The sequence below is a fragment of the Pinus tabuliformis genome, chromosome J (genome assembly GCF_031772625.1).
Source record: "Pinus tabuliformis cultivar Carrire ecotype Pingquan chromosome J, CPIR1, whole genome shotgun sequence".
Taxonomy (NCBI): Eukaryota; Viridiplantae; Streptophyta; class Pinopsida; order Pinales; family Pinaceae; genus Pinus; species Pinus tabuliformis.
In genome coordinates, this window is record NC_142295.1 from 1,074,413,444 (window position 1) to 1,074,485,532 (window position 72,089).

Here is a 72,089-nt window from a genome sequence, read left to right on the forward strand (position 1 = left end):
TTTCTAAAATTGTTAAAGTTAAGTTAATTATAACTCTATTAAATATTGGGGTAAGACTTAAATATTTCGAAATAATTGTCATTTTTTAAATTGCAAGTTAGTTAGACAAATTATTTATATGTGTATTAAATTATTATTAGAAATTAATAATATATTAATTTTTAAAAAATAGAATTAATATATGATGATGATGGTTAACGTCCACTGAGACCAAATTTTGGTCTATCGGACCTAAAGAAACAAATTATTTAGTTTGATTTAAGATTTTATTCCTATGCTCAAAAAGTTTGGAGAGAAGCCTCCCGAGCTCACTATAATTTTGACAACATAAAAGGCTAGGAAAGTGAGTATTGCACAAAGATTTTGAAACTGAGATCTAATGTGGTTGTACATGAGGCACTCTAAGAAGAAGTGATTTTCATCCTCAATGTTAGTATTCTTACAAAAATAGCAAAACCTTATTATAAAATTAAAATAAAATATTAATATCCATAAAATAAAATATTAATATCCATAAAAATAATGAATAAGTGTACTCTTTCTAATAATTTATTGATTCAAAATATTATTTCAAATCCAAATAAATGTTAACCTTAAAATATATATATATATATATATAATTAATAAACTAAGTAATTTAAAAAATTAAATTTATATGTATTAAATATAAAATAATATAATAATAGTATAAAATATTTTTTTAAATTTCAATATTATATATGAATATTTAAAAATTTTAAATATTATATATGATTAATTAAATTTTTATTTTTATAAATTAAATAAAATTATTATTTCGCATTTTTGTTTAAAAATAAACATAATATATTTAAAAACAATAGAATTTGGTTTTTTATAAAAAGGACAAAGAAAACAACTGTACATAATATACCAACAAGTTTACAACTATAATATTTTTTTTTAAATGAATTTGGCAAACAACTAGGACACTCCAATAAAAGACATTTTATGAATTTAAAAATCGATGAAAGATTTTATATAATAGCACGGTCATGTATTTTCAAAATTATGAGCGGTGTGATGAAGAAACGACACGTCAATACCTTTCCCACAAATACAACCGTTTAGTCATGATTATCATAGTCTGTGGTGTGACGTGGAACATCGCACGTGGATTGCGATTTGCTTTGAGTGGAGATGTTCACTGTTAATTGTTTTTTAGTTTTTAGGAGGAGATTTTGGAAGTTTTTTAATTGTATTTTTTTGTTTAATTTTTTTTTAAATTAGGTATGAATCTATTGAAATCATAAGTCTGATAGATAATTTCTGTATATTTGAAGAAGTGCTTTAAAGATTTTTCAAAGTGTTAAACTCATATGTAACAAAAAAAACCAATTTAAATAACACAAATCAATATTTCACCTTAATTTTTTCTGTTAAATTTTTACAAAAAAATCTAAAAAATCACACCAAAAACAACTCCGTTGGTAAATGACCGTTAGATCAATAGGAGCCAAAAAGCTTAGTGGCAGGCTTTATTTAGCCTGGAGAGAAAGAAATTCAAACATTGCTTTTTTTATAACATGAAAAGCAGGAGGTTGATTCTAACGGCTAGGAGATGATTTGGCCTAGAGATTTATATATACATATGTTTTCTCTAACATTCCATCATTATTCTCTAATTCTTCTGGGCCTTCATCTGATAGTCAGTTAGTCTATCTTCTCTGGTTCTGGTGTTAAATGTGGTTTTTGTTCTGTATTTTCTGTGTTTGGGGTGGTCTGTATGGTATTGTAATCAGCTGATTAATTTTCTGTTATGTCGGTATGCCTGTGTGTGAGCTTGTTCAGTGAGTCTATATTCTCTGGTTCTGACGTTAAAGGTGGTTTTCGTTTTGTTTCTAAACGTATGGGTGTTTTGACCATGTGGTATTGTAATCGTTTGGTTATTTTTGTGTTGTTTTGTGGGTATGAGTCTGTGTCAGCCTGTTAATTAGGGTTAATTCTGGATGAAGAAAAGAGGAAGAGAAGAGACTCGATCGGGAAGCCACAAATTAATTTGCAGTCTGCAATGGATAAGTAAGTACGAACATCCCTTTCATTTAATATCGAATTTCACAGATAATTAGGTTTTGATTTGGTGTCAATGGATCTTATGTAACTGAATTTTAACAAAGAATATGGTATTATGGCCTCGCTGAATTTGTTATGGATTTTAATCATCTAAATCTGACTTGAAGAAAGAGAAGGCGTTATTAACAAAATTCAGATCAGTTTTATGAAGAATCCTTTGATAAAAATACTTCTGGATTTGAAGTTTTTCATCTTCCGTATATGCTTATTTTGGTTCAGGCAGAAGAAAGGAGAGTCACAATTGTTTTCTGAGATTGCGGAAACCCCAATTTCAAAATGGTGAACTTCCTTTTTTATCTTAAGATTTATTTCTTAAATGATCTTCCACATGGAGAAAGAATAATGATTTTCTTGGTTGAAACAGATATTGTTGCTGGCCGCACAAAAGTGCTTTTGTTAGTGTTTTCCAGCATCGAAATGGGCGGGATACTGTTCTTGACGAGAAGCACACACTTGAAGTTCTTGTGAGTTTTCATTGTTAATGGAATACCATTTTTGTATTCAAGTTTTTGTGATCCATAATAAATTAAACAAAATCTTTCGATAAAAATCACATTACAAACTCTTTTGTCTTCGAACATGGAATACCATTTTTTCAAGTTCATATCATTTTATCTCTCATTTAAATCTAAGTAGATTATGATTTATTTCAAGATAACTGTGATGGAATGGTTTATACCTAAATGGTTTATACCTAGTGACTATGGAAGCAGGCTATTAAATATTTAGTTGTAGATATTTATTATGAATATTAGATTTTTGTTCATTTCATCCTCAGTGCTGAGTGGATTACCTCAGAAATGGGTACATGCTTAATTTTTTTTATTATGCTCAGTAAAAAGTTAAATAATCATTCATATATATTTTTAATATTAGAATTAAATAATGTTATTAAATTTGATTTTATTATTTGTATTATTAATTTGTTTTTCATGTAATTTTCTTTAGTTTTATATTTTTTTATTGGGAGTATTTAAAAAAAAATTATATTATATTATTGTAAGTGAGATTTATTAATTTTGAGTTTGTAAGAGAGTTGAAAGGTTTTGAAATATATTTTAATATTTTATTATAATAATAAAAAGACTAATTTAAAAAGGTTAGATTTAGTGGTGAAAAGTAAGAAGTTTTTTATTTTTCAACAAAATTCAAGGTGTTATTAGGGGTTTTGTTGTAGAGTGGTTAAGGTTGTAAACTTTCAATAAGTTGAAGGAGACACCAAAAAAATCTAACTATGTAAGGAACCTTACAAGAAAAGCCACTAATTTTGAGGATTTTCTTGTAAAGTGATCAAGATTCTAAAGTCTTTATAGTTGGGAGGAAAAGCCACTAATTTTGAGAATTTTCTTGTAAGATGATCAAAATTCTAAACTCTTTATACTTGGGAAGAGACACTAAAAAATCTAGCCATGTTAAGGGTTAATGCCACTCAAAAAAATCTAAGGGTTGATGCCACTCAAACAGAAATACGCTCCTAAAGTTTAAGATACACTCCTAAAGTAATTTTGATCACTTAAATACCCTAAATTATAATTTTTTAAACTACCAACTATTTTAAATAATTAATAAACACAATTTTAAAATAATTTTTACAACTTAAAAATAACTATACATCACAATTTCTTCAACTACATTATAATCTAACAAATAATAGATAAAATAAATAATAATAAAAAAATGAAATTTAATAAAAATTCCAATATATAAAACAAAACTTTTCTTTATATAAAAATAACTAATTTTATTTTATATTAAATAATATAGATATTAATAAAAAAATTACTGAATAATTTAATTGATATTTATTAATTATTAAGTCGGATCTATTTACCTTTTAACTATAGCATGCAAGAATGTGCTACACTAAAATCATTTTCAGGTACACGTGTTAGAGACGATGTCCTTCGTACTACGCAAGGAATCGTCGATATAGAAAGGAGAGTTATAAATTTGATTTTGAGTTAAATTTGTTAATTCAGGGAGAGTTAAAAATTACTTTAAAGATAGAGTTAAAAATTATTTAAAGATAAAGTTATTTTATCTAATTTTAATGTAAACAATAAAATTATCTAATTTCAGAAACTGAAAGATAAAACTATTAAAATTTAGTTTAAACAATAAAATTATCCAATTTCATTTTAAAATTTATTTAAAAAAGTATATATTTATATAATGTATTATTTTAATAAAAAACAATTATATATTTTAAAAATATACTATTTTTAATAAAAAATAATTTAAAATTTGATTTCAATTATTTATTTTTAATTAATTAATACTAAAATATGATTTAGTTGTTACAAAATAATTAATTAATATTAAAATATGATTTAGTTGTCACTAGACAAAGTTGCACGTAAATGATGTGATTTCGATTTTTAATGAACATGAATTTTTTTAAACTTAAAAAAAATATGTTATAATTATTTTATTTAGCAAATATATTTTTATTAAAAAATATAAATAATTAAATGTTTTTAACCACGTGGTGAATCGGTAACTGCCAGTGCTAATCTATGGGAGACCCAGATCAATCCTCGTAGCTACCACTATAACACCAAGAGTATTTCGATATATTAAGATCCTATGATTTTAGCAAAGCGAGAGTCTTGTGCCGCCAAAGAGGGGGGAATTAATTTAAATGAGTATGCCTAAGGTTAGGAGGTTAGGTTAATTAATCAAGTGCCCGTGGTTAAGTACTTTGTTGATCGAGAAGTCACAGGGTCAATTCTTCTCGATGCTCTTAAGATTAAGCCTTGCTAATCTGACCTTGCTAATCTGACCAACTCTAAAACCAGAGTGTCATTAAAACGTTAATCATAAAAATTAATTTAAATGAGTATGCGAACAGGGGTGTGTACAAAGAGTGAAATCCTTTTGAGATGGGAGAAAGAAATCAAGGCATAAGCTGACTATACAAGTCGTTGTGTGTTGTTGAATATAGAAAGAAAGAAAAAAAGAAATTATGTCGTTGTGTGTTGTTGAATATAGAAAGAAAGAAAAAAAGAAATAATTTTAACGTCCACGAGGCTAAAGATAGTCTATGGGACAGATTGCTTCTTCATTAGCTTGATGTATTCGGCCCTTTTTCTGTGAAGCTTCACAATAAATGCTCCCAGCTTCTCGACAAACCCCTGGCTAAATAGATTATCCCAAGAGAGCTAGCTGCCAACCAACATATCTGCATAACTTTCCCTGTTGTCTTTGAAGGCCTCACATTCTAAAACAAAATGTTTTTCTGTTTCCACTTTTATGGAAGAACAAAAAAAGCATGCCCTTTCCTCTCACACTTCCTTTGCCCTTTTCCAGCGCCCTGTTTCACAAGGTAGTTGATGAGAATTAGTCCTTAACTGAGCAATAAGCATTTTGGCTCTCCAAGAAATATCGGCCTTTATGTATGCTTTTGGTTGATGATTATGAGTGGGATTAAACACTTTAATATAGTGATTTTTTTTTTGTGCATTGGACTGCAAAGATACCACAAGAACGTGACTAAAGCACTGTGAAACCAAGCAGAAACGAAGCAACAGAACTCTAGAGCTGAGAAACGATGAAAACCTGCGTGCCTTGGATAGCCGGGGTTCCAAAATGCACACGACCCCTGCTTTCAAATCCTAATGGGTCGCCCTCCACTTTAATCACCTCAACAACTTGCATCATTCGGAGCTTTATAGTTGATGTCCGAGATTTTTGGAATAACCTTCCCAACTGATTATTTGTAAAAAGAGCCTTCATACTTGGAGAACATAGGACAGGATGGAAACCTATCACGTAAAAGGTTAGCATTTGTGCAATCTCAACCACTAGGGCATACGGTCATCGAACTTTGCATTGGTATGCTTGAACCAACACCCTTTTCGCAATCCCTTTTCGCTGATAGCGAAAAATAGGTTGCAATCCTGTGGATTGTAGCATATCTGAGGCATGAAGTGTAAAGGGCTAGAAACTCCTCTGCGAACAGTGACCCCTGGTTTATTAGATTAGTACAACTGTATATCTTTGCTGTATGAGAAATCTGGAAATTGCCCCCTTGGACTTGTAGCATATAAAGTAAGCTACAGACAGCAGATAGAAATGATTTGTCAGTCGCACCCCTTACTTCCAAGAATGCAAACATTTTTACGGTTTATTCATCATTTAGTCTAATGTACCAGCAAACCTACAACAACGACTTTTACTTTTCTAAATTTCATCACTCAATCGCATTGGTGATCGATATAGGTGGAAATCTGGGATATTAGGTTCCTCTAAATATTGCGTTGAAACAATCTAACCCGGTGCCTAAGACTGTTGGAAACATCTAGGTTAATGATTTATCCAAGAAGCTCGTCCCATTTTTCTGTTCACTGCTGCTTGTACTTCCACTAAGCAAGTGACCTTCACTGGTAGTAATAATGCTGCCACCCAACATGTCCGAAAATCCGAGTGAAGATGCAGCTTTTTAGTGCATGCAATTCTCCCCATGAAGATCTCAAAATGGCTCTGCATTTTGAGGGGTAACAGAGCACAAGTTGAACAACTTGCAAACTTTATTTAAAACATCTATGACCTTAACCTTTACTAATAACTTGGCAACGCATTGGCCATTATCAAGCAACTTTCATCTAAACTCTCTACAATACGTTGTACTTATCGACCAACATCCCAATATACACCATTCCATTAACTCAATCCGTATGAGATCTCAAGTGTATGTTTGATTCCTTGCCATGGAGGATTGTAGATGTCACTTGGCTTGCAAACCTTTTTTTTCCAAAGCAAAAAACTACGATCTCTATTCGCCAAGAGAATGGAAATTACATTTTTCAGAGGCTTCCCACACTATTACAAAATGCCAAAACTGGACTCAAAGTCCCAAAGTTCAGTATATAGGATCTTTAAATCCTAGCAAACAAAAGCATCAGTATCAATGTCCCAATATTATTCAAAGTCCATGAAAACTGACGATGAAGTTAAATTTCTAATATTACATCAAAAAGATTGCCACGTTTTGCATCCGTGATGCTTACTCATCCAATAAAAGAAATCCTTACGACAGTTAGGAACAAAAATCACTAAATAATCACAAAAAACAGATACTCAACAACGGATCCCAAGCAGCAGAACTTGATCTTCTTCAGAAATTGGAAACTGCAGAGACAGGCACTCTATCCCTATATTTATCCACAGATATAACACCTTCTGTTGGAGATTGTGCTTCCCTTCACAGTGTCTCTGCTTCCACATTCAATTCCCTATAAACATGCATGTAAGAATTGCTGTCAAAGAAAGCTGCTATCACTTTCAGCTGGTCAGCTAAAGCCCTGAAAATTCTGAACCTGCAGCTTTCATAGCATCTAGTTAATGACAAGTAATAAATCACCAAAAATCTGCACATGTTTGTATCCCTATCCAGATCACACTTCAGGAGAAATCTCAAGGCCATAAACTCAGTATAATTATTAGGTCCAGCCCCTAGACCTGCTTTGAAGTTGACATTGTGCACATGTGAAATATGTAGATTACCACTGGCACTGCTAGAGTTACTTGTCCCCTACCTGGCTCCATCAATACACAAATCACCCAATTGTCAAGAAACTTCATGTTCGACAGTCATTTTAGAATGAGACATCAGAGATTTAACTCGAGAAAACCTGGAAAGAAGGAATATGGTTGTCCTCAAATATCTGAGAGTTCCTTGCAAGGTACATTTCCATAGAGTCAAACATGGTAATAACCTGAATTCCTTTACCTTTTTCTTATTGAGAAAGAGCCTCAGCTGCTCCTCCACAGAAGCACCATTCCGCACATTAGCACTACCTGTAAACTGATCTGTCTCTCTCCAGATTTGTTGGGCGGACAATTTATTATCAAGCGAGGAATGGCTTCATCCTTGGTTTTACATAGCAAACAGATCCCAGGGCCCTGTCTATTTTTCCTCTGCAAAACTTCCCATGTCCGGGCCTAATCTTCTAATTCAGCCAGAGAAAAATTTAAATCGTCTTTGTGGCTCTGAACTTCCAGATAAGCCTCCACCACCCGATGATTTGGTTCAAATAAAAACTTATATCCCTATCTAGCAGTATAAACTCCTAATGACTTGTTTTTTAACCATGTCAAAGAATCATTTCCTCTCAACTTGACATGCTCTCTTTTAAGACTATCAGCATATAACTTCCATAACCCAGCCTCTTGTTGATTTTCGTTAGCATCGGATGTGCTCTAGCCATGAAATTTGGTGGAGAGGCCAAGGCAAATGAGATCTCCAAGGCCCATAAATCGTTTGGAAAAATTCAATATGGGTTCCTAAGTCTAAACTTAGGAAAATAAAAATATTAATGTGTATTAATCTATGTTGCCAGGAAACGTGGGTGCGGGGACGGGGACGGGGACAGCATTTTTGGAAACAGGGTGCGTGGGTTCGTCGGGTAATATAATAATATTAAATTTTAATAATTATATTTTATAAATTATAAATTTATAATTAATAAATTATAAAGTATTCTGAGTTCTCAAAGGCTCAACATTTTAAACTTTATTTTATTGGGCTGCCTTGTGTGTTTGGTGGGACAGCAGTGAAATATATGCTGCCAGCAGCCATAATTTATACTTTAATGTAGCCACAAGCCTAAAAAAAAACCACAGAATTTATATGTTAATGACAAATGTAATGATTCAATTTTTCAAAAATTAAAATATATATACTATGAACTGTTTTTCCTGAACAAATTCTGAACCATTTTATTGGATTTTGTTGATCCATGGTGAAATTACATTGCAAGGGCAAGCAACACCATTGTTAGAGGGTAGATAATGAACTGGCTTGAATGTTGTGTAGATGATTGAGTTGAAAATTTGAAATACATTCTCACTGAACGGTTTATATTGTAAAGAATAGCACAGAGCTATATTCAGTGTATGAATGCAATTATGTAATGCCATTCATTAATGCAAAAAATGATGAAGATTTTCTGCACTTTGTTAATCTAATTGCAACTATTTCGGGTTAAAAGAACTGAAACGTATATTTCTCATATTATAGTATATAGTATAAAAAATTAAAAATTTAACAAGTCTGGGCTGAGTAGAGGTAAGTTTGTGGCGTTGTCATCTCTGTTCAGGGCTTCGGTTGGGTACAAGAGTCTGCATAGGGAGGCCGAGGTCTGTTCCTTAGTGAACAGTGAGCTGTTTTGTGTAAACAGTGGCATGAATCAAGCCCTACAACTCAGCGTTTGACAACAACAAGGAGGAGGGACTATGCCGCAGCTGTAGGAGGCAAATTGAGTGTATAAAAGTGGACTGACAGTTGTGGCTCATGTTGCAGACAGTCCGAAATAGAAAGAAATTGTGACATTCATTCCGGCAATTCTGCTTAATGTAGTTGAGCCCCTGTGGGTGTTCACTGTTCAAATGTGTAATATAATGCACCTATATTTTTCACATGCGGGTCTTGTGAAACTTTTTCATGGAATAATAAAACTGAAAACAAAAACTTGTAAATACCACTGCCGTTGAAGTTGCTCTGTCCACTGTCGCTGAAGCTACCCACTGCTACTGAAGCTGCCCACGCCGCCGGAAATGGTAAACGGAGACGGCTCAAGCCTCAACCAAATGGAAAAACTTAAAAGTTAAATGAAATCAGTAATCATGTATCAGATATTGCTTGTGTGCGTTCATAAAGAGTTAAAGTCTTAAAGATTTAGGGTTTTTAAAGTTTTTTACCTTTGTTATAAGTTATTTTTTAAATTTCAATAAAAAAAATTATTTGAAAATTAATTTTTTAATATAGTTTTTTTTATGAAGAACCCAACCCGAAGAACCCGAAGAACCCAAGAACCCGTTAAAGGAAAAGAACCCAATTTTTTTTTTTGAAGAACCCGGTTCTTCTGGGTTCGTCTGGGAAGAACCCATACCCGAATCCAGTACTTGGGTGCGGGAACCCGGGACAGGTTCGAGAACCCCACCCCCGGGTGCGGGTACCCATGCAACATAGGTATTAATATAATATGGGTGAGAAAGTTCTAAGTGACAAGGATCAAGCCAGTTCTAATCTTAGCTATTGATTAGGGACTTAATCTAAGCCGTTGAATCGTCAACAGGAAAAGTATAAGAGGAGGCTTGAGGGTCAGTTGGAGACACACCAAGAGAGATCAAGAATTCGATTTCCTGGGGCGAGGTTTGTTGAGGAAATCGAGCTACTGATCAATTGTAGCGAGGGGCAGTTCAGCAAGGGATTTGCATCCAAGGCTGAAGAATACATAACAGAGAGGCAGTGAAGCGCTGGGAGAGACAGTGCAGGCCCAAGAAGGGCTGAGGGAGGCAGCACAGAGGATGCAGAGGGTTGTATAGGCTGACGCCAGTGTTTTCAAAACCGTTTTTAAAAACCGGTTACCGGTCTAACCGGCCGGTTAGCAAGGCCGCTGGTCTAAACCGGCCAAAAAACCCGGTTGGAAAGGCCATTTTGCCATCTTTTTGCCCTAACTGGTGAAAACCGGCCGGTTTTAGGCACGCCCACCGTAAAGTTAAAAAAGCATATTTTTCACTGTGTTTCAGGGGTTTTGGGGGGAAAACAATAAATGCAATCGGAGCTCCAAATGATGAGAAAAACTCCTGATCTAGATCCCATTGTGTTGGACGATATTGATCCAACATCAGAATGGGTGGAGGAGACTGAAGAACCTGTGTTTGAGGCTGATTTTGATATCGACATGGCTTTAGTGGGGGATGATGCAGATTATGTGGTGGCATCAGAACTAGGATCAATAGCGGCATCAAGGAAAGGCAAAGAACCAATAGAAGGCACTAGTCATGCAGGTTGACAAACTCGTGCTTCCATTAGGTCCACTTCTATTGTCATTGGTGGCATTGATACTGAGGTTGTAGATCAGGCTGAGGCATCCTCAGACTCTGAACCAGATGATGTCTATGTAGCTCCTGATGATGATCCTGTGTCTAGTAGTGGTGATGAACTTGATAATTGATCATGTGTACACTGTAGACTTGTAGTAGGCCAATGGCCTCATAGCTTGCAGCATTGTTTTTGGACTTTATAGGCCATTTAGAGCCTCATTTCTTATGTATTTTGCTATTTTGTCGATGATATGTATTGTACTCGGTTCCATTTTGATATATTCATCTTTACATGGTATATAAATGAGCAAACTTTGCATGTTTTGTCTCTATTGGCTTGGAATCATGGTTTTACATCTTAAAAATAGTTTTGTTCCATTAAAAATTAATTATTTGATGTATTTTTTTAAAACCGGTTCGTTTAGACCAAACCAGTCCTGGTTAGACCGGTTCCGGTCGGTAAACCGGTTCATTAAGTGGACCGGTCCGGTCACCGGTTCCGGTTTTAAAAACATTGGCTAACACAGAGGCCATAGAGGCTGACGCAAAGGATGCAGAGGGCTTCAGAGGCAGTGTTGGGAAGATCCTGTGGGGTAGAATGTGAGCAGATCAGCCAGGAAAGGGTGACGTAGTTCCTGAAGAGTGACGCAGTTCCAGAGCAGTGCTTGGAGCAGCTTTCGCTGTCCAGCACAAGGAACAGTGAAAATCACTGTGGGGTTGATCATCCGGTTGTTGATTTACCGGAATATCTGTCTCCGAATAGAGGTACTACTGCCGAGGACATTCTCTGTTGGATTAGCCATTCTGGCACCCTAGTTGTATTCAAGAAATCTGCTTAATAATAAAACCCTCATATCTATTGCACCGGTTTTCCCGCATTGGGTTTTTTCCAGGACGATTGTCCAAAAATAACAGTGTCCCTTGTGTTATTGTTTCTGTTTACTTCAGTGCATGATCTGTATATCTGTGAAGGCTGCATTTGTGTTTACTTCGATGTTTATGTAATTAAATAACTTATTAATGGAAAGAACAAGTAGGAGATAATAAACCAGAAATTGCAGTAGGGGTTTCTGATGTGTTAGATTCAGGGATTTTCACATGGTATCAGAGGGATTGCAGATCATAGATGACTAAAGACAGTCTGAGAATTTGCAGCAGAGAAGCAACTGTCCTGAGAGACAGCGTTGTTCCAGAGCTGAAGAGGCGAGAGGAGTGACACAGTATAAAGAGTGTGACGCAGAGCCTCATGCAGTGCCTGCGTCAGCATTCTGAGCCGAGAGAGGAAGACGCAGTCGCTGGGAGGAGCCCACACAGTAGTTGTGTTAGCTGTCTAGGCCAGCATAGAGGCAGAGGGAGGCAAATCAGGGTTACGTATTGCCAAGTCATCTTTTTGAGCCAGGAAGGATTGACACAATGGCCAAGAGGAGTTGACCTAGCTATCACTGTGATTGTGCAGAGCCAGAAGGGCTCAGATTCTTTAGTTGTCGGGGCTAAGGGAGCTGAGAAGATTTTGATTTGTGGAGCTGGTGGGACGTTGTTTCTGTGAGTGCAGAACAGTGTCTAAGGAGACTGAACCAAGGTAGAGGGAAGCACTACCTCGATAGATTTCTAGCCAAGAAATCTAGATTCGAGTTGCAGCGGCAAAGGAGGATTGGAGAGGAGTGATTCAACAGTTGGCCGGAGGATTTCCGAGAGGGAAATCAAGACTTAGAGGGAGTCTAGAGAAGAGGAGCAGAGATGGCAGTGAATGGATTGAGGGATCAAAACAAATTGGACGGGGTTTCCAATTTTGTCATCTGGAAGGCCAAGGTCCTGACAATCTTGGATAAACATCGCATCAAGGACTATGCCTTGAGAATAGTAGTTGTCCCAGTTGACCCTAAGTCAAATGAGAAGTATGAGGAGGCCAATGTGAAGGCGAAATGCATGACCCTAGATGGGGTAAAGGATCATGTAATACCACATATTGCTGAGAAGAACACAACAAGGAAGATGTGGCAGACGCTGACCACCTTATACCAGGGCTCTTCCGTGCAGCAAAAGATGTTATTGGAAAATCAGTTGAGGTCATATTAGATACTTAAACGAGAGGAGATAGGTCTGTTCCTTCTCAGGTTGCAAGGAATTCACGACTAGCTTACTTCCATAGGGTCTACACCGGATCTAGCGTTCATGGTCAGCACTGCTCTGAATGCAGTCTCCGAGGACGGGGAGACGTTTGTCCAAAGAATTTTGGGCAGTGCAACTCTCCCTAGTTGGGAGGAGATGTGGGCAACTCTTCAACAGGAAGAGCTCAAGAGATTGACCAAGGCGGGGAGTAGCAGTAAGGGAGTTCAAATCAAGAAAGAGGAGGAGGATGCAACTCTAGCATCAGCGGGACAGCAGGGGGTTCAGAAGAGGAAGAAGAAAGACATCTCCAAGGTCAAGTGCTTCAACTGTGGGGATTTGGGACATTATGCATCTCAGTGCCCCAGGAAGAAAAGCAAGGGAGAAGCTTCCGACTCAAAGGCTGCTCTAGCAAAGGCGGAGAAGGATGTCCAAGATGATGATGATTGTGCCATGAGTGCTCATGTGCCTCTAGCGAAGAGGTGGGGAGATCTGTAGTTGTAGTCGAGAGGACTACAGAAGGGGGCAGGATCCTTGAGGTATTGAAACTCTTGGATCACATCCAGCTACGGGAGCCCTTAACGACAATAGCATGATGACAGGTGTCAGGTGGAGCAAGGTGTGATGGAGCGACAAGGCAGTGCTAGAGTGCAGAAGTCTGTAGTAGCGCAGTGGAGGTTGCAAGCAGTGCGAGAGGCACAAAAGAGGTTGCAGGAGTGCAATGGCAACAGAGGGAGCACAGGATAGCAGCAGAGGTGGCTTCAACATCACGAGGCTTCCAGACTGACCAGGATGTCAGTGATTGGGTGAAGTCAGTTACTTACTTCTCGGTAACTAAGTTGCAGTGCAACAGCTAGCAATGGCATTGCTATGGGCAGCATGATGCAGCATGTTGAGAGGGAGCTGCAGTACAGATGTAGCAGTGGCAGTGGCAGTGTCATGGGCAGCAATGCAATGGATGTGAGGCAGCATGCCAAGAGAGGACCGATGCGGAAGATCAGTGTGATGCTTCTATGGTGAAGCATTGCTAGAGCACATTTCTCGCTAAGAGGGAGTGTTGATTTTCGGTAGCATCGGATGTGCTCTAGCCATGAAATTTGGTCTCCAAGACCTAGAAATCATTTGGAAAAATTCCCAGATGAAGAGATATTAAAATAATTAATATTTTTAATGGGTTCCTAAGTCTAAACTTAGGAAAATGAAAATATTAATGTGTATTAATATAATATGGGTGAGCAAGTTCTAAATGACGAGGATCAAGCATGTTCTAATCTTAGTCGTTGATTAGGGACTTAATCTATGTCGTTGAATTGTCAACAGGAAAAGTATAAGAGGAGGCTTGAGGGTCAGTTGGAGACACACCAAGAGAGATCAAGAATTCGATTTTCTAGGGCGAGGTTTGCTAAGGAAATAGAGTTACTGATCAATTGCAGCGAGGGGCAATTCAACAAGTGATTTTCATCCAAGGCTGAAGAATACATAATAGAGAGGCATTGAAGTGTCGAGAGAGACAGCGTAGGCCCAAGAACGGTTGACGTAGAGGTCGAAGGAAGTAGCGCAGAGGACGCAAAGGGTCGTATAGGCTGACACAGAGGTCGTAGAGGCTGACGCAGAGGATGCAGAGGGCTTCAGAGGCAGCACTGGTAAGATTCTGTGGGGCTGACTGAGAGCAGATCAGCCGCGAGAGGGTGACGCAATTGCTATGGGCAGCATGATGCAGCATGTTGAGAGGGAGCTGCAGTACAGATGTAGCAGTGGCAGTGGCAGTGTCATGGGCAGCAATGCAATGGATGTGAGGCAGCATGCCAAGAGAGGACCGATGCGGAAGATCAGTGTGATGCTTCTATGGTGAAGCATTGCTAGAGCACATTTCTCGCTAAGAGGGAGTGTTGATTTTCGGTAGCATCGGATGTGCTCTAGCCATGAAATTTGGTCTCCAAGACCCAGAAATCGTTTGGAAAAATTCCCAGATGAAGAGATATTAAAATAATTAATATTTTTAATGGGTTCCTAAGTCTAAACTTAGGAAAATGAAAATATTAATGTGTATTAATATAATATGGGTGAGCAAGTTCTAAATGACGAGGATCAAGCATGTTCTAATCTTAGTCGTTGATTAGGGACTTAATCTATGTCGTTGAATTGTCAACAGGAAAAGTATAAGAGGAGGCTTGAGGGTCAGTTGGAGACACACCAAGAGAGATCAAGAATTCGATTTTCTAGGGCGAGGTTTGCTAAGGAAATAGAGTTACTGATCAATTGCAGCGAGGGGCAATTCAACAAGTGATTTTCATCCAAGGCTGAAGAATACATAATAGAGAGGCATTGAAGTGCCGAGAGAGACAGCGTAGGCCCAAGAACGGTTGACGTAGAGGTCGAAGGAAGTAGCGCAGAGGACGCAAAGGGTCGTATAGGCTGACACAGAGGTCGTAGAGGCTGACGCAGAGGATGCAGAGGGCTTTAGAGGCAGCACTGGTAAGATTCTGTGGGGCTGACTGAGAGCAGATCAGCCGCGAGAGGGTGACGCAATTCCTGAAGAGTAACACAGTTCCAGAGCAGTGCTTGGAGCAGCTTTCGCTGTCCAACACAAGGAACAGTCAGAATCACTGTGGGGTTGATCATCCAGTTGTTGATTTGCCGGAATATCTATCTCCGAATAGAGGTACTACTGCCGAGGACATTCTCTGTTGGGTGAGCCATTCTGGCACCCTAGTTGTATTCAAGAAATCTGCTTAATAATAAAACCCTCATATCTGTTGCACCGGTTTTCCCGCATTGGGTTTTTCCAGGGACGATTGTCCAAAAATAATGGTGTCCCTTGTGTTATTGTTTCTGTTTACTTCAGTGCATGATTTGTATATCTGTGAAGGCTGCATTTGTGTTTACTTTGATGTTTATGTAATTAAATAACTTGTTAATGTAAAGAACAAGTAGGAGATAGTAAACCAGAAATTGCAGTAGGGGTTTCTGATGTGTTAGATTCAGGAATTTTCACACCTCCTACCCTTCCAACCCTAAAGAGTGACCATTCCTCCATCCTTGTATCCAAACATAGATAGACTTTAGATCCGCCACTTGATTAAGGGTATAAATACCCCTTTGCCGTAGAAGAAGAATTCATCCAGTAGACTTAACCCATCAGCATAACCCCATTCTAGAGTTTGCAGCAACTTTAATTTGCTTACCATTTCCAACTTTCTAAGCCAAATGATTGCATATTACATCAAAAGCCTTAACCAATGCTTTCCAATGGATGGGCCCATTCTTTAAACTGTTTCTTTTCTTCGACTTATAATCCAATCTATCGTAGACCTTGGGATTATATACCTTTGTTCTAGAATTTGCCTCCACAAACCTTCTCTAGACATGACATTTCACAAACTTCTAGCTGTCAATGATGCATCAAAAAAGTGAATATTTTTTAAGCCCTAATCACCCTCCTTCTTTGGCCTTGTTATAACTAGTCACACTATCAATGGCATGCTCTCAAATTTCCTTCTTCCTAGACCATAGAAATTTAAAACATAGTTTCTGTATTTTCTCAAGGATTTCTTTTGGAATAAATATTAAATACCAAAGATTGCTAAAATACCAGGATAGCCTCCAAAACAAACTTGACTAAAATTAGCCTTCCCCCTATGGACAACCAGCTATTATACCAATTGTAATTTTGCCTTCAATTATTTCTAATAGTCAACCCTAGTGCTTGTTCCCATACCCTTTACGATTTAGCAGAATTTTACATTAAAGTTTGGCATCTTATAGGGAAAGAATCTCAATGGACTAATCTTTACTTCCTACTCCAAAACATTAAATCAAAATTGAAAATTTTTGCACATTTACCTCCTTGCTCGTAGCAGCCCCATAGGTATCTAGAATTTCCTATAGTCTCCTTGCTTCCCTCAACAAACTATTAGAGAACAAATATCATCTACAAATAATAGGGGTGTTAAGGAAACTGCCCCACCAATTTTGTTTCATGTGATTATACCTTTCCTTTTAGCTTCCCTAATAGCACTGCTTCCATGCTCTGTTATTAGCAAGACGAGAAAAGGGATAAAGGGAAGCCTTTCCTTATGCAGGTTTAAATTTTTTTGGATCAAATCCATTAATGAGCATAGTTACTGCTTGATTTGTCATGCTCAATAAGCAAAGTCTTTATTAGAACAAATCAAAGGCAACATGGAAGACAAACCACTGTCACCTCAGTTTGTCTTCCCAGTCTTCAGGGTGAATTTAATCACCACTAGGGGAGCTTCTCTTTTCGCCCTAGGAACTAGGGGTACCCAAAGAAATGAAGATTTTCTAGCTCCCTCCTTATATGTATGTACCTTTAAGGTTATGCTCTGTTTTGGATAATGATGGAAAATGCCCAATAAAGTTTGAACAATAAAATCACTCTCATAGATACATAGCCTGTTAGTCAAATCTGGGGATTATTAAAGCAATTTTTGAAATATAATTTCTTGAAAGGACAAGGTTTCCTATCTTCTGATATGAGATATTCATAATATGGAAAAGAGTTTAAGTTTCAGCTTACAGTGTCCCTCTTGCTTCCAGACCAACATGAAAAACCAGGATACTCAACCAATCATACAAAAATGTAATTAAGTGCAAAGTATCTCCTTCATGATCAACTAAGACAGTCCTAGTCATACTTGATTAGAACTCAGAAATTCTAATTCCTTTGAAATATAGTAATCCCAGACAATCAGAGTGAGGTTTGTACAGAGTCACCAAGGTGTTTTGCTGTAGCTTTCGTTCCAGCTCAAGCAAGGGGTAAACTAACATAGGATGGGGTTGGAATAGACTCAAAAAGGAACCTGTAATACACAGCAAATGAAATGATGGAAGAGAAACCTCCTGCATGCTTGTTGCTTGGTGCAAATTACGAGTGTTTATGGTGTAATTTGTAGTGGGAATGCGCCCTTGTCCAAGAATGCAATAGGAGATAACTAAATTCCCAAGGAGCAATAACAAAAACAAAGTGTTCAGCTCGTCATATTAGCTCTGAAATCAATATACAATCATTTAAGATTAAAGCTGCTATGCATACATGAACACATTCATTGGCACATTTCATCAAACAGTTGAATGAAAACTGATGTGGGCAGATTAATGATGGCGGTTAACATGACATTTCAAGGTCAAGGTTTTAAATTACTCTGGAATAGTAAGTGTGCGTTGTCATTCACAAAAGAAGAAGGGTTTTGACTAGCAAACATAACGTTTAATTTGTATTGAGACAAAACCTTAAAATTTATCAGAGTCATGAGACATTTCATTCAGCCATTTCAACAAGCAGTTAGCATACAACTTACAATTCTCTGGGTATGCACAACAATACATACTATTCTTAGTGCTGGTATGTGATGCAGTGACTTACGAAGTGCTTCAAACATAGGATCACACTTTTAAGATCAGCATGCAGGCAATATTACTAGGCTGTAGTACACATCTAAAATAATTTCATAGAAACATTTCATCAAACAGTTTGTTTGTAGCCAGGTAAGCTTGTAAAATTTTATCATTTTCCTTATTATTTATCATTAAATAAACAGGGATAGATGCTGGATTGTAAGCACGGATCATAAGGCATCTCCTGCATAGGAATTTACACTCAGAAATATGCCTTTAGTTTATCTGTCACACAGATTTATGAGTGCCAAGTATTAATTTGCCCTCTAAAATGTATCACTGTAGAGGAAGGAAAATTAGACGAACATGGAGTCCAAGGCTTCAAGAAAATGAACTACTAGTGCATTATCCAGTCTCTTGGGTGAATAGAAGTCAAGGGTGTCAAGAAAGGGGAATTACTGCACAAAATGTAAGGGCACTCCAAGTGAAGCTTTCAAGCTTGAAACGAATCTATCTTCATTCTTTTAAATAACTCAAAAAGAACTCACCACCAATCACGCTAAAATAGACATAGAACGTTAGCTATGAAGCTAAAAACTACCATGAACTGATTCAACCAACTATTTCAGCTGATATATAGAGAAATCTTTCAAGAAATCACTTCAATTGGTAGATATTTTGCAAAATGGAGCAATAATACCAGAAATCTCACTGTTCATAGCCTTTGGTGATGAAATTCCAAACTGAAGGAGTAACCAACAGCTATTCCAACCTACAGCATGCCCCCATAGAAACACACAAGCTTCCAAAGAAAACTATGGACAGAGCTCCATCGCTTATTTTTTCAAAACCCACGTTTACATCAATAGAGGGCTCTACCTAAAGAGGCCAAAAGACCCCCAACAGCTAGGTTTCCATTAAAGTGGGGATGCACCTAGTTTCTTCTAAAAGATGGACCCACCTAATGTATCCACCTAATGAATCATTTACAAAGGGAGTGCACCCTCTCTTACTTGATTACTTTATCCTTTTTTTAGTGGTATTACTTTATCTTTGCTTGCTTGATTACCCTTGCGTGAAACTTTGGTGGTATTAGCCTTAAAAATTATATTAATCCTCATTTAAATAAATGACATGAAGAACTTTAGAGAAACTTAGGATTCAGTGAATTATCGTTGAGATACACAAATTCAAGGATCATTTTACCATAGAATATATAATCACACATAATCTAGACCAAATATGGATGTTAGGGATGATGCAATTGTTGGATATCAATTACTCTACAAGGGGTGAGAAAGGGGACATGGTAGCCCTTTCCTTTGCTAACAATGCATATCACCAAGGAACAATTGTGCACAAGCAAGGACCAATGCCTGATCTCTGAAGATGACATTGGTGTAGTGGATGATGAATATGAATTGGAGGATGAATATGAATTGTACCCTCATCTATAGCTGCTTACAAGACTGATACTACGTTGTGTAGGCCCCATGTGGTGTAAGCCATAATAATGGATCCAACATGGAGATGTGTGTTGTAGAAGAGAACAGGAGAACTCCAAAATCTTTGCAAATGCATGCACCTGCACCCATTTGAACCAAGAAAGGACTAAATAGCCAACATAGGGTGATACCATCACCCCATAGATCCTTAGTAAAAATATAAATTCATTTATAATATGAATGAATGAAACAAGATGAGCAACATTGTAGACTAGGCAAAGATCTTAAATTACAATAAAGGCAAGATATTAAAGAAACTAATCTAATCTACTACTGAAAAGAGCTTATTTTTGTCTTTTCTCACTCATGCCATTTGAGAGCAAACTTGTGATTCAGCCCAGTCAATCATCACAGAAATAGATGGTAAAGTTACTACCCGATTTCCCAGAGTTAACACAGTTCAGCGTGGTGGACCCTCTGTTTCTGTCTCTGTTGTTCCAACTACAATAAGCCAATTACATATGTTTCCCGTAATGATCTATGTCCTCCTGACGATTGGGTAACAAATTGGGGTAAATTAGTAAAGAAACCTGTTGCTGCAGCCCAGTCAATCATCACAGAAATAGATGGTAAAGTTACTACCCGATTTCCCAGAGTTAACACAGTTCAGCGTGGTGGACCCTCTATTTCTGTCTCTGCTGTTCCAACTACAATAAGCCAATTACATCCTGCTCAAACCTCTGCACCTCCGCAATTTGTAATTGACCAAGCAATGTATGATTCCATCAGAAGATTATTTTCACAGCCGGGCCCATCTCAGCCATTCAGCTCAGTCTGTGATCACCCACACTGCTCAAAAACATTTTGCCAATTCTCCTCAGAACCACCTACACCACATGGTGAGTCATCAGACCATCACAGGATCAATATGATCAGATTCACTTCTCCGTCTGATTCCTCTGAGGAAAGTTACAAAAAAGTTGTATTCTTTAACCCACAAGAAGAACTACTTGTACATACAGTTTCTAGTTCTTCCACTTATGGTTTGGGCTACGTTGATTCTTCACCTATTCCTGAATACAGAAGAAACCCTATTGATAGAATTCCAAAGCATGTAGAAATTCCTTCTGATTCAGAGATAGTTGCCTTTTTAAAGATTTATAAGGGTATAAGTCCATATGATCCGGATGATCAATGGAAAAAGAAAATGTTCAATTGGGACATGTTCACACATGAAAAGGAACATTTGCATTTCGAAGAAGTGATGCTTCTTCCAGGAGATGATCGCCCTGCCTTCAATAGACAAAATGTTGAAAAATGGAAAGAATGGATGAAGGCAGAAAACCAATGGATATCATTCTATGAATGGTATTACCCTTCTGCAAATAGAATTGAACAATCCTTGATGAAACAATTCAGAAATCAGGCCAAGCAAAGAAGAATCGAGGATCCAGAGAAATTTGTAAAAGAAAAATTGAAAGAAAATCCAGTAGTGATTCCTCCTCCTTAAAGGCCCATGTATTTCAGCCTAAAATTCAGAGTATGATGAATAAGCCAAATATTCCTAGACCTCTGATTGCTATTCAAATTGAAGGAGAGAAATTACTAAGAAAAATTTGTTCTCAACTCCAAGTAAATATGATACCGTCTGGAACTCCAAATAAACACAAGTGGGAACTCCTTGATGGAAACCTCCTGGAAACAGACACAGAGTTCCCCCTTGGAAAAATTTTGTGATAAGAAGTCAAGATGGAAAATTGTACAAATTACTTCCATCTCATGCTGATGATCCCTCATTAGCAGCAAGAGACTCAGTTGCTGCTACCAACTGGACCAATCTGGCTCTGTCTAGCCTTGAAAAATTTGTTAGCTCTAAATTTGTGAGTATTGAAGATGCTAATTCTGAAATGAAGACTATGCTTGAAAGTATTTTGAGAAAACAAGATTATAATACAGTTTGTTTGAATAGCAGTGTAACTACTCTAGCAGAAAATGATAAAGCTCTTGCTAAGAGCCTTGACAGGTTGTCTCTACAAACAGGCCAGATAGAAAAGAAGACCCATGAAGCTACCTCTGCTCATGGAAAAGAAATAGTAAAGATCAATACTTCTCTAGACTTTGTCAAAAACAGGTTTGGGAAGTATCTCAAGGGATAGAATCCCTAAAAAAGAAGCCTAGGGTTGAAGCTTATAAATCTACAACTATATTTTCAGAACCCAAGACTTTTGTTCCATATTCCATCACCCCTTCTATGGAAAGCCTCTTCAGAACACCCAGTTCTATAACCTTTCCACCTCCTACTTCCTCTCATCCATATTCTTTGTTTGCAAATCCCAGTTTCTTTAGCCCACATCCTGCCATAAAACAATCCAAAGAAACTGAGGAATCAAGCAAGCCTGAATCCTCTAATTTCATGTTTGAGGATTCATCCACTAAAAATGAAGAAGAAGGTTTTGATACAAGTATTCATAAGATAGAAGCATCATTGTTTGACACGAGTCTTCATAAGATAGAAGCAGAACCACAAATTGAAGACCTTGAAGCATGTATCAATAGCTTCTCTATATCAGATCAAGAGCAGTCTAATGAAGACAAAGACCAAGTCAATGCTACATCTTCCAGATTGAGATGGGAGACTACATGGAATCCTGCTCCTGACCGCAGAGACCTTATGAAATCTGAATATCATAAGGATTGGTCTGCAAATTCTACCTACTCATGGAATATTGACAATTGCACTGAAGCTGAAATCATGTCTGTATTACATTCCATGCTTGTTTGCTATAGGACTTATCTTGCAGATGATATAGGTCCTACTAATGCCACAAGAAGAATAATTGGAGGATTTGAGGGTACATTAGATTCTTGGCTAAAAGCCGAGACATTAAAAGAGCCAAGTCTCCTTGCTGATTGGGAAAAGGCTGTTGTCCTAAATGAGGATGGCACTACTCACATAGACCCTGTCACTCACATGCCTGTCAGCAATATGATAGGAAAACTCCTCTATGCAATTACTGTCAATTTTATTGGTTTCCCCCAGATAACCTATGATATTACGACAATTACTCTGCTTTGATGAGTACTTTAATGAATTCCTTCACAGACTGCACACATTGACACCAGATCTCATTCTTGAGCCAAAATGGAAGGAAATTTTTGTTGCATCCCTTCCCCAATGGGTTTCTTCTGCTATTGTCAACAAACTACCAGGGAAGGTTGCTCACAAATGAAGATTGCTAGAGCAGCCACTAACCCCAAAAAGCCTCATGGTTATCAACAACTCTGTAAACAATGGCACCTTGGTAAAGCTGGCAATTCTGAGGGGCATAAGGGAAGAAAGAAAAGACATTCAAGAAGAATTCCCAGATTTACCAAGAGAAACAAAAAGGAAAACATCACAAAGCAAAACCATACAAGCATACAAAAATGTTTTCTAAAGACAGAGAAATAATTTGTTACAATTGTAACAAAAAAGGCCACACAGCTCCAAACTGTCCAAACAAAAGAAAGGATTTATCTAAGAAAAAAGTTCAGTGTAGAAATAAAAAAGGGAAGATAAATTCTTTTGATCTTCCAAGCAGCTGTGATGAGCTTGTATCCTCTGATTCCGGATCTGTTACAATTGTAACAAAAAAGGCCACACAGCTCCAAACTGTCCAAACAAAAGAAAGGATTTATCTAAGAAAAAAGTTCAATGTAGAAATAAAAAAGGGAAGATAAATTCTTTTGATCTTCCAAGCAGCTGTGATGAGCTTGTATCTTCTGATTCCGGATCTGAAAATGATTTTAACTTTATCGATTCAGAAGAATCATCTGATGAAGAACTTTGTAATGACCAACACTGTACAGAATGTAAATATTGTGATTGTGATGACCCTGATGTTTGTACATGTAATACAGTCAGAATGGTGAAGACTGATTATGATGAAATCAGCAAAAATATCTTTGCACAGATGATGGCTGGTTCTGACCCACAAATGAAGAATATGTACAGATCTTTGTTAACAGAACATTTGAAGCAAACACCTACTAGTTCAAAAATTTCTCCAAACAGCCCTATGTGCCTCCAGCTACCCTCTTCTCAGTGGAAGCTTTAACTAGGCAGTTTCGGAATGAAGATTTTGGAGAGGATCTGCCACAGACTTTGCCTGCAGTCCATCAAGCAATTAAAGAATTAAGAAAGGCCATAAAGGAGAATAGGAGATTCTGTGTGGAAAAACACAATGAGCTAAGTCTAAGGATGATGAATGCACATGCATCTCCTGCCACTTCATCTCAAGGCCCTGTTTCGGGAAAAACAGAAAACTGGACATCCCATGTGAATCCAGTAATGACAAAAACTAGGCCAAGAGGAAATGCAGAAGAAGAAGAAGAGGAAAAAGCAAGAACGGATTTTGGATGCAATAGCATGAACAGGGATGTCATGTATTGTGTCAAAATGAAGGTAAAGATTGGAAATCAGTATGAGTTTTGGAAAGTTCTTATGGATACTAGTTCCAGATTAAACATAGTCAGTGATACTATTGTTGGCATGCACCATCGAAGGCCAACAACATGTCCAAGAGTGATTACGGCAAGTGGTGATATCCCCACCAAGCATGAAGCAGAAATCGATGTTCTGCTTACAGAAAATGTTGGAGTTCATTTGGTTTGTCCCGTCGTCCCAAGATTGGATTGTGCTATGTATCTTGGGACTCCATTCTTCCAGAGTTTCAGTATGCATGGAGCTAAATTTGATGAAAAAACCCAGAGGTATGGATATTTTATCAGCCTTGAAAATAAAAAATAAAAAATTTCCGTTCATTATTTCTAATTCTCCTATTAGGATTAAAAGGATTGAGAGAATGGAAAATTTTCTGGCAAAAATGGAAGTTAAAAGGGAAATACTGAAGACAGAGGAGCATCTAGGTAATGGAAAGTATGCCTCTCAAATAGCAGATCTCACTGCTAAATTTAAAGAGTGGTTCTCAGACAACCCGAATGCTTTCTGGCATATCAAGAAACAGGAAGTAGAACTTCCTGTTAACAAAGATTTCAGTGGGAAATTGAGGAGATCCAAGGCAGTGGCAATGAATGAAGAATAGATGAAGCTTTGCAGAGAAGAAATCAAGGATATCTTGAAGAAAGGACTCATCAGGAAAAGTAAGAGTCCTATAGCATGTTTTGCATTTTATATAAATAAACATGCTGAAATAGCAAGAGGTAAGCCAAGATTAGTGGTAAACTATAAACCTTTGAATAGCATATTGGATTATGATGCATATCCTTTGCCCAAACCATCCTCTATACTTGCCCAAATATCAAAGTCAAAAATTTTCTCCAGATTTGATCTCAAATCTGGTTTTTGGCAAGTAGGAATAAAAGAGGAAGACAAATGGAAAACAACATTCTCTGTACCTGAAGGGCATTATGAATGGAACATTATGCCATTCGGCTTAATCAACGCCCCTTCAGCTTTTCAGAGAATAATGGATGAAACTTTTGAAGGAATGGAGGAATTCCTGAAAAAGTATATAGATGATTTATTGATTCATTCTGATAATATAGCTGACCATATCAAACACTTAAAGATCTTTCTCCGCAGAGTCAAAGAAATGGGTATTGTATTGTCAGAATCCAAAATGAAGATGTTCCAGCCATTGATAGATTTTTTGGGTTACAATATACAGTATGGATCTTATACTGTAATCCAAAGCAGTCTGAATTTTGTTGATCACTTCCCTGATGAAATTAAAGACAAAACACAGTTGCAGAGATTTCTGGGAAGCTTAAACTATATTTCTAAGTTTCTGAAGCATTGTGCACAAGAAAGGAAGTTATTAAATAAAAGGCTTCAGAAGGACCCGATCCCATGGAATGAGAACTGCACCAAAGCAGTGCAAAAGATAAAGGAAAAGGTAAGAAACATCCGGCCTCTCTCCCCTATCAGAGAAGAATGGGAGAAAATCATTATGACAGATGCTAGCTATGAAGGATGGGGAGCAATTTTGTGCCAGAAAAACCCCAGCAGTAAAAATGAGATGGAATCTGTCAATATGCTTCTGGATTATGGGCCAAGAATCAGTTGAATTGGTCCAGTCTTAAGAAGGAACTTAGAGCAGTTTGTTTGGGAATAGAAAAATTAGAGATTTTGTCATTTTACACCAAATTCACTATCAAAACAGATTGCCAGGCATTAAAATATGCCATTCACAAGTGTGACTTTGAAGATGCCGCTATGGTAAGGTGGATTATGCAGTTCAGTGAATATAACTTTGATATTGAATTTGTTAAAGGTAATAACAACAGTTTTGCAGACATGTTGAGTAGGGAATTCCTGACTGAACATTCAATACTAAGTCTACATTTCAATTATATCAGGAGAAGAGAAAGTACTGTTGAAATTGAAACACCAAATGGTTGGGTAAGTTATATGCTTGAAATTCCAGTACTTATCCATGATGTAGATTGGTATCCAATCAAAGAGATCAGGCACAGAGAAGATATTCCCTATCTATGGACAGAAACAATGCAAGATGAAATGAACCAAGAATCAGTGGAAGCCTTAGAGTATCTGGAACACATTGGCAGTATACTCTATACTCTTGAAAGAGATGATGAGGATGATGATAGGATGACAAGTTGCCACATCACACTTCGGAGGTTTGATAACCATCTTCATCGGGAAAATTATAACCCTGACAGGCAAAAAGAATCTTTCTTTACAGCGATGAACCTCCAAAATTGTTTAGCCAACTTATTCTATTCTATACAGTCCTCATTTCTTTTTGAAGGAATGACAGTAGAAGCCTTAGAACGAGAAGACCCCACACCAAATTGGTTCATCGAATGGTGGCAGATATATGGACTCTCAGCTTTGGTCATTAAGACATATACACTACACATGCTTAAAATTCTCGGGTTTAGTGAACCAAGGTCCCACATGAATGGTATAGTATATAAGACTGTCGAAGACATTGCTAACATAAATAATTTTTCTTTTCTGCAAGCAATCCGATGCTGTGGTCACATAAGATGGCTTGTCACAAATCAATACAAAGCAAGGACGATATCTTCTAGTACCAATTATGAAGATTTCCACCACCAGGTTGATATCTCATCAAATCCGTCCCAGCCCATCAACTTTTTGGAACCGCCTGATAGAAACAGTTCACAAATGTGGGAATCAGAAAAAGAATAAGAGTGCAGTACTTTAACAATTCCCTGGTTGAAAGGTTCAGGTATCAGCATTACACACATCCACAAATAGAATATTATACAATGGATTAAGTGTTGTCTTTCTGGCCGACTATGGCGCCGGACGAGCTTTCGTGGATTCCCTCGACCTGGAATATCCACTTTGTACAATTCGAGACTTTCATATCTCATCTTTTAGTCATTTCAGTCTTTCGAGGGTTCTCTTTTATGAATATCCTCTGTGTATTTATTATTTGTACCAAGATTCGGTCCCCACATGCCTCTGGCTCTCTGTAAAAGAGTAGGGATGAGATAACATAGGACGATATTGTCCTATGCCCGAATCTTGCTTTCGGCTATTTTCCTTTTGAGTCATCACTTTGTACATAGCCCATTCACGGACCAGATAACATGGGACGATATTGTCCTATGACCGAATCCTACTTTCGGCAGACAGTCCAAATCTATCCAGAACATTTTGCTTTTGAGTCATCAGGTTGTACACAGCTCATTTACGAATGCTTGTTCCCTTCTAGCTTATAAATAAGAGCTAGCTGCGAAGTAAGATTCATTTGTGTTCGGAGAGAGTCTTGAGTCTTGAGTCTGGAGTTTTGAGTCGAGTGATTTTCCTGCTCTGCATTTGTGGACCATAGTGTCTGATCTGCTTGCATCACGAAAGGTTCACTCAGGTTTAGTAGTATTGGTTTGGAAGCCTGCGCATCAGTGTGCTCGGCACTGGTGAGAACCTAAAGTGGCTGAACCATTAGGAAACTTGCTGAAAGTCTGTAATAGATTTCTGAGGCAGAGTCTGTCTATCGCTAGGTAGCCTCCAGTAACATTGGTTCCTTGGGAACGGTGTGAAGTCTGGTAAAAGCGATGACAGTCGATCTCTGTAAGGAAATAATCCTTCTGTAAGTTCTGCATCCATATAATAAAATTTCCACTTCATATTTCCACAAACTTGCTGTATTATTTCTACAGGACCTTTCACAGATACAAATAATACAACAAGTTTGCGGAAATATGAACTGGAAATTTTATTATATGGATGCAGAACTTACAGAAGGATTATTTCCTTACAGAGATCGACTGTCGTCGCTTTTACCAGACTTCACACCGTTCCCATCGTTCCCAAGGAACCAGTGTTACCGGAGGCTACCTGGCGATAGACAGACTCTGCCTCAGAAATCTATTACAGACTTTCAGCAAGTTTCCTAATGTTTCAGCCACTTTAGGTTCTCACCAGTGCCGAGCACACTGATGCGCAGACTTCCAAACCAATACTACTACTAAACATGAGTGAACCTTTTGTGATGCAAGCAGATCAGACACTATGGTCCGCAGATGCAGAGCAGGAAAATCACTCGACTCAAAACTCAAGACTCAAGACTCAAGACTCTCTCAGAACACGAATGAATCTTACTTCGCAGCTAGCTCTTATTTATAAGCTGGAAGGGAACAAGCATGACTCAAAAGCAAAATGTTCTGGATAGATTTGGACTGTCTGCCGAAAGTAGGATTCAGTCATAGGACAATATCGTCCCATGTTATATGGTCCGTGAATGGGCTATGTATAGAGTGATGACTCAAAAGGAAAATAGCCGAAAGCAAGATTCGGGCATAGGACAATATCGTCCTATGTTATCTTGTCCCTACTTTTTTACAGAGAGTCGAAGGCATGTGGGGACCGAATCTTGGTACAAATAATAAATACACAGAGGATATTCATAAAAGAGAACCCTCGAAACACTGAAATGACTAAAAGACGAGATATGCAAGTCTCGAATTGTACAAAGTGGATATTCCAGGTCGAGGGAATCCACGAAAGCTCGTCCGGCGCCATAGTCGGCCAGAAAGACAACACTTAATCCATTGTATAATATTCTATTTGTGGATGTGTGTAATGCTGATACCTGAACCTTTCAACCAGGGAATTGTTAAAGTACTACACTCTTATTTCTTTTTCTGATTCCCACATTTGTGAACTGTTTCTATCAGGAGGTTCCAAAAAGTTGATGGGCTGGAACGGATTTGATGAGATATCAACCTGGTGGTGGAAATCTTCATAATTGGTACTAGAAGATATCGTCCTTGCCTTGTATTGATTTGTGACAAACCATCTGATGTGACCACAGCGTCGGATTGCTTGCAGAAAAGAAAAATTATTTATGTTAGCAATGTCTTCGACAGTCTTATATACTATACCATTCATGTGGGACCTTGGTTCACTAAACCCGGGAATTTTAAGCATGTGTAGTGTATATGGCTTAGTGACCAAAGCTGAGAGTCCATATATCTGCCACCATTCGATGAACCAATCTCATGTGGGGTCTTCTCGTTCTAAGGCTTCTGTTGTCATTCCTTCAAAAAGAAATGAGGACTATATAGAATAGAATAAGTTGGCTGAACAATTTTGGAGGTTCATTGCTGTAAAGGAAGATTCTTTTTGCCTGTCAGGGTTATAATTTTCCCGATGAAGATGGTTATCAAACCTCCGAATTGTGATGTGGCAACTTGTCATCCTATCATCATCCTCATCATCTCTTTCAAGAGTATACTGCCAATGTGTTCCAGATACTCTAAGGCTTCCACTGATCCTTCGTTCATTTCATCTTGCATTGTTTTTGTCCATAGATAGGGAATATCTTCTCTGTGCCTGATCTCTTTGATTGGATACCAATCTACATCATGGATAAGTACTGGAATTTCAAGCATATAACTTACCCAACCATTTGGTGTTTCAATTTCAACAGTACTTTCTCTTCTTCTGATATAATTGCAATGTAGACTTAGTATTGAATGTTCAATCAGTAATTCCCTACTCAACATGTCTGCAAAACTGTTGTTATTACCTTTAACAAATTCAATATCAAAGTTATATTGACTGAGCTGCATAATCCACCTTACCATAGCGACATCTTCAAAGTCACACTTGTGAATGGCATATTTTAATGCCTGGCAATCTGTTTTGATAGTGAATTTGGTGTAAATGACAAAATCTCTGAATTTTTCTATTCCCAAACAAACTGCTCTAAGTTCCTTCTTAAGACTGAACCAATTCAACTGATTCTTGGCCCATAATCCAGAAGCATATTGACAGATTTCCATCTCATTTTTACTGCTGGGGTTTTTCTGGCACAAAACTGCTCCCCATCCTTCATAGCTAGCATCTGTCATAATGATTTTCTCCCATTCTTCTCTGATAGGGGAGAGAGGCTGGATGTTTCTTACCTTTTCCTTTATCTTTTGCACTGCTTTGGTGCAGTCCTCATTCCATGGGATCGGGTCCTTCTGAAGCCTTTTATTTAATAACTTCTTTTCTTGTGCACAATGCTTCAGAAACTAAGAAATATAGTTTAAGCTTCCCAGAAATCTCTGCAACTGTGTTTTGTCTTTAATTTCATCAGGGAAGTGATCAACAAAATTCAGACTTCTTTGGATTACAGTATAAGATCCATACTGTATATTGTAACCCAAAAAATCTATCAATGGCCGGAACATCTTCATTTTGGATTCTGACAATACAATACCCATTTCTTTGACTCTGCGGAGAAAGATCTTTAAGTGTTTGATATGGTTAGCTATATTATCAGAATGAATCAATAAATCATCTATATACATTTTCAGGAATTCCTCCATTCCTTCAAAAGTTTCATCCATTATTCTCTGAAAAGCTGAAGGGGCGTTGATTAAGCCGAATGGCATAATGTTCCACTCATAATGCCCTTCAGGTACAGAGAATGTTGTTTTCCATTTGTCTCCTCTTTTATTCCTACTTGCCAAAAACCAGATTTGAGATCAAATTTGGATAAAATTTTTGACTTTGATATTTGGGCAAGTATAGAGGACGGTTTGGGCAAAGGATATGCATCATAATCCAATATGCTATTCAGAGGTTTATAGTTTACCACTAATCTTGGCTTACCTCTGGCTATTTCAGCATGTTTATTTACATAAAATACAAAACATGCTATAGGACTCTTACTTTTCCTGATGAGTCCTTTCTTCAAGAGATCCTTGATTTCTTCTCTGCAAAGCTTCATCTGTTCTTCATTCATTGCCACTGCCTTGGATCTCCTCAATTTCCCACTGAAATCTTTCTTAAGAGGAAGTTCTACTTCCTGTTTCTTGATATGCCAGAAAGCATTCGGGTCGTCTGAGCAACACTCTTTAAATTTAGCAGTGAGATCTGCTATTTCAGAGGCATACTTTCCATTATCTAGATGCTCCTCTGTCTTCAGTATTTCCCTTTTAACTTCCATTTTTGCCAGAAAATTTTCCATTCTCTCAATCCTTTTAATCCTAATAGGAGAATTAGAATTAATGAACGGAAATTTTTATTTTTATTTTCAAGGCTGATAAAATATCCATACCTCTGGGTTTTTTCATCAAATTTAGCTCCATGCATACTGAAATTCTGAAAGAATGGAGTCCCAAGATACATAGCACAATCCAGTCCTGGGACAACAGGACAAACCAAATGAACTCCAACCTTTTATGTAAGAAGAACATCGATTTCTGCTTCATGCTTGGTGGGGATATCACCACTTGCCGTAATCACTCTTGGACATGTTGTTGGCCTCCGACGGTGCATGCCAACAACAGTATCACTATGTTTAATCTGGAACCAGTATCCATAACAACTTTCCAAAACTCATACGATTTCCAATCTTTACCTTCATTTTGACACAATACATGACATCCCTGTTCATGCTATTACATCCAAAATCCGTTCTTGCTTTTTCCTCTTCTTCTTCTTCTGCATTTCCTCTTGGCCTAGTTTCTGTCATTATTGGATTCATATGGGATGTCCAGTTTTCTGTTTTTCCCGAAACAGGGCCTTGAGATGAAGTGGTAGGAGATGCATGTGCATTCATCATCCTTAGACTTAGCTCATTGTGTTTTTCCACACAGAATCTCCTATTCTCCTTTATGGCCTTTCTTAATTCTTTAATTGCCTGATGGACTGCAGGCAAAGTCTGTGGCAGATCCTCTCCAAAATCTTCATTCCGAAACTGCCTGGTTAAAGCTTCCACTGAGAAGAGGGTAGCTGGAGGCACATACCCTTTGTTTGGAGAAATTTTGGAACTAGCAGGTGTTTGCTTCAAATGTTCTGTTAACAAAGATATGTACATATTCTTCATTTGTGGGTCAGAAGCAGCCATCATCTGTGCAAATATATTTTTGTTGATTTCATCATAATCAGTCTTCATCATTCTGACTGTATTACATGTACAAACATCAGGGTCATCACAATCACAATATTTACATTATGTACAGTGTGGGTCATTACAAAATTCTTCATCAGATGATTCTTCTGAATCGATAAAGTTAAAATCATTTTCAGATCTGGAATCAGAAGATACAAGCTCATCACAGCTGCTTGGAAGATCAAAAGAATTTATCTTTCCTTTTTTATTTCTATACTGAACTTTTTTCTTAGATAAATCCTTTCTTTTGTTTGGACAGTTAGAAAACATTTTTGTATGCTTGTATGGTTTTGCTTTGTGATGTTTTCCTTTTTGTTGCTCTTGGTAAATCTGGGAATTCTTCTTGAAATGTCTTTTCTTTCTTCCCTTATGCCCCTCAGAATTGCTAGCTTTACCAAGGTGCCATTGTTTACAGAGCTGTTGATAACCATGAGGCTTTTTGGGGTTAGTGGCTGCTCTAGCAATCTTCATTTGTGAGCACAATTCAACAATGATAGATTTTACAGCTTGCCTGATTATGCCAAATTTATAATCACCAACCTTCCCTGGTAGTTTGTTGACAATAGCAGAAGAAACCCATTGGGGAAGGGATGCAACAAAAATTTCCTTCCATTTTGGCTCAAGAATGAGATCTGGAGTCAATGTGTGCAGTCTGTGAAGGAATTCATTAAAGTACTCATCAAAGTGCTGCATATTATGCAGTTTCATGGCCAGCAGAGTAATTGTCATAATATCATTGGTTATCTGGGGGAAACCAATAAAATTGATAGTAATTGCATAGAGGAGTTTTCCTATCATATTGCTGACAGGCATGTGAGTGACAGGGTCTATGTGAGTAGTGCCATCCTCATTTAGGACAACAGCTTGTTCCCAATCAGGAAGGAGACTTGGCTCTTTTAATGTCTCGGCTTTTAGCCAAGAATCTAATGTACCCTCAAATCCTCCAATTATTCTTCTTGTGGCATTAGTAGGACCTATATCATCTGCAAGATAAGTCCTATAGCAAACAAGCATGGAATGTAATACAGACATGATTTCAGCTTCAGTGCAATTGTCAATATTCCATGAGTAGGTAGAATTTGCAGACCAATCCTTGTGATATTCAGATTTCATAAGGTCTCTGCGGTCAGGAGCAGGATTCCATGTAGTCTCCCATCTCGATCTGGAAGATGTAGCATTGACTTGGTCTTTGTCTTCATCAGACTGCTCTTGATCTGATATAGAGAAGTTATTGATACATGCTTCAAGGTCTTCAATTTGTGGTTCTGCTTCTATCTTATGAAGGCTCATGTCAAACAATGATGCTTCTATCTTATGAATACTTGTATCAAAACCTTCTTCTTCATTTTTAGTGGATGAATCCTCAAACATGAAATTAGAGGATTCAGGCTTGCTTGATTCTTCAGTTTCTTTGGATTGTTTTATGGCAGTATGTGGGCTTAAGAAACTGGGATTTGCAAACAAAGAATATGGATGAGAGGAAGTAGGAGGTGGAAAGGTTATAGAACTGGGTGTTCTGATGAGGCTTTCCACAGAAGGGGTGATGGAATATGGAAAGGTTGCAGATTTATAAGCTTCAACCCTAGGCTTCTTTTTCAGGGATTCTATCCCTTGAGATACTTCCCAAACCTGTTTTTTGACAAAGTCTAGAGAAGTATTGATCTTTACTATTTCTTTTCCATGAGCAGAGGTAGCTTCATGGGTCTTCTTTTCTATCTGGCCTGTTTGTAGAGACAACCTGTCAAGGTTCTTAGCAAGAGCTTTATCATTTTCTGCTAGAGTAGTTACACTGCTATTCAAACAAACTGTATTATAATCCTGTTTTCTCAAAATACTTTCAAGCATAGTCTTCATTTCAGAATTAGCAGCTTCAATACTCACAAATTTAGAGCTAACAAATTTTTCAAGGCTAGACAGAGCCAGATTGGTCCAGTTGGTAGCAGCAACTGAGTCTCTTGCTGCTAATGAGGGATCATCAACATGAGATGGAAGTAATTTGTACAATTTTCCATCTTGACTTCTTATCACAAAATTTTTCCAAGGGGGAAACTCTGTGTCTATTTCCAGGAGGTTTCCATCAAGGAGTTCCCACTTGTGTTTATTTGGAGTTCCAGTCCGTATCATATTTACTTGGAGCTGAGAACAAATTTTTCTTAGTAATTTCTCCCCTTCAATTTGAATAGCAATCAGAGGTCTAGGAATATTTGGCTTATTCATCATACTCTGAATTTTAGGCTGAAATACATGGGCCTTTAAAGGAGGAGGAATCACTACTAGATTTTCTTTCATTTTTTCTTCTACAAATTTCTCTGGATCCTTGATTCTTCTTTGCTTGGCCTGATTTCTGAATTGTTTCATCAAGGATATGAAAAATTATCACACAGTGATGAGATATTACATTCAAACATTTCAACAATTAGCATACAACTTGCAATTCTCTGGGTATGCACAACAATACAGTGTTCTTAGTGCTGGTGTATACTTCAGTGACTTATGAAGTGTTTCAAACATAGGATTGCAATTTTATTTTAGTGTGCAAGCAATATTCCTGAGGATGTAGTACACATCTAAATTTTTTTGATAGAAACATTTCATGAAACAGTTTGTATGACAATGATCCAAGGAGGTGAATCCCTCCCCTATATATATGAGGTAAACCAAGTAATTTAATCCTCCAATTAAGCTAGAATCCCCTAAAAATAAAAAATCCATGATACAATGTGGATGGGTCATTACGACAACCCCAAAATATAGCCTCTATAATGAATAAACATGAAAAATATAGTGCTAGGGTGACATCCTCATGCCAATGTATGACATCATCAAGGTAGAAGTTGCCAAATTTCATCCAAAGTGGTCCCAAGTCATCATCATCATCCATCATTACCAAGGGAAGTGAAACTTCCATCAAGAATGTGCAATTCTAACATGGGGGTGTCATTTCATTTCAAGGGCATAGCATACTCCCAAGGAAATTCCCTAGCTAGGAATGTCAATGTCCAAGGTCTTGAAGATGGAGTAGGGTCTCAAAATCCATCCCAAGTCATCATCATAGGATATTCTCCTCAAAAGATGCCCGACGTCCTTTGTTAAGTTCCTTGTGTCATATAGGAAGGTGATGGAGCATCAACTATGAGGTGTTGAAGAAGTATTGTCATCATCCCTGAAGGGATCCTGCCTACACCTAGAATACCATCCAACACATACTCAAGGAATTAAGTGAGATCAACATCATGGATACAAGAACCATAAGAGCATCAAGGTGGACCATATTTAATGTCAAAGCCATCAAAGTACTTCACACTAGGTATCATCTTCAAATGTCTCACAAGCTTATGACTATATACAAGTTGCTACACTTAGGTATGGGATGGTTATCATATGACCCTATTTAGTGCTCCCAACCCTAAGGGTAGGAACAATTCCTAGGATGACCCTCTCAAATGATAGGTGCACGTTAGAAGTGTTATGGTTTAGCATTTACTTCTTGAAGGGTGTCATAGTCTTATACTAGGTTATATGAAACCATCATCCATGAGCACCTCTATAAAAGGACCCTTGCCTTTGTTTTTCCAAACACCTTAATTATTCTTTTTTTTGCTTTGATTGGCTTTCTTAACCAGCGTGTTTGATTATTATGTAGTAATGTCATGTCCCCAATTAATAATTTTGCTGAGGGAATTCCCAATTTTGCAATTTTGGCGATTAATAAATATTTTTGGCATATAAACTTAGGAAAAGTGGGTTATGGAAGCTTAATTTAATTTTTGGAGAAAAAAGAAGGTTCGACTTAGGAAAAAAGAAAAATTAAGTGGTAATGGGTTGTGGGGATCACTCAAGAAGGGAAAATCAAACTCCCTAGGAAAATCGAACCACAAGAAAAAAAGGGATGAGAAAGGGGGTCGAATTGGTGGAACCCACAAGGAAAGGGTGAGAAACAATTATAAAAAGAAGAGAAGAGTCTCATTTTTACATCTTAGGTATTTCATTTCAGAATTAGAGAGTTCGCTTGATCTACTTAGCCAAGCCAACCAATGTTGTTCAGCACAAGGAATTTCCAAGCGAGAATTCCAATCCTTCTTCAGTGAACTTTGAGTGTCACTCTAGAAGTGGATTTGAGAGCTGCATATGGGTATTTGGAGAGCCATTTCTCAATGATTACTCAGTTGGGCATATTCCTGGAGGATGCAATAGCAGATTTCGTGGAGCTTAGGAGAGCAAGCATTTGGAGGAATTCGGGTTGGAGAAATTGCAGATAATTTTCCTAGTGGAGGGCGAATTTCTTTGTGGAGGTTTTCCGAGCTGAATCTACTGCTATTTGGTGGGCCGAATTTCTCTCTCCAAGGGCCTGCGCATGTTTTCCTGGGTTCATTTAATGCATGGGTTTTTGGAGTGATTTTCCCAGTGGCTGAAGGGAGGGTTTTTGCTGTTATTTGCAGCAATAATCTTTTGGTTGGGCACAAAATTCCAATCCTTCTTTAGTGAACTTTGAGTGTCACTCTAGAAGTGGATTTGAGAGCTGCATATGGGTATTTGGAGAGCCATTTCTCAGTGATTACTCAGTTGGGCATATTCCTGGAGGATGCAATAGCAGATTTCGTGGAGCTTAGTAAAGCAAGCATTTGGAGGAATTCGGGTTGGAGAAATTGCAAATAATTTTCCTAGTGGAGGGCAAATTTCTTTGTGGAGGTTTTCCGAGCTGAATCTACTGCTATTTGGTGGGCCGAATTTCTCTCTCCAAGGGCCTGCGCATGTTTTTCTGGGTTCATTCAGTGCATGGGTCTTTGGAGTGATTTTCTGGGCTGAGTTGGATAGGAATTTATCTCTATTTTCTAAAAATTTTAGTGATATTCCCAGTAGCTGAAGGGAGGGTTTTTGTGGTTCTTTGCAGCAATAATATTTTGGTTGGGCACAAAACCTGTTGGCTGGGAAATTCACACTAATTTGGGCATTCTGAGACAGCTAGAATCAGCCCCAATGATTTTTGGGCTTTGTTGGTTGGCGTGTGAGGAGCCTCTCTCTAATTTTTCAGAATTTTGGAGCAGTTTTGAGGGGTAATACTACAGTTTTCCTCTAGCAGCAGCAACAAAATTTATGGGCAGTGGAGTTGGGAAGATTGGGCTATTTTTACCTAGATATTTCTCTTGTTTTCTCACCTAGGTATTGCATGCTTGCAGAAGCAAGCCCAGGTTCTATCATTACACTCTATTTTACTCGATTCCAACTTAGAAAATCAATAAAATGGCTTAGATTTATGGCTGCTATTCTATGGTTCATTGATTTGTATCTACTTGTGTAAAAGTGTGCTTGCATGTGTGGATTTCCTTATTGTAGTTTAGTCACTAGTGCATGTATTTGATATTCATTATATTTCCTAGTTTGGGACATTACAGTGGTATTAGAGCATGTTCTTGGCCAAAGTGGGAGAAAACTTATAGGTGATGCCACCCAGGTACCAAGGTTTGGTATTCTAAAGAGGCAGAGATTGTAGAGGAAGAGGATGTGGAAGAGGAGAAGAACCTGATCATTTCTCGGATACAGAGTTGAAAACACCAGAGAACCTATGGAGGATCAGGAAGGAGATGGAGGAAACGAGCAACCAAGGCAAGGAGTTCAGAACCAGGAGTTCAGAACCAGGTTATGGATGACCTGTTGAGGGTAAATCAAAAAATGTTGAGGCAAGGCCAGTTGATGTTGGATATGATGCAGCAGATGATGGGCCTGCAAGTGCAGAACCAGCCAGAGCATGAACATAATAGAGATGGGGGTTCTAGAGCAGGAGGTGGGAGTCGTCACACAAATGAGAGTACATTCCAACTGCCACATACTCCCACACGTTGCCAGGCTAGCCATCCTACTATGCCACAATTTATGGATGAGCCAAAGAGAGAGAGGAAACCAGTCCCTGTTGCAGATTTGGTACACTCAATGGAGACGGGGATTAATGAGTATGAGGGGTTGAATCCCAGGATTCAGTGCATCATGTCTTTTTGGGAGTTTATACACCTCCAGGAGAGACAAGAGACTGGAGCTGGAACAATGCAAAAGGTTGTTGGGAAGGTCACACTTCCATACTTTGATGGGTCAACCAAGAGTTTAGCTAGAGCATGGGTCCAAAAGATGGACACTTTTCTCCATTTAAACCCCATGCGGGAGACTGATGCTAAACGAGCAACCAAGGCAAGGAGGTCAGAACCAAGTTATGGATGACCTGTTGAGGGTAAATCAAAAAATGTTGAGGCAAGGCCAGTTGATGTTGGATATGATGCAGCAGATGATGGGCCTGCAAGTGCAGAACCAGCGAAAGCATGAACATAACAGAGATGGGGGTTCTAGAGTAGGAGGTGGGAGTCGTCACACAAATGAGAGTACATTCCAACTGCCACATACTCCCACACGTTGCCAGGCTAGCCATCCTACTATGCCACAATTTATGGATGAGCCAAAGAGAGAGAGGAAACCAGTCCCTGTTGCAGATTTGGTACACTCAATGGAGACGGGGATTAATGAGTATGAGGGGTTGAATCCCAGGATTCAGTGCGTCATGTCTTTTGGGGAGTTTATACACCTCAAGGAGAGACAAGAGACTAGAGCTAGAACAATGAAAAAGGTAGCTGGGAAGGTCACACTTCCATACTTTGATGGGTCAACCAAGAGTTTAGCTAGAGCGTGGGTCCAGAAGATGGACACTTTTCTCCATGTAAACCCCATGCGGGAGACTGATGCTAAACGAGCAACCAAGGCAAGGAGGTCAGAACCAAGTTATGGATGACCTGTTGAGGGTAAATCAAAAAATGCTGAGGCAAGGCCAGTTGATGTTGGATATGATGCAGCAGATGATGGGCCTGCGAGTGCAGAACCAGCCAAAGCATGAACATAACAGAGATGGGGGTTCTAGAGCAGGAGGTGGGAGTCGTCACACAAATGAGAGTACATTCCAACTGCCACATACTCCCACACATTGCCAGGCTAGCCATCCTACTATGCCACAATTTATGGATGAGCCAAAGAGAGAGAGGAAACCAGTCCCTGTTGCAGATTTGGTACACTCAATGGAGACGGCGATTAATGAGTATGAGGGGTTGAATCCCAGGATTCAGTGCGTCATGTCTTTTGGGGAGTTTATACACCTCAAGGAGAGACAAGAGACTAGAGCTGGAACAATGCAAAAGGTCACTGGGAAGGTCACACTTCCATACTTTGATGGGTCAACCAAGAGTTTAGCTAGAGTATGGGTCCAGAAGATGGACACTTTTCTCCATTTAAACCCCATGCGGGAGACTGATGCTATCTGATTTACCACCTTGCATTTGGAGGGAGATGCATAGGAGTGCTCGTACCATGGCTGATCACTCTTGGGAACATACACATTACTTCCTATATTGATTTTACCTGGAGATTGATCGAGAGATTTGATAGGAAGGACCCAGAGCTTCACTTCAGGGAGTTGGCACACCTTAGACAGATTGGTAGTCCCAAGGCTTATATATCAGAGTTCCAGCAATTGGTTGTGATGGTTACATACATTTTAGAGACTCAACTGATTATGTTATTCATTGAGGGGCTAGTTGATCCCGATGTGGTTGGGTGAGGTCCTACAGGCCCAAGACATTGCAGGATGCCATTTCTCGGGCCAAAGACATGATTAATGCCTTGCACAAGACCAAGGCCCCTATACGTATCCGACACACTGTGCTTCAAGGGGAGCAAGTCACCAGACAGATACATAGGGAGGCTAGGCATGGACAGTCGATGATGAGAAGGAAGTTGTGCTTCAAGTGCTAAGAGCCATGGGCACTGGGGCATAAGTACACCAAGGAAAGGGCCTATTACATAGAGGTGCTAGTAGATAGTGGGGCTATCCACAATTTTATTGATGCTCAAATGGTGGAGCGAAGGGCTATACACATGGAGACATTTGAAGGATTTTCAGTGCTTGTACCGAGAGATCAAAACATGCATTGCACGAGATATGTCTGTGAAAAATTCTAAACTGAAATTCAACTGCAACAACTGATTTATTTCACCTACTTATTATTCACAATAAGTTATTTACGAAATCCCTTCAACAAATATTAAAATAATTCTATTGCAGTTATCACACAATTACCCAGAGAAAAATACATGCACAAGAACCAATCACATCAACGCAGTGGTTTTTGGACAATCGTCCCCAGAAAAACCCAATGTGGGAAAACCAGTGCAGCAGATGAGGACTTTATTAATCTTCAGCAGCAATTGCTTTTACAAGGAATGATTTTATAGAGAAACTGAAAGAAAACACCTGAGACTTTCTGACACTTTGGAGACCGTACTCCCACTCCAGCATCACCTCTGTGTCACTCTGCGAGGCTTAGCGTGGCTCTGCGTCCCTTTGCGTCAGCCTGGGTGAGGGTTGTGTCTCTCCTCTGAACTGTGTCTCTCTCTGCGTTGTCCCTACAACTGCCTGTTGTTGATGCCCTCCTCTTCCTCCACCCTACAACTCTCCCTCTGAAATCGATCTCCTCTCTTGAGAATCGATTTTCCTTGAGATACTGAGTATCTGCTGGTGTGTCTCCAAATGATCCTCAAGTCTTCTCTTATACTTTTCCTGTTGATGAATCAACGATCAAGATTAAGTCTCTAATCAACGGCTAAAAGATTAAAACAGAATTGATCCTCGTCTCTTAGAAGATTCTCACCCTTATCTTTATTAATACCCATTAATATTTTTATTTTCCTACGTTTAGACTTAGGAACTCATTAAAAATATTAATTATTTTAATAACTCCTCATCCGTGTGGAATATCTCAAAACGATTTCTGGGTCTTGGAAATCTCATGTATCTTAGCCTCTCCTCCAAAGTTCAAGGTTAGAGCACATCCAATTCTACCAATAATCAACACTCGCTCTTAGCGAAGAATGTGCTCTAGCAATGCTTCACTATAGAAACATCACACTGATCTTCCGCATTGGTACCAGTGCTGATGTTTGGCCTGCTGCCTCACATCCCCTGCACCGCTGCTTCCTGTACTGTTGCCCACGACACTACCACTACTACATCTGTACTGTAGCTCCCTCTCAACATGTTGCACCATGTTGCCCATAGCACTGCCACTGCTAACTACTGCACTGCAACTCCTGACACTTATCCATTTCTGCTACTGAAATGGATTCTTTACCATCCCTATCTTCTCCCTAAAATAAACAAACTTTGTTCTTCCTAGAGCCTTGGTGAAGATGTCTGCCCCCTGTTCTCCTGTAGGAGTGTACCTCAATTGTAATGCTTCTCGTTGGACACAATCTTTGACAAAGTGACACCTGATATCAATGCACTTCGACCGATCATGAAATACTAAATTCTCAAAGAGCTTGATACAACTCTGATTATCACACATGATCTTGGTCGCTTCCATCCTTCTCTTGAATAAATTCACAAGCAGTTTCCTAAGCCATATGGCTTCGCACAAAGTTGTGCTAGCTGCCATATATTATGCTTCAGCTGAGCTCAGAGCCACAGATTTTTGTTTCCTACTAGACCAGGAGGTCATTCCTGATCCAATGTTGAAACAATACCCAATTGTACTTTTCCGATCCACTGAACTTCCAGCCCAATTTGCGTCAGTGAACCCACTCATCCTGATGTCATTGCCTCTGTGTACAATAGTCCATGCTCGATTGTTCCTTGTATATACCTGAGAACATGTTTGGCTGCTGCCCAATGCGCCCTCTTAGGTTCCACCATGAACTGACTGAGGGTGTTGACAGCGTAACAAATGTCTGGCCTGGTATTGACCAGATACATCAGGGATCCTATAAGCTGCATGTACAAGGTGGGATCAACATCTTTGTCTTCTGATGCATCAATCTTCTTCCAGTTGGTGATCATTGGAGTAGCCATAGGTCTACAGTCTTACATCTTGAATCTCTTCAAGATTTCTGTAACATATCTCCCTTGTCCAAGGAAAATCTCACCCTTCTGCTGCCAAACTTCCAACCCCAGGAAATAATGCATCTGTCCCAAATCCTTCATGTCGAATTTTGTGGCTAGGTTCTTCTTGTTAGCGCTTGAAATTTCGCCTCAGGCTGAAAAAGGTAAACTCCAAGGCAACATCAAACCACTTAGCCTCGTAGCTAGCCCTACGGGGCAGGAGAGGGCTCTTTCCGGTCTATCTCAGTAAAGATCTTCAACGGGCGAGATAACCAATAAGGAAACACTGATTTTAGGCTAGTAAACTGATAAAAGGTTTGATTTGGGATTTTTAGGGTTTTGGTGGAAAGTTGGGGAAAGGCAATTCTGGGTGCGGGGATTGGACACAGTTTTTGCAGGGGGTTCTTTGGGGCAAGGTAGGAGACTGTACTGATGCCTTTAAATTAAGTGAATGGATAGGAATGACCGGTGAGGGGCTAAAGAGAGCAAGAAACCTTCAAGAGTTCTCTTTAGACAGATGAAAACATAAATATTAAGCAAACTTAAAAGCAGAGCATGGCAATCATGAATTCTACTTTAACACTTCATTTGCCTAATTTGCAGAAAGAAAAGTAAGGAGATGATTCACATAACAAACTTACAAGTACAAAGAGAAACACACCATCAATACATGTAACCACAGGAATCCCAAAAAGGACTGCAAAACCCTGGTCTTTCTTCCTTTGCCAAAATTGCAGAGATACAATGAGTAGTACAATAGAAGCTTTCTCCCTCAAGAGTCCAACCCTGAAAATGACCAAGAAAGTACATAATATAGGCAATCTAACATCTTTCCTTGCCTCTAGGGGTCGAGCTCATCCTTCTAGGAGCTGTTTCAACCAATTCTAAACTGAGCACTAAAATCTAGGCAGTCAAAACAACTTGCCTCTATAAGCTAGGAAACCAATTCATTCATTAAATGTTTGCTATTTCATGAATGAATCTTCTAGAATAGGTAAATAAGTATCATGTCAACATGAAAATACATTAATTACATCAAAGAGGGTGAAAAATCCCATCACAAGTCAAAACTGGTCAAAGCTGGGCAAATTACTGAGCTGTAGATGAAAACTTGGCAAACTTTCCCAACAGGTCGCGCGCCTTTGGAGCTGCTTTTGAAGCACTTCCAGGTGTCCAAATGAAGCAAAAGTGGGCTTGTTGGAAAGGTCTGGATGTCTACTTTCCAACCCAAGTGGAATTTCTGAATTTGGTGGCCATTTGCCCCTCCAAAATTGCAATCTCCCAAGACTGCTTCCTGTGTGTCAAAAAGGTCGCAGAAAGTCATTTTTTGCTTGTTTTTTGATCTTCTGGAGGCTCAAAACTTGATGAAATCTCTTGGTAATTGCTGAGCAGGTGTATCTTTGCATGACAAATCCAAAAATGCGCGCGACCTGTTGGTGAAGAAAACCTGTGTTTGGCACAAAAAATTCACAATTGCTCAGTCAAAGAGGCTTTGGCCAAAATTTAGAGTGGATCGGGCCTTTTCCGTCGTTTTAGTGCCTTGGCCAACCTCCTTGGATCTGGCGATTGTATTTTTGACATTTCTTTAAAACCATGACACCTGTGCAAAAAGTGAAGGAGGTTTTTCTTCCTTGGCCTGTTGTGGACAAAAACCTCTCTCAGTTTTCCCAAATTCATCTTTGATTGCTCTGAAACATCTTTTGAGTGAAACTTATCCCGATGTGTGAAACAAGGGATTTTGCCGAAATGAAGCGAAATGAAGGGGATAAGGGGTTTCTAAATTCTTGGGGAAATTTTTGGGAGTGGGGAGGGATGTTAGGAAGCAAGGGAAAGTGGAATCTCAGAGATTGAGTGAGGGGAAGGGGTCCAAAAGGGCAAAACACAGGCCAAACCTAGAAAATTGCCAGGTTGTAGCTAGAAACTAGGGTTTGTGCAAAAATGAGGAATTTGGCAGATCTAAGGGATGGGAAGTGTTTAATAAGGTACATGAAGGATAGGGGAAGGTGTATGAACATCTGGATACAAGTTTTGCTAATGATTTGGCCGTCCAAGAGAAATCAGCTTTCAAAACCCTAGGAGAGGGAAATGACCTTACCTAGGCACAACTGAAGCATGAACAAGATGTAAAATGACTCATTAGACATTGACATGATAATGACAACCCTATGAATGATGATAGACTCAGCTGAATAGTGACATAGATTGGCATTTGGGCAACTTTGAAAAGAGTGAGAGCAAACCCTAGACCTAATGCCTAGTGACCAAATATTGCTTGAAGACTCACTGAAATGACAAAATTTGACCTTGACACTTCAAAATCACTTTGTAAGAGCACGTTTGATCACTGGAGGAAGGCTGGAAAGACTGACACTAACATTGGCTCCAATGGGGATGGTAGCTCCTTGGAGGTGCCAAGAACCGCAGATCTCTGTAAGAGCTAGACAGTGCCTTCATCCATTGGGCGATGGAGTCAAAAACTCAAGCTAAAACGCATGACTGAAAACTGATGACTCGGATGACACAAATTGACTCTCACTCAACTAAAAACTGACTCAATACTTAAACACAACCGACAAACTGGAAATGATGCTCAAAGTGGAGCTTATTCATCAAAACCTACTCTAACACTTTCATTCATCACCTGATCAAGTGAAATGAAACAACCAATGCAACCAAGTAAGTATCCCATCTGCTGTTCGAATTCTCCGCAAGTGCTCACTTATGAACAACAAGAGAGAACTACTGAAAGGCAACTCCCATGATAACTTAGAAACAGATCCGTTGAATGATATGAATTCTCTATCCGCCTCCAAAAACACTGCATAAGGATCTTGAAGTTCATGCACACTGGAACTTAGCTCATCCAATGGATTACTTCTCGTTTCCTCATACCATGAATGCAAACTTTGATATGAGCATTGTGACGAGACCTTTGCTGAAAATGAGAAAGAAACCGGCTGCTGGATCAAATTCATATCAGCACATGTTTCAAGCTCACCTGTAATCAATGGAGAAAGACTTTGACTGCAAACCTCATCCAAAACATCAGCTATTGGATCATGAAACACTTGAAAATACTGCTGCAATGTATCCATTGAAAATGTATGACATCCTTCTAGCTGTTCATCTTTTTCTTGAGAGATTTTACGAAGATTCTGCCTTATAAACTGAAATGCTTCGAAACAAAAGGGTATAGAATCTTCCTGCATCATCAAATCATGTATTTCATCTTCCACAGCTTCATCTGTAATCTGCCCTTCAATTTCATTTGGTGGTTGCAAATTTGATGCTACAGGCTGCTCAAGAATTTTGTTATCTGTCTCATCCTCAACATTAACACTGAGAGATTGTTGATTTGTTATAGGCTGTTCATTTGAAGATTTACTATGCAATCTACCCTTTAAAAACTGAAATGATTCAAAACAGAATGGTGCGGAGTCACCTTGAATCATTAAATCATGTGTGTCCACTTCCAAGTCTTCAGCTGCGACTTGACAATCAATGGCTTTCGGGGGTTGCAAATCGGAATATGAGAAGTCTTGAACAAAATTTTCATTGCTCTCAAAATGATTCAAATCAAGACTTGTTGACATTTGATTTCTAATTGCATGGTAGTTATCTCTGATGAACTGAAACGAATCAAAACAAAAAGGCAAAGATCCTCCACTTACTTCAAACTTTGATGCACTTTCCTCGTCAATGTCATCGCTGATATGTGATGGCTGAACATTGTATTCAAGCTGCTAAAAATGAATTTTTTCCTCCCACAAACTAGCTACTTGTTTGATTGCAAGATTAGCTTTTGTTTGGAGAACATAATCATCATCATACTGATCAAACTGAGGTAAGTCATCGGTATAAAACATATCATCAAGCATGCAGGTCTATCAACAGTTCTTTCTTCGCCAAGGTGATCTACAAAACAATCATTATCAGATCTATGACAACTAGGATAAGAAACAAAATGTTTTGGATCAGCAACTTGTTCTTCTTCAATCAGCACGCCATGAGCTTGAACATCATAAGCATTTCTTGCGTTGATCTTGTCCATCATCTTGTCCACTGCACTTACCAAAATGTCAAGTTTCACCTCTAGAGATGTTGATTCGGCCGGATCTATGTTTTTCATCTCTTCTTCCTTCATCCTTGCCCTTCGGATCAGCAGATGAGCCTCTACATTTACTGCACTGTTCTGCATCTCGTGAAGTGTTGCCATATCCCTTTCTCTCAGCTGAAACTCCATCTCCGGATCAAAGGCACCCGGATAGTGCAAGAGAGCAGATCTAGGAGTAGGCCTTATATCAACTGGCATCGAATAATAAACTTGATTAAATCTGGCTGAAAACTGTTGTACTGTCTCCCCTGGCAATCTTTTCAGCTGGTTATACTCTTCTACAATCAAGAAAAGGTTCTGCCCAATCATCCACCTATCGAGAAAAACTTTGACGAACTGCTAGAAATCTGAGATACTCGCATCAGGCAAGGTTTTGAACCAACTCTTGACTTTGGCTTGCAAAGAAAGAGCAAAAAGCCTTATACTGACATCTTCTTCATCAACTTCAAAAAGATCTAGAAAATTCTCAACATTCTGCACATGTTGCTCAGCATTGACATTCTTACTTTCACCATCAAACCTCGGCAAGTATAGATCATAATTTTTGGGGAAAGCATGGAGAACAGAAGGTAAAACAAGAGGTTTATACCGATCTGGAATTTTACAAGGTGTAGGGGTAGGTACAGCAGGTATAGAATCAGTCTTGGTCTCTTGAGGTTCATCAATTTGAAGATGGTCATCACAAAATTCGGAAAAAGGATCTTGATCAAGCTCAAAGGTATGCAAATCTTTGGTATTCACAATCTTCAAAGGGAAAGAATCAACTGCAGGCCGAGGATCTCTTCTCAAACATAGTATACCTTGCAAAGCCTTCTTTACATTCTCGGGAAAAGAGAAGAAATAATTTAGAACAACGAACAAAATGTCTTGGATGAAATTCCAACTTGAATACCTTTCATGTTTTTGCTGGTCGGGATCATCCTCCAGTGGAGTCTTTGGATCTGATCTCGAAAATGATTTAGAGTCGTCGGGTGAATGATTTCAGCCTTTCAAGTGTCTGATCGTTGTCCACTATCAACAATCAGATCTGAACTTGATACATGTACTGGGGTGAAATGCAAATAAAGTGTTGTATTCACAAGCTCACGGAGATTGACTGAAGCAGCGTTTATCTACTTCCGCTAATGCAAAGCAAAAGCGTTTCGAAGGCTACCTGGCATAACTTCAGGCTCCGTCTAAGACTTATGAATCAAACACATCAATCCACAAACAAGTTTGTTGTCCCCAGTATGGTCGCCAATATGTTAGCGCTTGAAATTTCACCTCAGGCTGAAAAAGGTAAACTCCAAGGCAACATCAAACCACTTAGCCTCGTAGCTAGCCCTACGGGGCAGGAGAGGGCTCTCTCCAAAACAAGACTCCTCACAGGGCATTAGGCAAGATTACTCTTGAAAGTGTCTTCACCGGTAAGAAGCCTAAGGTGAGTCATTTCAGGATATTTAGGAGTTGGCATACTGCCATGTCCCCGAAGAGAAGAGGAAGAAATTGGATTAGACTGCGGAGAAAGAATATCTTGTAGGATATAGCGAGAATGCTAAGGCATATAGAATTTATCTTCCAGGGAATAGGAAGATCGTAATTCGAAAGGATGTGAAGTTCATGGAGGACAGAGCCTTCAGAAAATCCCGAGAAATGCGTTTTGAAGAGCAGTCAAAGGATGATTCATTGGTTCAATGACTTCGACCGACAGAAACTAGAGCTAGTATTTTTCTTAAAGACAAAACTCCAGAAGTGGAGCCTCAGGAAGAGGAGGAGCAGATAGATATACCCACTACCAGTGGTAGAGCGAGCTGGGAACTACGACAGATACTATGAGATGCAGAGGATTTTGTCGGGGCGCCCAGGGACGAAAAAAGGGAGCGTAGACAGCTAGACAAATACCAAGCCTTGGTGGCTCAGGTTGGAGAACCCTCCAGTTTTCAGGAGGTCGTTCAGCATCAAGTATGGGTAGATGCTATGGTGGAGTACAACTCTATAATGGTCAATGATGTCTGGGAAGTGGTACCTAGGCCTCAAGACAGGTCAGTTGTAGGGTCGAGATGGCTCTACAAATTCAAATATGCTGCAAATGGCAGTGTAGAAAAATACAAAGCCAGGTTTGTGGCTAAGGGGTTTGCTCAGAAGGAAGGGATAGACTATGAAGAAACCTTCGCCCCAGTAGCCAGGTATACTTCTATTAGATCTGTGATATCCCTTGCAGCTTGGATGGGGTGGGAGATTCACGAGATGGATGTCAAGACGACGTTTTTGAACGGGGTGATAGAAAAGTATACATTGAACAACCAAAGGGTTTTGAGACACATGAGAAGGAATCTCATGTATGCAGATTGAAAAAAGCTTTGTATGGGTTTAAACATACACCTAGAGCATGGTACGGTTGAATTGATGTCTACATGCAGAAGATGGGATTCGTCAAGAGTGACGCAAATCCTAAGCTCTACTATCTGGTTGTAGAGAATGAGCCTCTAATTCTGGTTTTATATGTGGATGATCTCTTTTTGACAAGATCATCCAGGCTCATCAAAGATTGCAAGGAGAACCTAGCCATAGAATTCGACATGAAGAATTTGGGACGGATGCATTATTTCCTGGGTTGGAATTTTGGCAGCAAAAGGGTGAAATTTTCCTTGGGCAAGGGAGATACGCTACAGAGATTTTGAAAAAGTTCAAAATGCAGGACTCTAGACCTATGGCTACTCCAATGATCACCAACTGGAAGAAGATTGATGTACCTGAAGAAAAAAAAGTCGATCCCACCTTGTACAGGTAGCTCATAGGGTCCCTGATGTATCTGGTCAATACCAAGCCAAACATTTGTTACACTGTCAACACCCTCAGTCAGTTCATGGTGGAACCAAAGAGGGCACACTAGGCAGCAGCCAAACATGTTCTCAGATATATATGAGGAACAGTCAAGCATGGAATAATGTACACCCAAGGCAATGACATCAGGCTGAGTGAGTTCACTGACGCAGATTGGGCTGGAAGTTCAGTGGATCGGAAAAGTACCACTGGGTACTGTTTCAACATTGGATCAAAAATGACCTCCTGGTGTAGTAGGAAACAGAAATTCGTGGCTCTGAGCTCAGCTGAAGTTGAATATATGGCAACTAGCACAGCTTCGTGCGAAGCCATATCGCTTAGGAAATTCCTTGTGAATCTATTCAGAAGAAAGATGGAAGTGACCAATATTTTGTGTCATAATCAGTTGCATCAAGCTCTCTAAGAATCTATCAAAGCACATTGATATCAGGTGTCACTTCGTCAGACACTATGTACAACAAGGGGCAGTACAGTTGAGGTACACCCCAACAAGAGAACATGTGGCAGACATCCTCACCAAGGCTCTAGGAAGAAAAAAATTTGTTTATTTCAAGGAGAAGATGGTGATGGTGAAGAATCTGTATAAGGAGTTGCAGTGCAGCAGTTAGCAGTGGCAGTGCTATGGGCAGCATGATGCAGCACATTTAGAGGGAGTTGCAGTACGGATGTAGCAGTGATAGTTGCAGTGTCATGGGCAGCAGTACAGGTTGCAGCGACGCAATAGGTGAGGGGCAGTAGGCCGAGCATCAACTGCGCAAAGGACTGATGTCGTGGATTAGTGTGATGCTTCTATTGGGAAGTATTGCCAGAGCACATTCTTTGCTAAGAGTGAGTGTTCATTTTGGGTAGCATCGGATGTGCTCTAGCTCCGAAATTTTGTGGAGGGGCTAGAACACATGAAATCTCCAAGACCCATAAATCGTTTGGAGAAATTCCACCTGGATGAGGAGTTATTAAAATAATTAATATTTTAATGAGTATTAATAAAGATATGGGTGAGTGAATTGTAGGTTAGCCTACCACAACGTGCGTGGTACGTCTGAAAGCTTCCTGTGCCTTTGAGAGACCCTCGTCAGCTATCCCATAGTGCCACGGCCCCAGGAGGGGGCCCTGAGGCCTCCCCTCCTTTTCCTCCCGAACTATCAGCGTTTAAGAAGCTAGTCGCAAGTTAAAATAAACGCCCAACAAGCATGTAGCAGTAGAAGTTCATAAAACGGTTGGATTCCATACCCATTGTCGCCCTGCCGTTTGAAGAACCTTGCAGATCGACCCTGAATCTAGCTGAACGAGGACTCATTGGGTAGTTCACCGGGCTCTAGCCCTCGCCCAAATCCGTCAACGCCTAGGTGCAAAGGAACTGGAAATCTCTTACCAAAGAAGGAATCAAAAGCTATTTAGTCAGTAAGGGCTTTTTCGTTTTCGTCTTTGATTCGGCAGAGCATAGGAATCTCATCTTCAGAAATGGTCTGTATTTCATGTGCCCCCAAGGCCTGCATTTGAATCAATGGAACCCGGATTTCGATCCTTCTTAGGACGTGCCTTCGGCTGTTCCTGTTTGGGTACACCTACCTCATCTACCTTTGCACTGCTGGAACCCGAGCTGAAAGAAAAGATCAATACTCCTGCGCGAGAATCTGCATAGAGGTGAACCTGGAGGAAGGCCTCCCTGAAGCTATAAAGCTCACGGTGGCAGACTGGTCCTACATTCAAGAGTTAGACTACAAGCAGCTCCCGTTTAAATGTTGCCATTGCCATGGCTACAGGCACTTCGCCAAGCACTGCAAAAGAAAGCAGAGGAGACAGAGACTACAAAGGGAGATCAATGGACTCAGGTTCAGAGACCAGCTTCAACAAAACAGAATAACCGAACCAAAGGGAAAGGCGTGCCTCCGAGAACTAAAGCCCCACCCTCGATACAGTTACAAGGGTAAGGGAGCTCTATCCCGCCAAGAGTAGAGTCACCCAATAACCCTTTTGAAATACTCAGTACCCTTGAAGAACCCCCAGCAACAGTAATTGAAGAACCCTCAGCAGCAGCAGTGGAAGAGGTAGAACAGCAGCATATTACCAATGTAGAAGATCAAACTCCGAAAGAGGCAGCGCCTCTTCAAGCCGGATCTCCAAGAGGAGCTTCCAGCCCCCTCTCCTACGCAGAAATGACAAGGAAAAACTCCCCAGAGATCTCGGGCTCCTCGGAAGATGAGACATTCGAGAGGCCATCGAAATTGGCAGAAAATCTCACAGGGAGGCAAGGGAAGAAGAAGCAGAGAGACAAAAAATGCAAGGCAGCCTTCCCACGATCGAGATATCCATCGGCAAGAATAGTAGAACTAGGCCTCCTAAGGGAGGGTCTGCCCACCCCCTGCCAATAAATAATGCAATTAGCCTCTTGGCATCGCAGAGGCTTGGGGAACCTGCTAAAAGCCAAAACTGTAAAGAGCCTACTGAAATCTAAATCCCCTGAGATCCTCATGCTCCAAGAGACAAAAATAGAAGGGGACACCCTTCTCGACCTCAGCAAAGCGAATTGGAAAAAAAATGTCGGGAAAGCAGTAAGTGCGAGGGGCACATCTGGAGGGCTTGCCACACTCTGGGAGGAAGACAAATTCCACCTCGAAAGCTCCTTCGATAAGCAGCACTGGATTTACACCGAACTCCGGCACAATGCAAGTAAGATCACCTTCACTCTTTTCAATCTCTATGTCCCAGTCTTCTTTGCGGAAAAGAAAGACTGTTGGCAAACACTGTCTGATTTTCTAGATGCATACTCCCCCAAGAACATAATTCTAGCAGGTGACCTAAATTTAGTCTTTTGAACCAAAGGAAAAAAGAGGAGGCATCATCAGTGGAGACCCTTTTCTTCCCTTCGTTGAAGATTTAATTCAACAGTGGGATTTATTGGATTTTAAGCCAAAAAAAGGGCTCTACACTTGGACAAACAACAAAGTTGGGGAGGATCATATTTCGGCCTACCTGGACAAATTTATTCTACAAAGTACCTTCTTGTTAGAAAAGAAGATTATCACCACTAGAATTCTGCCAAAGATGACATTAGACCACAAGCCCATTCTGCTGTAGTTCGAAGAAGAGGAAACACTGGGGCCCATCCCCTTTCGGTTCAGCCCCCTTTAGACAGAAAGGGAAGGTTTTATGGAAACAGTCTCGAATGCCTGGTCCACCCCGGTCAATGGTTCGCCCAGCTTTGTGTGGGAACAAAAACTAAAGGCCACCAAAACAACCCTAAAAGAGTGGATAAAAAAGCCTTCACACTCCCCCTCTTGCTATAGAAAGCAGACCACTAAGCAGCGCCTATATTTGCAATTGGACCTGGAACAGCAAAACATTACCTATACAGAAATTCAGAAGGAGCAAGAAGCCCAGCTCATCACCTTTCGCTCTTTCAGAATAGAGGAAGAACATTTGAGGCTCAAATCCCGTAACCTTTGGCTGGAATCTGGAGACAAAAACACCTCCTTCTTCCACAAGCAATTTAGAGCTCGTCTCTCTTGAAACTATATCGTTGAAATTACCTCCCCCGACGAGATTGTCCAGAAAGGAATGGCTCAATTAAAAGAGGTTGCAACCTCTCACTTTCAGCAGCTCTACAAAGAAGATGGACTGGACTCTGAGGACGAATCTACAAAACTCCCCACTCACATCCCAAGCATGGTAAACAAGGAGGATAACTCAAGTCTCCTGAAGCCTTTCACTGAAGAAGAAATCAGCAATGTCATCTGGGGGATGGAGCCAGACAAAGCTCCAGGGCCTGATGGTTTCTCCATCCACTTTTACAGAATTTGCTGGGATATCATCAAGGCTGATTTGTTTCGAATGATCAAAAGTTTCCTCCAAAAAGCCAAAGTGGGAGGGAGCACAAACTCCACTTTCCTAGCTCTAATTCCAAAATACTCACCAAACTCCTTGCGAACATAATAAAGCCTTTGCTGGAAAATCTCATCTCTCTCAGTCAAGGAGGGTTTGTTAAAGGCAGGCACATCTTGGATAACGTGATTCTAGTGCAGGAAACCATTCACGCCAGCCACCAACGCCAAGAGCAAGGGATGCTTATAAAGCTAGATATGGCTAATGCCTTTGATCGGGTAAGGCATTCCTTTCTTTTCCAAGTTCCTTCTGCTTTTGGTTTCAGCTCTGATTTTGTAAGGTTGATTAAAGCTTGAATAGGAAAACCGTGGATCGCCCCTCTAGTAAATGGCAGGCCGACCATCTATTTCCAAGCTTCGAGGGGTACAAGGCAAGGCTGCCCTCTGTCCCTCTTCCTGTACATTCTGATGGCAGACTCTCTTAGTAGTAAGTTGACAGCAGAAAAGTTAGCTGGGACACTTCCAGGCATCAGGGCGATGAGAGGAACAGATCCAATCAACCATGCTCTCTTCTTCTGGGAGGCGCTTCCCTTAAAATTGAAAGGGCCTTCAACAAAGTCATCCAAAGCTTTTATAGAGTCTCTGGAGCTCTTGTTAATAAAAGGAAAAGTACAGTGTACGGTTGGAAGATAGACCAGCAAACCATCCATCGGATCACCCATTCCCTAGGGTTCACGGGCTTTGCCACCTGGGAAAAAGTCAAGTACTTAGCGCTGCCATTAACGTTGGGAACCAGCAAGGCCTCTCATTGGTTGGAAATCATCAGTAAAATTATGGCAAAAATAACAGGGTGGGGTGGCCAGTGGCTCACCACAGCGGGGAAGCTTACTCTAATTAAATCTATAATCTCCTCCCTGCCTATATATCAGGCCTCGTTCCTTTTGGCCCCAAAGATGATCACTAAACAGCTCTCCAAACTGATTTGAAATTACCTGTGGCAAGGAGGAAAGGGGAACCAAAAAAAAAATCATTTGGTAAGCTGGGATACTGTGAAAAGGCCTTTATCAGAAGGGGGTCTTCAGGTAAGAGACCCTAGGCTAACCAATCTGGCCTTGGAAAGAAAGATCTTATGGAAGATCTTCTCAAATCACCGACATCTAGTAAGCCAAGTGCTCATCAGAAAATATCTACACGGGCTTTCAATAAACAATATGGAGGAAGGTACTTCAATAAAAGGAACCACTCTATGGAAGCTCTGTAGTCGAGCATGGGAGTCCTTCAAAGAGAAACTGTACGGAATTCCTGGAAACGAGAAAAGAATCATGATGTGTGAGGATAAAATCATGGGCCTTCAACCCCTCTAAAACTCTTCTAATTTCGCTGATCTCTGCGCATGGCTTATTCAGTTTGGCATCCACACGCTGGCAGATATCTCTGCTTGGGATCCAGGTGGAAACTGGCTTGCTTGGGCACTCCCGCACCCTCCAGACAGATTGCAAACGCAACAAAATTCTCTTCTCACTGCGCTCTCAGGCTTGGCGCCAGTGTATTTGCGTACAAGGGATAAGTGCGGTTGGGGGAAATCCGGTGTTTACACAGCAGTGATGGGTTTCAAAGCTCTTCAAGCCCAACCCCTCCAGATTCACACCCCCACACTGTGGCAGCAAGTCTGGAATCCGTTTGGTCTCCCAAAGATCAACTTTTTTAGTTGGACCCTCTTGCACAAAAGAGTCTTGACTAGGGATAACTTAGAAAAACGAGGAATCACCAGGCCACATAGATGCCCTCTCTGCTGCACGACTCAGGAAACAATGGATCATCTGTTTATTGACTGCCACTTCACTCAAGAAGTCTGGACGCAGGCGCTCTAGGGGCTCAACGCCCAAACTCCTTCGCAGATCACAGTAGTTAATATGTTCGTCACTTGGAAAGATTGATACCCCCATATGATGAAGAGCAAATCTTCTTGGTCCAAAATCTGGTACACAATACCAAAATACATTTGCTGGGAAGTCTGGTTAGCCAGAAATCATTTCATCTTTCAAAATAGCTTGCCCTCATCCACAGTCGTTGCTGCCAAATCCAAAGCCTTGCTGTTGGAGACAATGGAGAATCGGCCCTTCAAGCCAGACAGCTTGCTTCTCCCTGAAGAGATCATTTGGCTCGGCTTGCCTCTGAAACAAGCCAAGAACAAAAAGAACCCCCCTCGGCCTAGCCCCGATCTAGAGTGGCGACTTCGGAGCACTAAAGCAGAATTCCAAAAGTGGTGGAAGAACCAAGGTAAAGCCACGATTTTCTTTGATGGTGCATCCAAAGGAAACTCGGGGATCTCAAGAGCAGGGGGAGAAATCTATGCCCGGGACGGTCACAGTAACTCAACTTTAGTTGGGGTCTAGGGCAAAACACCAACAACCAGGCAGAAATCTTAGCACTGCTCAAAGCTTGCCAGCTTGCTCAGGAGAACGGCGACAAAGACATTCAAGTCTTCAGAGACTCGGAGATTGTGATAAAAACCTTACACAAGGAAGACTACTTCAACAACTCAGCACTAAACAAGACCTTGCAGAGACTCCGCAAAGTGATGCAAAACTTCACCTCCATCTCCTTCAACCATATCCTTCGAAGTCTAAACAAGGAAGTGGACAAAAGGGCAAATCTGGAATGTCACTTAGCCCAAGGAGAATTTACAAGGAATGACGAAGCACCCGTATGGCACCCTATCCCTTAGACTGGTCGTTGCTATCCCGGCCATTCAAGAATAGATTCTTGGCCTTCCGGGAGTTGGAAAAGTTTGATGTAATAGGGGTTGATTAGGCTCCGGCCCAACCTTTTTACCTTCAATAAAAATAATTGTTTATGTTAAAAAAATAAATAAAGATATGGGTGAGAAGTTCCTAAGAGACAAGGATCAAGTCTGCTTTAATCTTAGTCGTTGATTAGAGATTTAATCTCGACCGTTGATTCATCAACAGGGAAAGTATAAGAGAAGACTTGAGAGTCATTTGGAGACACAGGGCAAATACTTAGTACCCCGCGAGAAATCAATTTTCAAGGAGAAGGAGTTCGATTTCAGAAAGAGAGTTGCAGGGTGGATGAAGAGGAGGGCATCAAAAGCAGTAAGTGACAGAGGAGGAGGTGACGCAGGGCATTCGAGAAACAGCGCAGAGGGAAGAGCAGGCAGACAACACCATTGGAGACGTAGTCCTCACGCAGAGTGACACAGAGTGATGCAGAAGTGACGCAGAGGCGAGTGAAGGGTCTCCAGGGTGTCAGAACTTCTCTAGGAGGAGGAAAAACTTTGTCTCAGGTGTTTTCTCTCAGAAGTGTCTCAGTTTCTCTGTGAAATCATTCTTTATAAAACAATTGTCGCTGAAAATTAATAAAACCCTCATCTGTTGCATCGGTTTTCCCACATTGGGTTTTTCCAAGAACAACTGTCCAAAAACTACTATGTTGATGTGATTGATTCTTATGCTTGTAGAATTTATTTTAACGTTTACTAAAATGTTTTCATAAATAACTTATTTTGAGAAATAAGTAGGTGAAATAAATCAGTTACTGCAATAGAATTTCGTGTTAGAAATTTTCACAAGATTAGAATTTCGTATTAGAAGTTTTCACAAGATTGGTGTCCTATGATAGCAAGTACTTTGCTTCAAGATCGTTTGTTCTTTGCATTGGAGCCCTTTTCAGCAATGATCAACATACTTTCCCACTGTCCAGCTAGCTTCACAGAAATCCACTTCCATTGGCTAACCTCAAACTCAATTATTACTTGGGTTCATTGATTCAGAGATACTAGTTGTGGACTTTTGTCCTTTTGTGCATTTTAATACGCAAATTGGCTCAATTTGATCTGAATTTTTAAATGTTAAGATGTTAATAGTAATACTATGTGATTTATTATATAAATAATGTTTTATTTGTTTATGTATTTCTTTGGATTTGAATTTATTATACAAATAATGTTATAATTGTTACTGTATCTTTTTGGATTATCCTACTGTCTCTTTCGAAGAAGTGTATGGTTAACCATCAATAAATATATAGTAATATACACTATTTTTTCTATTAACCCACAACTTGTTGCAGTGATTCAGTAGGGCAATAAATATATAATAATATACACTATTTTTCCTATTAACCCACAACTTGTTGGTGATTCAGTAGGGCGAGGGGAGGAATAAAGGGACGTAGAGCATGGAGGTGTGAGGGGAAGCACTCGTGGGGCCAGAGGTGGGGATGTGCAATTCTCAAAATCACATTTCCCTGCAATCAAATTTTTTTGTATTTTTTAATGTTTTTGTTAAATTAGTTTTTTTTCTAATTCATTTTTATTTTTAGTTTTAATTTTTTCTGTCGGCTAAATTGGCAATTATGGTGTTATGAAATAGTATGTAAACACTGCCCATCATGGTGTTATAAAATAGTAAGTAAACACTGGCAATCATGGTGTTATAAAATAATATGTAAATAGTGTTATGAAACACTATGTGAAATGTTCAAATCCTTATGGATAAAGTTAAAAAAACATCATTCCAAAATTTTGTATTTAAATAGTCCACTGGGTCTTGGATAGTCCACTAGGTCTTGGATACACAGTGGTCTTTGATATACGATGATCAATTGCTCTATTAAAATACTCCTTGATGTGAAGTCACTAGTTCAATTCCCTACCCCGATCAGGGTGATATATTGAACATGATAAAAATGTAGTCCCATTAAACTTACAAAAAAAATGATATTTACATACGGTTAAATTTACAGCCAGTTACTTATTGATCAGCCCTGAAGACCCTGAAGCCCTTAAAACTGTCAGATCACAGTGATATATTGGACATGATAAAGATGTAGTCCCACCAAACTTACAAAAAATATATATATATATTTACATATAGTTATATTTACAGCCGGTTATTTATTGATCAGCCTGGAGACTGTCAGACTGTCAGCTGAAAACGAGAAGCTCAAGGTGGAACCGTGGATGCGAGTAAGATTGTCAGATGAACCACGAGAGAGCTCAAGGTGGAACCGTGGATGCGAGTAAGATTGACCACATCAAATCACTGCCTCTTGCGTTAACTCTGAGTTCGTAAAATATTGTAACAGTATGGCTGCACTGGAAATCTCGCTGCGAACTGGCTTACTAAAAAGTGTCTGGTTTAGGCACGTTCGTTGTAAACTAGAATACATCCTCTATCTTTAATCATGATTTTCTACATAAAATTCTTCCAACAAATGTGACCTACACTGCAAGAGATGTAATGCAACCTTCCTTATAACTGATATACATATACTGCCAGTATGGCCTTCAGGTTGCTCGGGCTCTGCCATATGTCCAACCAAATCATTATCCACCAGAACCAACAGAACAATGACCAACCACCAAATCATTGTCCACCACATCCAAACAAACAAATTCTTAACATACATAATCGATGAGGTGTTCATATATCGCTACAACAAAGGAACAAGATTCAGTGGTAACAGATCTCCATGCCCTTCACCCCATCTCATAAACACTTAGACGAGAGATTTAGAGATTTGGGGAAATCAAGACATCAAATAGATCAAATAGTAAGTCGATGTCTATGAACAGAACTTTTATAGATGGGTTGCCATCCAGAATCATTGGAAAAAAGTCTAACTAAAATATTTTCGTGTTCTTAAGAAAGAAGCTAACCACTCCAACGAAATCAAGAGAAGCCATCTCAAAAAGGCTTTTGAAAAAGGTTTATTTCGCAGCATTTCTGACCACATTAAAAAGTTCACCTGAGCCTGCAGCACCCGTGTATAAAAAATTAAATGTATCCACACGTAAGCCTTGATTGTGGATGCCTTTTCCATGGAGAAGACAATATCAGCAAAAAGCTTGTAAAGGAATAATTAGCAAACATAGGTAAATCAGGGAGTTCCGACTAAGATGTACAAGGAAATGGAAATAAGGATGCCTGCCTGGCACCATTTCACCATTTCCACAAGAAACATGTTTGTAATTTTTCCATGGCATTCCTCGTCTAACATAAGTTGATACAAAAACATGCAGAATCAAATGAATACGCATATACTATAAACTTGTGTGTCAGTAGAAGGGGTTTTGTTGGTCAGTTATGTGGAGTCTGGTATTTGGGGTCAAAGTATTCAATTTCTAAATATGAGATAGTTTATGCAATTGTATAATATACACCAAGGGTTAAATCAAAGCTTAATGAGCGAACGAAAAAACACCAAACGCCAAACTTAATATCAGAAAAGAGAAAACTCTCAGAATATAGATGTGACTCTACAGTAGTGTTATATTAATTGAAAACTGCAGTGTCATGTCCTCCTTCAATAATTCCTATCTAGTGCAAATTTTCTGATTTCCAACCTAGTAAGAAACCTTCGAAACAAGGGTTGCATAATATTAACTTTTTTCCCAAGAAAAAACAGGAAAGAAAAACAAGAGTGCACATTAAATCACAAACACATTGGAAGAAACCCGCTTCAAGCTAAAATCCAGTTTTAGAGCAGAATAAACCTTGATGTGCCATCGACCAGACTTCTCATTTTTCTTTCAAATGCAAATGATGAAAGTGTTTTACAAGTACAAAACAAGTCATGCTTAATATATATATATATATATGCCGGGTTGTGAAAAACAATTTGGTCTTTGCCTGGTTTAGTCCGGCTGATGCTGTGAATTAGCCCCGGTTAAATCAAAGCTTAATGAGCGAACGAAAAAACACCAAACGCCAAACTTAATATCAGAAAAGAGAAAACTCTCAGAATATAGATGTGACTCTACAGTAGTGTTATATTAATTGAAAACTGCAGTGTCATGTCCTCCTTCAATAATTCCTATCTAGTGCAAATTTTCTGATTTCCAACCAAGTAAGAAACCTTCGAAACAAGGGTTGCATAATATTAACTTTTTTCCCAAGAAAAAACAGGAAAGAAAAACAAGAGTGCACATTAAATCACAAACACATTGGAAGAAACCCGCTTCAAGCTAAAATCCAGTTTTAGAGCAGAATAAACCTTGATGTGCCATCGACCAGACTTCTCATTTTTCTTTCAAATGCAAATGATGAAAGTGTTTTACAAGTACAAAACAAGTCATGCTTAATATATATATATATATATATATATATATATATATATATATATATATATGCCGGGTTGTGAAAAACAATTTGGTCTTTGCCTGGTTTAGTCCGGCTGATGCTGTGAATTAGCCCCGGTTAGGCATTGAAATAAATTATTGTTTTATTGAGAGAGTTTGAAATATGAACAGATAAATGAATGAGAATTAAAAACTGGGTATGAGGATTTCTACTTTCAAGGTCCCCTCCATTTAGGTGTTTCTTGGTGGAAGTTTCACTCCAAAGGCAGTTTGAAGACAAACATCACCCGGGCGAGTTTAACCATGGAATAAGCTAATTTTGTATTACGCATTTGACCATGTATCTAATGAAAAATATAATGGGTATGACATTCAGGAAAAATATTATAAGGTTCTTTATTAATAAAACTGGCCAAATCCAAAAAATACACAGATATACAGCGCAATGACTGGGCTGGTTAAAATGTTGTAAATTAATATAATGGAATAAACATTGGCTGCTTTAAAAATGTAAATTAACAAAGAAGACATAACTATAGTTAATATAGAAGGAATGAACATTGGCTACTTCAGACTAGTAAGAGACAAACATGGTTTCATTGGCAAAAAGTAAATCTTGATCAAGCAGATCAGAGTTTATTGAGGATCAACGGACCAACCATATGCACTAATCCTGCTAAATGAATAATTCTTCGTGATCTTAGATGAAGGATTTGAATCTAGGAATGACCTTTAAGTAATATGCAGACCGGTTAATCCTAACATTTCCGATACCTGTAAACAAATAACCTATTTCTTCATCAATGTAAACAAAAACAAACCCATGTCCTTCAAAATTGATGGGTTGGATCATTATATGCCTTCGCGGAATCATAACCCTCCGAGGAAAATAAGAAAGCCTCTATTATTTTCCAACATAAAATGTTCTGAGATACATCAATCTTCTTCCTCAATAATCTTAGTCCCCAAGCCAGTGAGCCCTTCAGGAGGCACCTCGGCCACCGTAACAATCGAATAGAGCTCTTCCTTGGCATCTTCTTCATCGTTCCGTTTCCTAGAGATTCGAACCCTCATTCTTCTGGGCACGCTCCTGATGCCCCTGCTCCACACAGCCTTGTTCAGCTTCACGTCAAGCCTCACGTCAGAAGTTCCCATGGCCTTCTGGGCAAAATTCCTGATCTCTTTAACGGCCTTTGGGGCCATTTTTTTAAAAGTACTGCACAAAACAAGCCCGCGAATGAATTCCCAAAAAAATCGAAACTTTCTCAACCCTACACCTACTTGAAAAATTTTCAAATGAGTGCGAGGATCACGAAACTTTCTAAGATGGTTGTGAGAAAATTTATGTGAAAAATCAAAACCATAAACGGGCCGAACGAGATAAATGTCACATGCGAAGACATGTTGATGACTTTTGGTGTTTGATCTACCTCCCATGGAGGCGCCTGTGAAGATTGATAGTGTACTCCCTCGTCACCACGTCGTTCCTGCGGCTCTTGCCCTTCTCCACCATCGCGGCAGCTGCTCGGTTCCTCTTCCCCAAATCTTCTTTTGCTTCGACTCTGCTCTCGGGGTTTTTCGTTTCCAAAAATCTTAACGAAGGTCAAAAATAAACTTCGTTAAAAATAAATAGCAGTGTAAATTTTATTATTATTGAGTGTCTAGGGTTTCCGGTACCATATTTTACTATCATTTTCACATATTGGTGAAAAGAAACGCGTGTTAGTGTGGCTGAAAGTTGTACGAATGGCTAGATAGGGCGGGGCCGTGAGCGAGCCATGGTAACGATGGGTGGTAACGATGGGTGAAAGAGACTTCCATATTGTGCATGCTTACGTGGCAGGTGGTGAATTTAAAATAGTGTCCTGAGGTAAAACCTTACTATAAAAAAACTTTTCCCTTAGTTAGTGTGAAAATTATACAATCAGTGATTTTTTCTTATTAGAATTTTTTAACATCAGTTTTTTGGCATTGTCTTTTCAGTGAGGGTTCTCTTAGAAGGTTGAGTCAGGTTATCATTAATTTGAATCCATTGTTAGAAAGTTGAGTCAAGTTATCATTAATTTGAATAATAAGAGGATTGAATTGCAAAAGGCAAAAAGCATGGAAGTTGGTCCCATAGACTATATCTTGGCATTGTCTTCTCAGTGAGGGCACTCTTAGAAGGTTGAGTCAAGTTATCATTAATTTGAATCCATTGTTAGAAAGTTGAGTCAAGATATCATTAATTTGAATTTACATGGAGTTCTTCTGCTGACAAAGAACTAAAAGAATCATAAGAAGACTCATCTATTTGGTGTTGCTGGGCTTCTTTGATTGTGACATTGGGGCAGCGTTCTATACAGTGAGCATGAGAGCCGCATTTCATGCACACTATTGGTCTTCTTCCTTCTTGCTTTACTTGCTTGTTTCTTTGGGCAAAGGCTTGGGATTTCTTGCCTTTGTTTAGCTTTGACTCTTCGCCTTCTGGACATCTGGAGGAAGTGTGTCCAACTTTTCCACATAACCAGCGAGTAATTTTATTCCATTTCTCCTGCTTAGTGGTGTGTAGGTGAATATCTGAGGGATTATAATAGTGTGTTCTGGGAACATACTTATAATACCCTTTCTTTGTTCTGGAGGCTTGGCCTTGCTTCGGCATGTCAATCGTTTGTCTAATTTGGCCGACACTCATGTTATCTATATTCCATTCTCTGTGGGAATCTGGGAAAAATGTATGTGCTTTAGGAAGTTTTCATTTTCCTTCTATGTCAGGTGCTAGATATCTGGTGAACCTATGTTCAAGAGGTTCATATGTAGGAAGGATCTGAGTATCCTGATTTTTGTGTTCTTTCTCTGTGTCTATTTCTTCATCCTTAAATAAAGATGCAATAGTGATCTTTGGTGTAGCCTCAGATTATGATGATGTGGCTACCTCTTTAGGAAAATCCCCATCATTTGTAATGTGTGGTTTGTTGAAGCTTAGTCTAGGTTTGCAAATATTGTAGTGGTTGTTGATCAGTGCGGATGATGGGTTGATTACCCATTTTATATACTTCCATCTCTAGATATCTTGAACTAGAGCCTATAGTTACCTATGATATGTAAAGTAGTTCAAGTATCCACCATGAAACATTTCATTATGATAACCAATTGCCTAAATTCCTTACTTCAAGATTGATCCCATGGCATATCCACTTGCATGTGTCTCCACGTTAAAGGGGTTCTAAAAATTAGGTTATAAATAATGTTTCTTGAATAATATTTCGTTTCAACTCTTCAAAACTTTATGTCAATGCACTCCCCATTGGAAACTCTTGTTGCTAGTTAGGATGGCATGGAGTGGTGCCACCACAACTAGAAATAATACTATAAAGTTTTGTATGTACCATGCTACCCAAATAAATCACCTAACTTTAGTGACATTAGTAGGATTTGGCCACTTTAGGGTGGTATCCATATTCATGGGATTTATGTTGAGTTCCCCTCCACGATAATCACATACCCTAGATACACTAATGATTACTAACCCAATTCACATTTCTTAATGTTTGCTAGTAATTGATTCCTTTTCAAAGCCTCTAACATGTGCATCAAATGTGATATATGATATTCTTAACTATAGATATAAACCAAGATATCATCTATGTACACTATTACAAATTAATCTAGAAAAGGACACAATACATCATTCATCAATTGCATAAATGCAGTTGGTGCATTACATCAACCAAAAGGACTTACCATCCATTCACATAGACCTTTACTTGTATTGAAGGTATTTTTTTATATGTATTATTCTTTAGCTTTTACTTGGTGTTATATGAATTTGAGATCCAACTTGGTGAAGTACTTAGCAAGCTACAACTAATCTAATAAGTCATGAATCATGGGAAAAGGGTATCAATTATTTAGGGTGATCTTATTTGAATATTTATAGTCAATACACATTCTCCAAGTCCCATTCTTCTTAGGTATTATAATGATAGGAGAACTATAAAGTTAGGTGTTTGGTCAAACTAGTACTTGCTTCAATAGCTCCTTGTTTCTTCACTTCATATCCTTTCAGTATGGACTAGCTATACAACCCATTAACTAGCAGTTGGGAGTCAAGAAACAAATATATTGCATGATCCACTTTTCTCTTGGGTGGAAACTATTTAGGCTCCTAAAACACTTCTTTATAGACCTGCAACAACTTCTCCAACTACTGTTTATGCTCTTTAGTATATCCCTTTAGAGATGTGTTTACTTTGACCGATTCATCCCCTCACTAGTTCTCTCTTAAGAAGAGTAAGAAAACTTTCGTACTAAACTTTATCAATTTCTTGGTCTATTTAGAAATTAACAAAGAGATATTGAATTTATATTTGTGATCATTAATGATAAAGGACTTCACATGCTTGATCTCATAGTACTAGTTTTATCTTGTGATGAAGATCTCATCAATCCAATACATGTGGGGGATTCCAAACATTGCACCACATACATCAAATATCATTATGTATACTTCCACTTCACCCATATAGTTTTCAATTAAGGAAAATTTGATCTCCTCAAGATTTTTTCTCTCCAATACATGCATGGGCTTATAAACATTGCACCACATACATCAAGTAGCACTATGTATACCTCCACTTCATCCATATACTTCACACTAATGAAGAATTTTACATTACATTTCTTGGTGACCTTGAGCCTTGCATGATTATTTACTCATCCCAATGGATATGGGTATGGTCAAGGACTTCCAATCCGTGCTTATTGACCAAATCTTTTGCCATGGGTTGCCTTGTGATTTGGAATCAAATAGAACATCCACCTTCGTATCCTTGACTTAGATCCTAATATGGAAGAATTTTCTCATCTACTTCTCTTCCTTGGGTTGGAGGATACTTAGATTCATCTCATTCTATGAATCTACATTGTAGTGAAGACAATATTCACATCAACATCTAGGCTACTATCTACTTTGTTGCTTGAGTCCATGACTAATATCTTCTTCTTTTTGGCACCTTTCTTGTGGTTCTTTTTATTAATCTCTAAATGTAGATTTAAACACTTATCTTCAATGTGACCCCTGATATCACAATGGTTATAGCGGTCATTTGGATCTTTGGAATAATGTGTATTGCTTATTATCTTCTTTTCCTTTCCTTTCCACTTCTTCTTTCCCTCCTTGGGAACATCTCGATGGGATTTTTACTTTAAATCACTTAGTTTTCCTTTATTCTTATCCATATTCTCAAGATACTATGCTTGCACATAGGCCACATCAATTTTCCTAGATTTAAAGAGCATCACTTACCTCCATAAATAACTATGTAGACCACCTCTATACTTGAGGAGTACATATGGGTTGTTAATGAATATAACCAACATGATGGCCATTTTTTTGAACTAAGTTGTGTACTCTTACACATTGTCAAGCCCTTGCTTCTTCTATAAGTAATGCCAACACATCCATTGGTCCTCTTCATACCAAATTTTGTAGATTGGGGACTTAATGATGGTTTTAAACACCTCTCACTTTGTTACTAGTGAATGGCTCTATACTCTATGATTTTTTATCTGAATCTTACAAGGGTGTATAGTCTAAGTTTCGATGTGTAAGTCCTAAAGTCATTTTTATGTAAAATGGAACTTGATAGATATCTAATTGATGTAGTCAAGCCTTATCAAATTTCAATTCATCAACAAGAGACCTTGCAAGAAGGCAATCAAAATAGAGTGAAGGTCGTGAAGGAAAGGTCCCAAAATTGGCTTTGTTGCATATAATGGTTATTTTTAAAGAAATCCTTCTTCTCCAACTCTCTCTTTTTTATATTTTTATGGTGAAAATTCATTTAATGTATTTTCATCAATGTTCTTATGATTATACTTGTATGTTTTCTCTCCTCTTCTCTCAACATTCAAGCCTTCTAGATCTTATCCCCCAAGATTCATATCATTCCACCAATCTTGGGCATAAACCTCTAACATCAGTGGATCAAATGAAGTATTTTCCTCTTCTTCTATGTTATTAACAATGAAATAAAATTCTAATTTTTGCAACCATTGATTCAAATTAACAACATCAATATTGCCTTGGCATGGTTTCTTGTCCACTTTCTCTTCCACTTTAAATCGAGATTGGGAAGAAGTGATGACATTAGAACTTGGTCTCTCTTTCTTAGAATACTTTTTCAACTCCTTTTCTAGGTCTTGATTGTCTCCAGATTTCTCATCTAATTCAATTGTTGAGTTAGAGCTACTAAACTCCCTATAAGGTCCAAACTTATTCTCTAGAGGTACCATGAGGATGGCCACGTTGAAGGAGATGTTAGTGACTTGTGATTCTATCTTTTGAAATTTCTCCTCTAACTAATCTTATGGATTATTATTAATTTACTAATATACCATGGCTAGGGTTTTAAAAATTATTTCTTATGCCACTTATTTATTCTTGTAACTCCCATAAAAATCCCAAAGCAAGTTACTTTTATACCAATATGATATGTAAACTTCCTTGGATATTCCATTGGAACACTTTATCACAATAGATCTTACAATAATATGAAATCTCTTGCAATGTTCTACTTTAGGTCAATGTTTAATATTAGTAGCTTAATGCATGAAAATACTAAAATAATTAAAATTGAAATGAAAGAAGCTAAGAAAATAACACACCATCCACAAAATGAACACAAGATGTACCTTAGGAAAACCCAACATGGTATTAACCTAGCTAGAAAGTGAGTCCTATGTTTTATTGTCTTCTCAATTATGAAATGAAAATACAAAGAAAGGGACACTCACTATGGAGATCCCATCGATACTCTAGCCAATATGGCCATTAGAGGATCTTCTACTTCCTTTATTGTAGTGAAATGTCCCACTCCTAGATACTCTACTCAACAATTGGACAATAGTCAATATAATAAGAATAGCATTCCCTCCTTTCCTAGTGGTATGGTATTTAACATAGTCTAGTAATTTTTTAGGGTTAAGGTTAGGTTTTTTACATGCCTCAACTCTTAATTAGGGTTAAGGTTTTAGATCCTACAAAATATTCTTAAAATTATACATGTGTGTTGATGTGGCATCCATTTGATATTATGGTGGTTAATAAGATACCTCAACTTGTGGGAGGCATAAATTCCACATATGAACTCCAATTAAGGTTATTTTCATGCCATTAGAAAGCTCTTGATGTATAGAACACCATTAATGAAAAAATTGTTTGCAATTCTTTTACCCTAAAAATGATTGTTTAAGGCCTCAAATAGGCTTTGAAAGGTTCTACACCTCAAACCACCAAAATTAGACTTGCCCCTAAAATAAGCCTTACAAGCCAATAGCTCCAATGTTTCCACCTAGAATGTACCAAAACAGATGAAAAGGTATACACTGATCTATTTTTATTATTGTGTGAAGATATCATATGCCATAGAGAATTATTATGTTGTAGTGACAAATCCTTTATCAATCTTCCTAGATCTAGTTGAGAGTTGCATGTGATTTATTTATAGATCCAAACATTTATTTAGATTATTTAGTGAAGAGAACAATGATTGATTGATGGTGAAATCAAACTATAACCAAAGGTGAGAGCAGTGTTACATCATGGTGTTTCATGCACATAATGCAAATGTGGGGTACTATTGTTATAGATTATTATGAAATCCATGGAGACTGGCTCTGAAATTGCAAACCATAACATGGTACTTAGTAAGTTTAATAAGAGCATCATCTGTTTAGTTGGGAATGGACCTACAAGTAGAGAATTCCATTATTGCTGAATTCTTATGGGATGCATGATAGTTTGCATGTTGAGCAAGTTGGGCTACAACTAGATAAGGGTAGTTATAGGTAATGTTTAGCCTATTAAAGATATGGGAACGAGGCAATTGTCATCATTATTAAAATAGTAGTCCAAGGAAAGAGATCCACATGATATTGATATCTCCAAATGCTACCCAATTGTAATGTGGATCTATGTGTTTATGTGAGAATTTTCTTAAGCAAAAGTTTATGAAGGGCTTGATAGTGCGAGAAACTTTTGTTTGTAATTTCTTAAGTTTTTTAAACGCCAAACAAGAGATGGTGTCATATGGTAATAGCTATGATCATGTGAACATTGGTGTGTTGCATGGTGATTGAACTTGGGAAAATTATGCGACTATTTACCAAGTGAACAACTTACCAATCTATTAAAGGTGATAGATCAATATTATTGAGGTTATTTTATGTGTTGATTGCACTATTCATGAAGTGGGGTGGGGATTCATGTAATTGGCTTTCAATGAAGTCATGAAATTAGTGGAGATTCAATGCTACATATTTCGTGGTATTTGACAAGGTTAAGGAATTTAATGTAGAGGTGAAATCATCAGTGGCCCAGAGGCAAGTCGATAATCCTCTATTTGTTGATGGATAACTTGGATGTGGCATGAAAGCGAGAATATTTTCGAGTATCCCTAAGGTCAGTGATATGGGAAGGTGAAGTATCCTATTTTCCTACCCATAAAAGTAATTATGTATAAGGAGAATATATAAAACTAGTCAATGACAATATGCAAGTTTCCTATTAGAAAGTGGATGGAATGGTAGTGGATATATGGAGAAACTAAACTTGGTGGTCAATTCACAAAATAGAATAAGGATGGTTGCCTCTTAAGTCAGTGAAGGAAACACTTTGTCCCGTAAAAATACATTTATTGTAGGTATAAGTTTTGTTTATTATTGTGGCATGTCCTTTAAACACCTTTGCATGACCTGATAAAATCTATCCACAATAAAAATTCCAACAAATTAAGTTATATGGGTGACTTTGGGAGCATGTATTTAGAGCCATTTGGAAAGGGTGAACATGAGAAATGTATTTTACCAAAATAACATATGTAAGGGGTACATAAGTTAAAAAGGCCAATAGGAAATACTTAATGGATTAATCCATGCATATAAGAGAGCATGAGGTTGTAGTCATGAAATGTGGAAGTTTGTCTTGTCATGTTGTTTCATTGTAATTGTCTGAGAAAGAAAATATTGTAGAATGGATTAGGGCGAGTCCAAGTTGTCTGCATGAGGTGTCATCATTAGAGAGTTCAAGTTGTAATAATGAGGTGTCATTAATGATATAATTTCTTCTTAATAGTTTGACCTAAAATATATTATTAACTAATTGATGTGTTCTTGATGGGACCAAAGCACCAACAACCACAAAAGGTGAATCATTATTTAAATGATATTTACCATATAAGAAAATGTTGTTTTGTAAAAGTTGGAATCATCATTTCCACCATAGTGTGTGTGGGTGGAGTTTAAGGGGGAATACCACAGAGAAGTAATAATGTTTATTTGTGAATAAAAGGTAAAAAAGGTGTAGTTCTCATAAAAAGGTCTATTGAAATCAATGATTTTTTTTATAATTACATTTGGTATGGCATATCTTATGTCACACTAGACAAAATCTCTTTTGTAGGGTATGTAAATACTATATTGATACAATTAAAGTAAAAAAAGATGAAGATAAAGGAAATGGCAACAATTATATCCATGACACCAAACAAACCAAAAGATATAATACATGTGGTCTCTTGATTAATCTTGTAATATATTAATTGATTAATTAGCATTGAATGGTTTCAACTGAGTCTACTTAATGTGTATAGAATTCCCCCACAATTTTTTTCATTGGCTTATTATTGTTACATGGTGAATTTTTGACACCATTACTTCTCAAGGCGATAGGTGTCCCATGTGGTGGATTGACATAGATAAACCCTATATCCAAAGTATATCCAAAGAAAATTGGAAAGAACTATGGTTGGTTTCCTAGGTTTCTTGATAAGTGGTTGATTTCCTAGGTGCCTTGATAAATGTAAGTACGTCCATATCATTGTCAAATCTTCAATCTATGTGCTAGTAGTTGGTTCAAAGGTATGGTTAGTTACTAGTTGATACTAGTATGAAAATCTAGAATTGTGGTGATTGTTACTAGTTGATACATGTATGAAAATCAAGAATCATGGTGATTTTTATGAGTTGATACATGTATAAAAATCTAATGTCATGGTGATTGTATAATGAAATCTATAGGACGGTGCAAATTGTTTTATAGAAAATTAAGAATTGCATTTGCAATATTCAAATTCAAGATTCTTGAAGATGAGTAGGAGGAGACATATTCCAAAGGACCACAAATTTAAAGGCACAAAAAAGGTGATGTGAAAATCTGTGTATGTTGTCATGATTGTAAATACATGACCCATATTAACCATAAAGCTTTAAATGTTTAATATGTTTGTATTAAGGGAGAGTGTGAGAATTAATCTTAAAGTATAAAATATATCAAGCCATTGTCCTTGGTTGATTTTTTTCTAGAAAGCACACCATATTAACTTGTGGTCATAAATGTAATAGTAGAAACTATCTTTTTTTCTACGGAAAACAGACACAAAATTTCTTTCATTATCTTTGAAAAAAGTTAGATTTGTATATATATTATCCACTGTATATTTTAAGCAAAAATTAAAACATCAAAAGAGCACATAAGAGGGTCCCTCCCTCACATAATGACAGTTTTAATATCGTAGAAACTATCTTTGCATTAATAAAATCCATAAAGATAATAATAGAATATATTTTAGCCACATATATAACATGAATATTATAAATAAAGATATGTGCAATCCTTTTGTAGTTTATCTATGTACAATTTAATGCATTTTGGTAGTTTATCTATGTATAATTTAATGCATTCTTCTTGTTCTAATTGTGTATTTTTTGTTTTAATACAAACAAATTCCTAAAATAAAAACGAAAATGTTTTTACATATATTTTTCTATACAAATTTAGGATGACATTAAATTAAATACAAAATGATATATGATGTATTTATTTAAAATTTAAAGTGATAGATATATGGATATATTGCTTGTGAGTTTCCTCATCCTCCTTAATAATCCTTGAAGATTAGATGGAAAGTGATCCTATTATTTCCTTAAACATTACATTGAACTAAATTCATATATTTATAGCAATGAATCTAAATCGATATGTAATTTTTTCTTTCTTAATATGATACACATTTTTGGTTTATGTCAACATGTTTTTTAATATAATAAACCTATTTTAGTTTAATTATGAATTTTTCAATGAATTAAATACTCTTAAAATTAAAAAATTAAAATAAAAACAACAAGAAGAAGAGATATTATAACATATAAAATTGTAGCTTAAGCTAAAAAAACAAAGTCATAATTGTTGGCATTAGAGGATGGCCAACTTCTTATTTTCTAAGTACAAAAAGGTAGAGATTTAAAATTATTTCATATATAAAAGTGCCTATAATCCTTACAATATTGCTCAACATAAGATATGATTAGGAAATATGATGACTAGTTGCATCCTCTAGTCCCTCGGTCAATAGAGAAGTTTCTTGATTCCCAATGTTCATGTCTTCAAGTAATTGATGCACTATCTTGTCACCCTTGAATATAGGATTTGAAGAGGTGTTAGACATAAAATTTAAGGCTACCGATTAAGAATTATTAATCAAGCTTAAAATCAAATTTTAGAGAGAGTGACATTCAAATTCTAAGGAATCAATTCTTTGGTTCTACGAAACGATGACATCCATAACCATGGAATTCTTTGCATATAATGATGCTCATTCTAGTGTATATCAGTTATGGCATTCTTTGCATACAATGATGCTCATTCTAGTGTACCTTGGTCATAACTAAAAAATGAAGGGTTGGTTACATTGTATAACTTCATCATGATGTTTAATTGTCATGTGAATATCTTGAACTTGTTTGCAGTTCATGATTCTTATGTTTCTAGTGGAAAGATACTTCTTATGTTTAACAAGGTTAACCTTGGACTACTAATTAGATCTTAGGGTCCAAAGGCCTGACATGTTGCTATAAGAAATAACACATGGGAAAACATTCTAAGAGCACATTGAAAAACAAGAAATAGAATCGAGAGCGCCAAAGTATCTATAAGCAATCTCCATGATACAAGAAATTCCTTAAGTAACCTTGGATTAAACATGAAAAGATTGACAATTCCAAGAGAGGTAGAGAAATTTGGAAATATTAGGAACCAAACAATGGATTTGTATGGAAACTAA

The 72,089-nt window shown here is 38.4% G+C and overlaps 2 protein-coding genes across 2 annotated transcripts; one reads left to right on the forward strand and one right to left on the reverse strand.

The window, feature by feature from the left end:
* The first annotated feature begins 1,552 nt into the window (after window positions 1-1,552).
* On the forward strand, window positions 1,553-57,930 carry LOC149230672 (uncharacterized). The gene is made up of 5 exons (XM_089381380.1): window positions 1,553-2,037; window positions 2,311-2,370; window positions 2,456-2,555; window positions 57,051-57,170; window positions 57,813-57,930. Exons 1-5 carry the CDS (start codon window positions 1,968-1,970, stop codon window positions 57,928-57,930), a joined length of 468 nt encoding a protein of 155 aa, XP_089237506.1. The 5' UTR covers window positions 1,553-1,967.
* Window positions 57,931-60,874: 2,944 nt separating this feature from the next.
* LOC149230673 (large ribosomal subunit protein eL31-like) lies at window positions 60,875-61,575 on the reverse strand. Its single transcript, XM_089376121.1, has 2 exons — window positions 61,419-61,575; window positions 60,875-61,204 (listed from the first exon to the last, which is right to left on the reverse strand). The coding sequence occupies exons 1-2, from the start codon at window positions 61,499-61,501 to the stop codon at window positions 60,925-60,927; spliced, it is 363 nt and encodes a 120-aa protein (XP_089232247.1). The 5' UTR covers window positions 61,502-61,575; the 3' UTR covers window positions 60,875-60,924.
* Window positions 61,576-72,089: the final 10,514 nt, after the last annotated feature.

Excerpts from the sequence above, each read along its gene's own strand:
- LOC149230672 (XM_089381380.1), top strand. The coding sequence starts at position 1,968 with ATGAAGAAAAGAGGAAGAGAAGAGACTCGATCGGGAAGCCACAAATTA. Across the intron at positions 2,371-2,455 it reads GAAACCCCAATTTCAAAATG|ATATTGTTGCTGGCCGCACA; the intron begins GTGAACTTCCTT and ends TGGTTGAAACAG. Across the intron at positions 57,171-57,812 it reads CCCTGCAATCAAATTTTTTT|CCTGGAGACTGTCAGACTGT; the intron begins GTATTTTTTAAT and ends TTTATTGATCAG.
- LOC149230673 (XM_089376121.1), bottom strand. The coding sequence starts at position 61,501 with ATGGTGGAGAAGGGCAAGAGCCGCAGGAACGACGTGGTGACGAGGGAG. Across the intron at positions 61,205-61,418 it reads CACAGGCGCCTCCATGGGAG|TACTTTTAAAAAAATGGCCC; the intron begins GTAGATCAAACA and ends TGTTTTGTGCAG.